Below are 71,618 nucleotides of genomic sequence, written 5' to 3' on the forward strand. Positions count from 1 at the left end.
ATTCTGGTAACCCAACCCCCTCATCAATGCCCCAACTTCTTCCTCATTAATGCCCCAACTTCTTCCTCAAACTCTTAAATTTTACATCTACCACCAACTGCCCAAATTTATGCTTCACATCTAATACACAAGTGGTGGCAAGTGGTGTTGAAGACACATTTGGCTTGGGAAATGGTAGTGATTTAAGCTAAACACCAATTGTGCTGCTAGATCTCGCTATTTCTGACTTCAAATCAACCAAAAATTGAGTTGAGAAATTTTTGGTTTGGCTGCAAAGATAGGCTATGACATGTCTCCCTGCTTTCTTTTAGTATACAATTTATGGAGGTCACTAGTGTTCCAATGATGGGAATGGACATGCTAAATAAGATTCTATTATTCTAAATTGTTAGTTATACTTATTTGTGTCCCATAGTCTTAGGATTTTATTTTTATTTTTTTGCTTAATGAGATTAGCTTTACCCATTAGACAAATAATTTCATGTAATTACTTATCAAAATATATAATTTGAAGCATGTTTCATTCGCAGTTTGCCTGAGGCTTAATAATCAGTCATCACAGTGGCATTAAATTCTCCACCATATAATAGCTAGGAAGGGGCTTTTTGCAAATAGAGAATTCGATAGTTAGATTTAGAGAAATAGTTACGAAAACGGCTCCTCTACCTCTGTAGAAACAACTACACAGTTTTCATAACATCCAAAAACAGTTTCACACATCATCAGGAATAGCTTCATAGTAGGTAAATCTTTTTATGGTCCCCAATCTTACTAAGAGTATGATACTGGCTGATGGATTTAGGCCCACAATTAATTTATTAGTGGGCTTTCTTACAATCCTACAAATTAGGCTTCAAGCTGTCACTAAGTCACCCAAAGTTTGCTGCTTCATAAACCCTTTGGCCTCCAAGCCTTACCCCTTATTTGATTTTTCCCCCTCCCTCTTTTTCTATGCTAACCTCTCCCTTCCAATTGCTGATACTCACTTAGTGTCTCTTCTCTCTCCTTTTTCCCAAAGTTTTCCCAATCTATTTCTCCCCCCTTCTTAGGTGCATCTATCCTCCTTATATATCCTCTCCTAAGTGGGGCACTAATCATTATGGTCTCACCACTTTTCATGCATTCCCACTTTCGTTGGAATCCTAAGGAATCATCATTCCTTTTGAGAATTCTCTTGAAACTTGTTCCAAATGCCAAATACCATTCGGCAGCAAGTTCCCCCAAGGCATTATTAACTCTCAGCTACCGACTTGATTGTACTCACTCCTTATTTAGATTCCCTTATCATCGATTGGTGTTAAACCGACCACTAAAGGATTACTCTGAGTGATTGTCTCTTTGACCCATCTCCCACGTTTCTGGGCTGAGCCTACTCTGATAGGGCCTAAAGTCCACTTCCTTTTTACGAGTTGGACTTGGCTACTCAAATTGACTTTGGGCCTTAATAGGATGGGCCGACAAGTATTTTCTGGGCCCAATTCCCACACACTTTCATTGATACATTGTTACTCTTGTTTGTTGCATGTCTTTATATACACAATGTTTATTTTTCCTTGAGAGACTTATGTACACAATGTTACTTGGGCTGTTATTTAAATGAATGTGCATTAATGAAAAGATGCTTATAAGTGTGCAATAATGGGTTGTTACTTGGACTTATGTTATTTAAATGATGGTGGTCTAATTAGGAAGGGTTAATGGAACATTGTTTGGAAGGTACAATAATTTTAGCCAAAAAACAATCAACTAGCTTTTAGATTATTTTGTTACAGTACTTTCAGTAATAAGTTTTTAGCTTTAGCAAAATAAGCAAATCCCAAACCGACCCTGAGTTTGGTGTGTTTATGCTTGCTCACTCCCAAATGCAGGAGATCGTAGCAATATAATTCTCGGAGTACCGAGGTTGAACCACAAGGAACGGGGTAAATTCAAAAACAATGTAATTAAAAAAACTTTTGGTGAAGATGAAGAATAATTTTTGTCTGGTAATTGTAAACAAGAATAACAATGATAACTTATTTAAATCAATAATGTAAATACTAGGGCATCAGGGTGTTTCCCTATATCGATATGAGTTTTTTGTGATCTAGGAAAGTATCTATTTCATAATTGATTGTTCTTATACAATTAAAAACTTATGATTCGGTTGAACTGAGACAATTCAAAAATGCATGATAACCTCGATTAATAATGCGGTTAAAAAAGTTTTCAAAAAAACTCATTCACTTTAAAACCTAATTTCTATTTGAAACTATTAGAAATTCATCTAACAATAAGAAAAACATGATTGAACTTATTGAAATCATGAAAGAACTAATACATCAAAAGAAATCTAATTGAACAATCAAATATGTTATTGATAAAATCCTAGAAAGAATCACATTGAATATTCATACCGTATAGAAGAAACATAACCCCTAGCCATAGCAAAGAGTTTAGGCTGCCATTAGAGAAAGAAAAATACAAGTTTTTCTCTCCAAAATTCGTTCTACACAGCCTCCTTCAAAATCCTAATGTCTAAGTGTCCAAAGAAAATAAAACATTTACTATTTTAATTTCCGTCCAAGTTTACAGCAGTAACTTGTGAGTTAATTTCGGCCGTCAAAAATTGAGAATTTCGAAAAACTCAAAACTGGAAAGCTGTAGATATTTAAATCATGGTTCCAATCCATCTAGCCTTGTGTCAATTCGATTTTTGAGGAGAGAGATACGCCCAAAATACTGATCAGTGCTCAAATTAGATTTTTCCTTTTCAGATTCTGCCTCTTTGATTTCTTTCCTTATTTGAAGCTTCCAATCATGGTAGACGATCCAAACACTCCAACTGCACCTCCTTAGACATTTAAGCATGGTCCTTTAGCTCCACTTTAATTCTAGTTTGGCCTTCATTCTCTCACAAATTCCTGTAAACTCATCTTTCTCACATGATTTTCTGAAAGTAGAAAATTACACACAATGAATAGCATCTTATTCAAGAAATTATGTAAAGATAAATAATAGGGACTAATGCAAATCATGGCTTAATTATACAAATTAAGCATAGTAATAAGGACCTTCTCAAAAAAAAAAAAAAAAAAAAAAAACATAGTATTAAGGAGATAACACCCATATAAATATATAACAAGTATACATTTTAAGGCGTTATCAGTTTAATAATTCTATTTTGTTATCACATTATACATATTTTTATATATTTCTTGGGTTCTATATTTAATTTGCAGTGGCAATTAAAATCTCATTTGATTCTAATCTTATTGAAATTATTAATAGCATTAATTTCCAATCTTGGAAGCATCATATAAAATATTTATTAACGCATGAGAGGACTTTATATACATTGTCAACAATAAAACATGTACCAATAGATAAAAATGACAATGAGGAAATTAAAGCCAAAAATAAGTGGGAAGTGGATGACTTACTTGCTAAAACTTCTATATTACACCATATGAAAAACAATATAGTACCTTATGTTTGAAGATAAAGAAACTGCTAAGGGATTGATAGAAGTCTTAGAACCTAAATATGGACCAAAATTTGACACACATGTTCAATTATTATTAGATAAATTTAATAGTACGAGTATAAATGAAGGTGACTACATAGGTGGTCGTATTAATATAGTGGAACTTTTAGCCAAAGAATTGGTTGACGCCGATAATTCTGTGTCATACAAAATACAAGTAATTACTGTTTTAAATAGCCCTCAACCATCTTGGGATCATATAATTACAACACTTAGAGTATTCACATCAAAAATGCTATTAATAACAACCAACACACAAAATACACACTACATCAAATATGTCAAATGCTATAATTTTTTGCACTCAGCTACAATGAGCTATTATCTATAACAACTCACTGTAACAACAAATTAAACTAAAAATCAATTTTTTATCCCACCGTCTCTTTTTCTCTCTTTTTTCCTCCTCTCTTCTCTCTCCTCTCTCAGTTCTCAGTTCTCTCTTCTCTCTATTCCAACAACTTTGTCTCTCTATTTCTCAACTTAAGCTCCTCCCCTCCAAGGCTGAACCTCCATGGAAAATCTTCACGAGCACGCCACCACTCACCACCAAATATGTCAAATGCTATAATTTTTTGAACTCAGCTACAGTGAGCTATTATCTATAACAACTCACTGTAACAACAAATTAAACTAGAAATCAATTTTTTATCCCACTGTCTCTTTTTCTCTTTTTTTTCCTCCTCTCTTCTCTCTCCTCTCTCAATTCTCACTTCTCTCTTCTCTCTATTCTAACAAATTTGTCTCTCTATTTCTCAACTTAAGCTCCTCCCTTCCAAGGCTGAACCTCCATGGAAGATCTTCACGAGCACGCCACCACTCACCACCAACTTCTCGGTGGGAATCTCTCTCTCTCTGTTCAAGGCTAAACTCTCTCTTCTCTTTAACTCTTTCTATTTTTCTTATTGCTTTTTTTTTTTTTTTTGGCTCCCTGTTTGATCAATAGGTTTCAGGAATTGAAAAATGAGTTTTTTTTTTTTTTTTTTTTTTTTTTTTTTTTTTTTTTTTCATTTGGGTTTGGTTGTTAAGGTTTGAAAATAAGTGTGCTCTCACTCGTGGATGAAGCTTTTATTCAGTAAGAGAAAATATTATGACTAAAAACTAAACACCACCTCCACCTTTCACGATTTTCATATAAAGTGTTAAGTCACTTATTGCCCACCAAATTGTAATCTCTAAGCAAGACATACCAACAAGACTCAAACTCTATTTTTGTCTCAAAATTATAAAGAATCTTATTAAATCTACTCTTAAATTCAAGATTCCCATAATACATTGGTAAATTTTCTGCAGCATTTTTTGAGATATGCCATAAGCATAGACGATGGCATGTATTAGGAAGCATAACTCTTATGGCATTCTTCATTGCTTGATATTGCTCAGTAAAAATTGTCATTGGTTTTTGATTTCCCATTGATTCCTAGAATTTTTCAAACAACCAAGGAAACGAAACACTTGTTTCATCCAATAAAAATGCACAACCAAAAAGTACATTCTTCCAATGATGGTTGACACCTAAAAATGGGGCACATATCATATTATACTTGTTAATTCGATATGTAGTGTCAAAACATATTACATCCCCAAAAGAGTTATAACCAACCCTTGATTTGTCATCTCTACAAAAACAATTTGTCATTCTATTTTCTTGATCAACTTGAATTGCATAAAAAAACTTAGGATCTTTTGCTTGCTTTTGTTTAAAAATGTTTACTAACTTTGAGCATTTTTAGCCTCAACATTGATTAACTTTTGCTTTGTTCACTAACTTATAGCAATCTCATTTTATAAACCCAACATTTTCAAATCCTCCAGCTTTCTCAACTAAATAAGAATATGTACTTACTGTTTTTATACTTGCTTCTTTGAAAGTTCTTATTATACCTAACTGAGCATCAGTTATTTCTCGATTTGACCTTAGAAATGGTCTTTCTTCTGACTTTGCAAACTCATGATTATGATTAAGATTGAAGTGATGAGTAACCTTCCACTCACCATTTGTCACAGTAAACCAGATACTAGCTTCTTAGCTAGTCCTAGTTTGTAATTTTTTGAATTTCTTATCATCCAAATAGTCACTATCTCATGGGGATTCTTCTTTTGAACACACATACTCTCGTTGTCTTACACCATTTTTTTGCATATTTGAGTTTTTCTTTTCAAACTCTAAACCCAATTTGTATGACATAATCATTGTGCAATTTATATGCTTTATCCTCACTGTGCACCACCATTCCAAGCAAATTTTCAATATCTTGTAGTCCTTCATTGATTCTAATATCTGTGATTAAAAACAACACAAAACATGTTTATAAGGGAACTCAAATCAAAATCATATTTCAAAAATAAGAGTGGTTAGAATTGTAATGTGTGTGTGTGTATAAACTATTAACCGTAAGAATTTTTAATTTTTAATTTTTAATTTTTTTTAACTATTTTCACCTTTTGGACATTTATCAAATAGTTAAAAGGAACTATATCTATAAAAAAAAATTTAGAAACAAACACACATGCACAAGGGAGAGGGAAAATGGATTCTAACATGTCACACCACACACTCATAAAAATTTAATTTTTTTAATATCTATAAACTAGATAGAAAGAAAACAACACAAAGTGGAAGACATCATGTCATTCCTCTAATTATTTCTCATCTTGGGCTTTTATCATACAAGTAGAAGACATCATATTTATAAATTACATAAAGACAAAACAAAGTTAAGAAAATGATACATTGAAGAGTGAAATGAGTCTTTGTAATATACATACCCTAATCAGTTATGGTTAGTTGCAATGGTGGTGTTTAAATTCCAGCAACCACTTCAGTCATAGTTTACAGTTAGTCGTACTCACTACTCATCCATGGAGAAGAAGGAAACATGCCTAGCATAAGATTGTTCAAAAGGCTCCTTCAATGAATCAGGAAGGGAGAGAAGAGGACTAAGCAGGTAAAATAAAATTTTGGATTTAAAAAATTGGGTGAGAAGCAACTAACATAATTAGGGTTAGAAGTTTAGAACCAAAGTGATTTTGGGTTATATCCAATTGGTTTTGTGACTCAATAGGCTGAGTCAAGCAATTGAGTAATAAATTAAAAATCAGTGACATTTTTCCATCGGTGGCAGGAGTTGGGAGGACCACATTAATAGTCCTTTAGGAGGTGCTAATAAGCCTCCGAGCCCTAATTAGTATAGTATGATTAAATTTGAAAATCCATAAATCGGACTCATTGCGATCGCATGACATTTTTAAAAAGTCGTGTGGATTTATTTATTTATTTGTATTAATATTATTATCATTTTTTAAAAATGGACAAAGGCCTAAACGGTACCGTTCCGTATAGGTAATTTCCTATACAACGAACAATACCCAGAACTCATTTTCAGAGCAAGAAGAAGAAGAAGGAGAGAAAAATGAAGGTAGCAAGGAAAGTAGTTTTCCTTTTCAGAGACTCAGAGGGATTCGCTTCCGCCATCTCCGATGCTCTCCACCCTGACCCTCACTCCTCTCTTCGCCCTCTGTAAGCTCTCTTCTCTCTCTCTCTCTCTCTCTGAAAGGTAGCTTACTTTTTTGTATTTGTGTGTGTACAGAGAGGAGTCTTTGGAGCTTTCATTGGAAAGCTATGGAATTAAGGATCAGAAAGCTTCTGCAAAGATCCATCACTATGTTGATCCTCAGGGCAATTATCAGGTACTTCTTCTATTCTATCTACAACTATACTTTACTTTCTTGTTCAAAATTATATTCATAGTCATTAACCGTAGGAAAGTGAATTCTTAGCATTTCATAAATTATGCCCACCATTTTTTTTTTCCTTGCTTTAATTCAAAATGGGTTCTTGTCACATGTTATAAATACTTGAAGATAGTTCATTTTAGAATGGCATGCCTAATAATGGAGCCTTAACAATATTAAAATCTCTGCATCATATGGGCAGATGGGCTTGTGCCCTTTATGTTGTCCAGCAAAAACAACTACTGTGATTCACTGAAACAAGTGCCCATTTGGCATTGCTGTAGGAAGTGAAGTTTAAATCTAAGAAGCACAGAAACGGATACGGGTACAACATGGTGATACGAGCAATTTTTGAAAAATTATAACGGTTGGTACCACTCCGGTATGACCCCGATATGACCCCAATATGACATGGGTACGGCACCTTAAATGAAATGTCCGTGCTTCCTAGGTTTTAATTGTAGAGCATTAATAGTAGGACTTTTGTGATATAGTCTTAATTGAAAAACTCTTTAGAGTTTTGAAGTGCTTGGCAAATTATAGTAAATAATGCTTTAAATTCTGGATTTATAAAGTATGAACTGTGAATTATACAACTTTTTCCTAAAATCTCCAAATTTCAGCTTTAAGGACCCGCTCTTTAGCGAAATTGCCAAACTCTGGCTTTAACGCTCCTTGAAATATAGAACCAGACAGACCGTAAGAATATATGAGCATTGGTTTGTGACCATCTGCAAATTTGTGCTTGAATTGCAAAGTGTGTCATATTTTACAATGACGGTGTTGTGATTGATTGAAATGAGGGATACCAAGTTATGCAGGGTCTGAACCAACTTTGCCATTCATTCTTTGCTGTCAGGGCATCCCAAATATGATATGTCCCTGTCCAAATTTAGCTTGGTCTATTATTTGATGCTTATGTTCTCCTTGTTATGACAAAGATGTTTAGACTTTTAAAACCATGTGTAGATGAAATATTTCAGAGTTTTCAAGATGTAAGATTTCTGTGAAATCTAGAGGGGATTAGCAGTTGCCATTTTCCATGAATCATCTATTGTTTTGTTTCTCATGCCTTATGAACCAAGAGACAAACAATGACCATCTGCAATTATTGTTACTTTGCTCGAATCCCACCCCAACACTCTTTTTATCCCTCTTGACATTTTAGTTTAGTTGAAAAACTCTTGCCTGATCATGCAGACAAGCAAATAGCAAACCATTACTTCAATCTTACAGTTTAATTTAGCAGGTAATGCCTTACTAAGATTTTTTAATGAATTTTTATCTTTATTTTTAGGTGTCACTGTTTTTAATGCAAAATTATGAGCCACCAGTATTGGCCTGTGCTGTTGCTGAAATTTTATCACAAATATCTGGAGAAGAATCATCTTCAATGCCCACACTTATAGTCCCATTTGTCCTGGCATCATCAAAGCTTAAGTGGGAAAGCAAAACTTTAACAAAAAATGAAAGCAAAGTTTCGGTTTATGGAATACAGATAGGCCCAGACACAGATATAACTCAGGCTATGGCAACCAGAACCCAGAAGGTACCATCATCATTGCAGATTCATCATGAACCTCTAGCCTGCCTCCTTCAGTTGGTCCGTGTCTTGAAGTTTCCAACCTTTGTTCTTATCGGGCAAAGAGGTCGACACCTATCTGATAAAGCTATAGGAGAAGAACTTGAGGTATTCATACTCTGGTTACTTTCAGCTAATGCAATTATGATGGTTAAATTGCTTGGATAGTAGGTTGAACATATAAAATCTAATAAATCTCAGAAGCCATGTTGGGACAATAGATGGAGAAAGTCTTTTCAACCTTCTCAATGTTTGCGAGTTAGATGAAAACTGTTTTTTTTGTTTGTTTGTTGGGATCGTGAGATTTTGCCCCACAGTGGAGTGAGATGAAAACTGCTTTTACTCTATTTCTTTTTCTGTTCTACCATTTTATTAGTGCTTCTGGTTATTAGGATTTCCCATCTGATTCTTGACTGTTTCTTCTGCAGATAATTTCTGAGCTTGGAGAGATTTTGGCAAGCTCTTCCTGCCTGTGCTTTTCGAGAGACAAGATCGTGTGGCAACCAACAAATACATCGAAGGAGAGTGAGGAGCCTTGGCGTTCCTTATATGGTTGAATCTCAAGTGTTACTATGCTTTAGAGGGTGAGATGCAACCTATCACATAAGATGTATCTGGAAAGAAATTTATGGTCATATTTTTTGAGATTCAACCCAGCACAGTGCTTACAAGTAAAATTTTACTTTTGTAGTGAGACTTATGATGTGTTAACATGATTACAGCATTAAGCTGGACTAACGGGAGCCTTTATCTTTATGTCAACATCTCATATCTTATCCAGTGTGTTAATTAATGTGCATTACCATGTCATCCTTGATAGTTAGACTTAGAACATGAGGATATTTTTTTATTATATAATGATTAATATAATGTGCTTACAATTGTTCAACAAAGTGAGCAAAATAGCTTGCCAACTGACAGATCTCAAAATGTTACATGAATTGACTCTTTTCTTATATTAAGTGATACCAAGAACCTTCATTGTCTTTTTCATAAATTCCACAAAATCTTCTTTCATCTTTCGTTTGGCCTTTCCGGCTTTCCTACATATCAATCTCTCCAAGTCTACAGTGTTAACCTCAGCTTGATTTATTGAATCCGGTGTCTGAGGTAACCATTTTTTTTGGTTTTCCATTAGGTTTATATTTCATCCACTTTGGTTTGTCCTTCAACAAGATCCAACAATGTTCAAACTGAAAATTAGAGAGGTGGACCTCTTGATACATAATCTTCGCCAGAGATATCTTATAAATTAAAAGAAATAGAAAATAATTAGTATCTTTAAACTGTTAGTGAAAAGATGTATTTACACCATTTTCTATACCTTCATTTCTTCAATCATACCATTCTCACACCTTGATTCAATTTGAACTAAGATCCCACAAAACAGATTGTGCAAAAATTAATCGTTGACCATCGATTCACTAGGGAGCCCACATAGTATGGTGAAAACGAAGTCCTTGTATTTGTGCAAATAATCGGCCATTCTTTTATAAAAGGTGGGGAAAAATGTCTTGACTCCCCCTAAACTTTTATTTTAGCCAATTTAATACATGAGCTTTACACATTTGCCAAATTAATACTTATATTGGTCTACCATTTACTCCACTAACGTCCTACTCTTGTGAGTGTCACATTGACAACAAAATTCCCGAATTCAATTGGAACCTTTTGAGTGTCTGACTGTGCCGTTCGTGGTCCCTATTCCCTAGTCTTCGACAATTGATTTGGGCCTTTGACAGCCACCACTGGTTGAAAGAAACAGACGAGGAAGACGAGTTTCACACTCATTTGCAAAATTTCACCTCTGTAACCAAGTTTATACTTCAACCAAGAGAATTAATGGGATGTGGGTTTTGTTTTAAAATTTGTTAAAAATTCATAACTATGACTGCCACCAACAAGTTTGTGTAATGTTTGTTAGTTTCATTTTATAATTTACTCGCTTGTTATGCTCTTCATTCCATGAGTTTGAGTAATGAATTTTCTGTAAGTTTGCATTTTTATTTGGTGTTGTCGTGGTTGTGGTTTTTGTGATGCTAGTTTAAAGCTGTTGTAACAAGGGCCTGGGGCAACACAATCTGCAAATTGGGTGGTGATAGAGGTGTTGTGGTCGTGAGTTTGAGAACTGTTGATTTTGTCGATCGGTTCCTGAAAACAAAATTGGGCGTCTCTCTCTCTCTCTCTCTCTCTCTCTCATTCGAATTTGGGAATTTTGTTGTCCACATGACACTCACACATGAGCAGACCAATAGAAGTATTTGGCAGATTTATAAAGTTGAGGTATTAAATTAGCTAAAATAAATGTTCAGGGGATATTATTGTCACTGCTTCAAAGTTGAATAGTGTAAAGGCATTTTTCTCCATCAAAGTCCGATCGGGTCTATTATGTCACTTCTTGGCCAGCGCTAAAAACTGCCGGAATAGAAACCACTAGCATAGCTCAATCGGGTCTATACTAGCGCTTTAAAGACCTACATTAACGCTTTAAAAATCTCGGTACAGCTCGGCTTCTTTGGAGTAACAAGAAGATGTCTGTTTGTTTGGAAAAAAAAAAAAATTGTTTGAAGTTTGATTTTGTCCGTTCACAACCTTTTTTTCATTCTAATATTTTTTTTTAAAGCTTTTTACACTCTAAATTAATGACATTTTGTGAAACATGAACCATAAAAACTATTTAACTTCTAAACATTGCATATATCTTCATGTGACAAATGAAAATTAAATTATTATCTACATTTAGGATAGTTCTGTTTAAGCCTTTTATAAAGAAGTAATATGTTGACATTTTAAAAAAAAAAATTTAATAAATGAACATCTAAATAATTAGTTTTAAATAGAGAATATGCTTTACAAGTGGAGCATTTTTCAATTAAAATATTCTATTTATTTATAATCAATTAATTAAAAGATACCCACACAATGTGCCGGTTAGATGCTAGCAATATAAAAGTAGAGATCTCATATGAAAGAACGCATTTTTTGAGATTTTTTTTATTTAGGCTTTCATCTAAACAAAATTTGCATTTATATCAAATTTTGTAAGGGTTAGAATTACATTCTCCCACAACGAAGTTTGTACCTTCTTTCAAAGAATCTGTGTCTACTTCCTCATCTACGCCATCAGCATACTCTCTCCAGAACTATCTTATCCACCCCTAAAAGTTGGCCTTGAAGCCTTTATCACCACCAACACTGGTGTCTTCCAGCACTTCCTCACTGGGGGCTTTCCCCTTTCTTGTAGCCTTTAAAATTGGTTTCTTCAAAGTTTTCTTCACCGCATCCTTAAGAAAGTTCACAACTTTGGCCTCATAAGAAGACATAGAAATGTTAGCCATGTCTCCATCACCAAACAGGGGAAGTCTTAATATCTTATAAACATATCTTCTTGACACCCTGTGAAGAAAGTGTGGGTAGTAGAATTCTAGCAATATAAGAGGGAAATGAGGTTTTCACTGTCTTTGCTAATATCTAGCCCGGAGAACACCAACACAGTGTGCACTAGTTGCACTTTCTACAGAATATCCATGAAGGGAGGATGTGTCAGTACTCTTTGACACCAACTCCTCCAGCCTCTAGAAACTAATGTATGAGATTTGAAAACCACATTAGTGGTGGGAGCAAAATCTCCTCTATAAGTGCCAAGCCAAGGGACATGCTTCAAATTTAGGTCCATGGTCAAAAGATCATCAAGCTACCCACATGCCGTGTAAGGAGGTTTTGCAGAACAAGGAAGAGATTCCCAGTCAAAACTTTCGTCAAATAGATTATCTCCAAAGAAGGATGGAATATTCCATTACTCCTCTATGGAAGGATTCTCTTCTCCCCCTAGCAATGGTTTATTAATTTTAGGGGTTGAGGGTTCCGTGATTTTTGAAGAACTAGATCTCAAAGTACGTTTGACACCTATGAGATTTTTCTGTGGTGACTCTAAGATTTAGGTTCAGAAAATGAGAGATAAAAAAAAAATGAGGATGATGGAAAGAAGGAAGCAGTTTTCCCTCCTTATGTACTATAGGCAAATTTTTCCCTCTAAAAGGGGCCTTTCGAAAGTGAGCCACATTTTCAAAAATTTTGACACGTGTTGGTAGGGGGAAATGCCAAATGACAGCAGAATATTTGACAAGTCAATTTTCGAAAAATCACCATTAAGGGAACCGTGAAAAGGCGTGACCCATCACAATCAAGTTCCTTTTGCACTTTTTACCTTATCTTTTGATTAACTGATGTGCTTGTCTGTTGTTTTTTTTTTATGCAAGGGGTCCCTATTTGCAAATCAGTTTTTCTTTTTTTAACTTTTTTTAAAAAGAGAAATATAAGAATAAACATACAAATAACTTTTACTCAGAACATCAAAACAAAATCTCTTTATATATATATATATATATATATATGTAGTTGCACGATTTTCCTGGCCCAAACCCTCTCTATCAGGCCTTGGCCCAAGACGCAACCCACAACAAATACTTTGTAGAGGATGGGTCAAAGAACTTAGCCTCAGTGAGCCTGCTCGGTCTGATACATGGACAATATTGTTGCAGGAACAAGAACACAAGGATGGATATTTAACAGCAGATTCTATTTCCTCAATTAGAATACATTTTTTCTCCTCCCTCTGTTTGAGGGACTTTACTACATTATATAGCTCTCTCTTTCTTATCTGAACCTTACATTTGTTGATCATCTAAGCCTCCACTTGAGCCCCTGTCCCATCAGACACCCCTATCACCCCCTTGTGAGTTGCAGTGGCCAAGGTAGTACTGTTCAGGGGTCTTTTCCTCATTAATGCGGCCAAAAGGGTGGTTGTGGCACATTTAATGTGGTGGTGGCAGCTTTCCATGGGATATTTTGGGTTTTATTCTTTTTATATGTTGGGAGGATGAACTGCAATGGTAAGGGCGTGGTCTTTGATCGGACTTCGTATTGTCCGAGGAGGAGTTACTCCTCGGACAGGTTTCTTTTATCGTAGTTGGGCCTGAATAATGCTTTCTGTGGCTTCTCCTCGGACAGAACGCTCCTCAGAAGGGCCTGAATTTAGACTAGCCCATTATTTTTGGGCTGGGCCCCACAATATATATATATAAATTTAAAAAAAAAAAAAAAAAGATTACATTCAGTTTGGCCGTCGTGGCCTATCACCCCTTTTCTTTACACTTAAAAAAAAATAAAATAAAATAAAAAAAAAATCATAAAACAACCTACAAACTTAAGGCCTATGGTATGGCCTGTTTACATAAACATAAAAACAAAAACTAAAAGATTACAAGTTTAAAGGCGGGCAACTTAAGGGAGAAGGATGCCCATAAGTGTCAGTGTCTTCATTAAAACCCTCTTATGGGAGGTTTGGGCCAAGGTCCCACTCCTCTGCTCCAGAATCCGAAGCTTTTGAAGAATCTAACTCATTTTTTTCAAAGCTAAAGCCACTCAAGGAGTTCGAGGCCTCTGTGCTTGAGTCGGAACTAGTCTGAGAACCTCTGCGCCTTCTCTTTGCCTTGGGAGCTCTCCCATGAAGGCGTGGTAGGATTGGTCTTCAGCATCCTCCTCGACCCATGCTTTAAGGTCTTTAGATTCATAATCTTCTTCTTCTTCGTCACCCTCCTCCCAAGGTTGGGCTTCCCCAACCTCAAGAAGGAAAATGTGAGGGGGGGAGGGGTGGAGGAAGAAAATATGGGAAAATGAGGAGGAGGAGGAATAGGGTTCAGAGCCATTGGGGGAGCATTGCCAATGCTCGACGAATCTGAGTCATTATTTGGAGAGTTGGAACCTGTGGAAGAAGGATAGGACATTTTTCTAAGAATGGGGGTTTTATGTGTAAGGAGAAAAGAGGTGTAAATACAAAAGGAATGAAAAGTAAGGAAGATTGCTTTCATTTTTAAATCAACAACCGAGGCCAAGTGAAAAGACGCGACATTTATGAAGCTTAATGTCTGTCTACCAAGTGCGGGAAACGAAGAGACGCCAAAATGTCTAGAAGCACTCGCATATGCCATGTGTCGAACTTTGAGCGTCACAAGGCATGATTTCAAAGAGCATTGAAGTCTAAAAAGATGTGACTGTCAATGGCCTTGGTCATTAATGCCATTAACAATCAGGGGGCCAATGTACATTACAACAGCCAAGGCAAACATGAGTGCTGATATGGCTAAATCCAAACCCTACAGGTGGACCAACTGTGAGGAAAGGGAGAAGAACGTTGGCTAAGGGGAGTACCTTTGGCTCATGTCAATGGTGTGATTATCTTGGGAAGAGTGGAATATGTGCCTAGTATGGACACCCAGCACTAGTGAAAAAGGGAGATAGTGACCCTCTATGGTCAAAAGCTATAGAACACCCTTCATTGGCTGAGCTTGTGCTAGACCACTGCTGAGGACACGTGTATCACTCCTAACCTCCCTGATGCCCCTTTCCTTGTCTATGACTTACTCCCACGATGTAGCAAAGCCACCCTTCATCCCACTACCCTGACATCGACGGGTCTTCTCTCTTTCAGTCATAGTATAGTACAGTAACAATATTTGGGTTTGAATGGGGGAATGAGGGCTTGACACTTGTTTTTTGTGTACCTAACAACATTCCTTGTACTATAAAAGGAACATATTGCTAAGCAATTAAGGCAAAAGGCAAGAAAGATAGAGAGAAAGGCAGAAGTCTATATAGGAAAGTGCGGGAAAAATAAGGTTTTCTTTGGGAAGAACATCACATTGTGTAAAACCTTAAATTTTCACATAATAGAAAACTTCAAAGAGTGAAGGATATTCTGTCCTTCACTCACAGTGGTTTTTCATCCCTTCCTAAGGGTTTTCCACGTACGTCACTTGCCTTCTTTACTTTCCTTGTTTTGCCTTTACATTCTTTAGACGTTAAAGTTCCAATTTTTATTGTTAATGAGATTTTGCACTTAAATGTATTGTTAGATCCGTAGCTTACTTTCTTTACAAGCTTGATAATTTAACTTGCACGTACGGCTTTCATCTAAACAAAATTTGCATTTATATCAAAGTAATTGTTCATTAAATTAGTCTATAGAGTAAATATATATATTGATTACTTATAGTTGTGCATTAGTTGTTTATATTAAAGGAATTTATATGATTATTTTTATAAATTTTATATAAGAAACTATTTTTATTTGGAAGAATAATAATAATAATTATTATTATTATTATAATATTACTGTGCTTCCGTCTCTTCCCATCAACTGTGTGTCCCCTTCCTCCTTTATGGTATCAGAGCCACTCTTTTTTGGCCAGTGGTAGTGTTGTTGTGTCTTTGTTACTTGTCCGTGTCTACCCGAACGCTTGATATTCCGTTGTTGTGTTCCCTTCTTACCGTCGTTGGCGCCACCCTAGTCATAAAGTGAATTCCTATGACCTAGCTGTAAGGCCCGTTTGAGCCAAGAGAGGGCGTGTAGGGCATGAGAGGTATAAGGTTGGTTAGGGTATGTGTTACGAAATGCAACGGTTATGAGAAAAACATGATAACTGAGTGTTGAACCTAGGATAGTATGGATAAGTTGTGGAGATCCAACTCCTCTATCAGCTCCAAGACTAGTTGTCCTCCTGATATTGTAAATGAAGAAGATCACACTATTGATGATAATGAGCTAATCCCTGATTTTCGTAATTGGACTATTCCTAAAGTTGATACTAAAACTATTTATAAAACTAGTTTTGTTGAAAGTACTTTTCATTCTACTTACAAAGCTAGAACTGTTGAACAAATTTTCTCTATTTCGAGAGTTCATGAAAAATGATGTTTGTTTACTAAAAGGAATATTAGTGACTTCCTTGCTGCTAAAAAATTCAGTTATTTGCATATTGTTATGGTTCAAGTTGCTATTAAACCACTCACCCGAAAGGGTATTAATGCTTCTGTTCTCATGTGTTTAAGAGATGCTAGATTTAAGATTTTTAAAGATAGCATTCTTGGTATGATTACTGCTTCTATGTATGATGGTCCTGTTTATTTTAACTGTTATCCTGATCTTACTCTTGCTTTGGATGATCTTAATATTGTTAAAGCTTTGACATTGAATATTGCTTCATCTGGTTATCACATAGAAGAAGGAAGTAAGCCTTTTGCTTTGATTTATTGCATTTATTATAAACTAATGGGTACTCAAATGAATCCAAGTGCTAGGATTCCTAGAGAACCTTCGGGTAAAACCATGTTAATTTAATGTTCAACTCCTGATGCTAAAATTCAAGTTCCGAAAGTGATTCAATGGCAAGATGTTAAACTCCCTAATGATTGGTTCTTGGAACAAGAAACGCCTCCTGCTAAACCTGTTTTTGATGAACTTGATCTCACCCATATTCAACAATATCTTGATGGTACTGTTAAAATAAGTTTTCAAAATAATCCACCTTTGAGAATCAATGAAGGAAGACATTCCTTTGCTAGATCTGAAAGTATTTCAAAAAGAGATCAAGAGATCAATGATTTTTTGAAAAAGAATTTGGAAAAATCCTCTGATTTTTTGAAAAAGAATTTAGAAAAAACCTCTGATTTAAAGCTAAAAGGAGTTTCCAGTAGTAATTCACAAGTTAGCACTCCTTTCTATTCTACTAAAGCTGAATCTTCCTCTCCTTATGACAATGTTGCTGTTAATGAAGAAGAAGACTCTGTTTCTGTTACTCCATCTGACTTTGATTCTCCTCCTATTGAAAATCCTCCTGTTTACCAAAATCAATTACGAGTTTTGACTATTTTGGATGAACACTTTGAAGTTGATTTGGTTTCTTTGTATGATGAATTTATGCTTGCAAAAAACAGAACCAAAAGAAAATATTTCCAAAATAATTTTGCTCAGTCTGAAAAAGACCGTGTTAAAAGAAAATGATTGGAAAGAATGAATCAATTGAAAAAACATATTTTATTTTTTGATTTTCTTTAAAACCATTATGTTTCAAATGATGAGGTTTCAAAACAACATTTAAATGTAATAAAGAAATCAAATTTTGTTAAAATAGATAAAACCATTATTAGGTCTAGTCATCCTCCTCTTGACTCAATTTTGATAACTACTAAGAAAGATGAAGTGACAAAAGAGGAAGTGAAGGCCTCCCCTTTCAAAATTGCTGATGATCAAACTCCCATTGTTAGTCTTATTGAACAAAATAATTTTACTAATCAATCTTTGCATATTATTGGTCAACAACTTGACCGTATTGAAGAAAAAATTGTTGAAAAACCTGTTTCTGAAAAATCTATTTCTGTTAAAACTAAGAAACCTTTGATTGATTTACCTAGTCAAAGAAAAAAAGTTATGTTTAAAACTTCTCAGTCCAAGACTCTTGAAATTGTTGAAAAAATGCTTTCTGATTTAAAGGATAAAACTGAGGATACTTCTACTTCAGCTGCTCGAACTATTTCCAAAAAAGAAATTGTTTCTGAAGAAAATACAGATTTTGATACTGTTTCTTCTGTTTCTTCTGTTCCTGCAAAAAGAATCTTTGATGATGATTTCCCAAAAATTAAAAGATTTGTTGGAAACTCCAAACCCATGTCTTTTACTAAAAACTGGTATTCAAAACCCACTCCTCCTGATATGCAGTTTGAAGAGAGATCTTTTCAAACACAGTTTTCTGTTTCTGCTGATAAGCTTTATGAATGGAATATTGATGGTTTGTCTGAACAAGAAATCATCAATAAAATGAGTCACATGTCAATGGTTGGTATTGCTTATCAAAATAATCATGATCTTGATCAACCTGAAATTGTTAATCTACTTGTTACTGGTTTTTCTGGTACTCTTTGTGGATGGTGGGATTCATACATCACTAAAGAATCTAGAGAGTCTATTAAACATGCTGTTAAAAAGAATGATGAAGATTTGCCTATTTTTGATGAAAGTATTGGTCGTGGTATTCCTGATGGTGTTAATACCTTGATCTATACTATTCTCAAACATTTTGTTGGTACTCCATCCAATATTTTATCTCGTGTTTCTAATTATTTGAATAATTTGAGTTGCCCAACTATGTCTGATTACAGATGGTATCAAGATGTTTTTACTTCCAAAGTGATGCTCCGGAAAGATTGTCATAAGCCTTATTGGAAAGAAAAGTTTATTGACGGTCTACCTCCTATCTTTGCTCATAAGGTAAAACAAGAATTAATGGGTAAAAATGATTCTATTGATTATGATAATTTGACTTATGGTGATATTTTCAGTACTATTAAAAAACTTGGTATCAATATGTGTAATAATGAAAAATTGCTAAAACACCAATTAAAGAATAAAAGAAAAGCTAAATATGAAATGGGAAATTTCTGTGAACAATATGGTTTGCCTCCTATTGCTCCTTCTAGGCAAAAAAGTAAAAAACATGATCAAAGCCATAAAAAACATAAAAAACACATAAATAACTTTGTTAAACCTAATGAATTTTATGCTAAGAAGAAAAATGTTTTTAAAAAATATGTTAAACAAAGATCGGGTAAAGGCAAATGTTTTAACTATGGTAAATCTGGACACTTCAGTAAAGATTGTAAAGAAAAACCCGGTAAGTTGAAAAACAAATTTAACATGCTAAATATTGATGATAAAGGACAAGAAGAGTTATTCAGAATCCTTGAATCAAACAATTCGTCTGATTCTTTGGAAGATGATTTTTCTTCTTCATTTGATTCTTGCTATCAATCTGCTGATGATTCTTCTGATTCTCCTAATATTAAAATTGGTTGTAGAGATTCTTGTTACAATGTTATAAAAATTATTAATGCTCTCACCAAGAGTGAAGAAGATGAAAAATTAATAATTCAACTAATAAATCAAATTCAAAACCTTGAACTGCAAAAAGAATATTTGGATAGGTTTAAGAAAAATTTGATAAGAGATGAAACTGGTAAAAAACCAAAATTTACTATAAGCTTTGAAGAAACTTTGGAAAGATTTAATAAAAAGAAATCTAAAGAACTAACTGTTAATGATCTCCAACGTGAAATTAATATTGTTAAAAAAGAGATAGATGAACTAAAACATGAATTTAAAAGCATGAAAAGTGATAACAATAATCTCAAACAAGAATTGATAATGTTAAAAATTGATAAAGATAAATCCGATAATGAATAAGATAAACAAAATGAGCACAACGATGGAGATGAATCCAGTCAACAGGCTCTTCTTTCTGATAAAGGTATTCCTGATACTTTCACTAATCCTCAACTTGCTTTTGTTAATAAAATACTTCCTCCAAAATGGTTTACAAAAGTTAAAATTGTTGTTTCTCCTGATTATCATTTCACTGTTATTGCTATGATTGATTCTGGTGCAGATATGAACTGTATCCAAGAAGGATTAATTCCTTCAAAATATTTTGAAAAATCTACTGAAAGATTGGTTTCTGCTAATGGTTCTCAAATGAAAATTAAGTACGAATTGAATAATGCTCATGTGTGTTATGATAATGTTTGTTTCAAGATTCCTTCTATTCTTGTTAAAAATATGACTGAAAAAGTGATCCTTGGTTTGCCATTTACTAATGCTTTGTATCCCTTTCTTGTTGAACATGATGGAATTACTATCGATCCATTTGGACAGAAAGTAAAATTCAAATTTGCTTCAAAGTTTGAAATTGATATTGATAATCTGTCTTATAAAAAAGATTCTCCCACGAGTGAACTTGTTCAAGAACTAGTGATGAGTTCTTGCCAATATTTCACTGATGATTTTAAAGGTAATTTTCATAGTACCAAAATGTTAAATACTATCCATTATCCTAACATGATCAATGATTCTTTGTAGGAATCGGACAATGATGCGCAGATAAATACCACTAATAAATGGGATAATAATAATAATATTTATATTTATACCACTAGTAAGTGGATTATTATGGAAAAGAAAAACAAGGGAAAAGCTCCTGCACAGGATTATTCTCAAAATAAAAGAATCCCAGTGGAACCTTTTGCAATGCATGAAGGCGCATCTTCTGGGATAAAACCCAGCAGATCAGCATCCTTTCAGAGATATGTCCCAGTTGAAATGACATATTCCAGTGGTGATATGATAATTGCTTTACAGGAAGTCTTATCTAGATCCTTACAATATCATAATGGGGTCTATAATGAATTACTAGATTCCATAAAATATATTATTGATAATCTCTATGCTGATTTTACTAGAAGCAATCGTTCCCTGTTTGAAAAAACCCTCCAAGCTCTCGAAATCCACCTTGTTAATCTTACTGCTCAGAATGAAGCCTATATAAGCTATGCTAACCTTATTTCAGAAAAAATCCTTGCTCCAAAAAATGACCTTATTTCAAACCTTGTTCTAGGAAATATTCTTATTTCAGAAAATGAGGCTTTTAGAAGCCATCTTGCTGACCATCCAAATATTCCAATTGATTCTTACATTAGTCAACTCTTTGGCAAAGAGGATATCCACTCAAAGGATAAAATGACTATAATGGGTACTGATTATGCTAGATTGAGTCTTAAGACCCAATCTATGATAAGAAGTGCTTTTGCCAACTTGCCACCAGATGTACAATCTCGTATTCTGAGAAGCAAGGCTATGTTTAGGTCTTTCAACCTATGTTTCAAATGTTTTAAGAAGCTTGTCACAGCCACTATTCCTGATCCTGATGAATTGGATGAAGGTGATAATGTCTTTATTCAGCTTGATTGGGAAGAACACTTTGGGAGTACTCTCAGAGTATATGAAAAGAAATACCCATTTCCTAGCCTCTTGATAAATTATGATGATGGTGCAATTGTTGCTAATGATTCGGATGATGATGATGATAGGGACCCTAACTGGCTTTCACAAATGTTTGAATATGGCTTTATCAGATTTATAAAATTAACAAGCCATTATCAAGCCAACCAACTCCCACAAATTATTCAGGATGCTATTAAAGAATTTAACAGTCCTTTTGCTTCCATCAGGTGTTGGAGTACGTTGCCACAATGGGAAAGAGATAACTGGATGAACGTCTAGCCTTCAAAGCATCTCATCCTCATTAATGGTCACACTAACCAAGGACCATGGTTTGAAGGAAATTCTCAATTATCTTTTGATAATCCTCGTGGTCTTGTAGAATGTTGGAGAAATTATTTTAATAACCAGATTATTAATGTTGCTCAGAATTTATGGAAAAATTATCATTTCATGGGAAGCACAGATAGGATTTCTGTCTTTGGTCCCAGACCATATTCTGATGCCATTACTCATTTGCGAATTGCTGATCATTGTAATCCAAGGACTCTTCTCATCCCGGGAAAAACTCCAACGTTTGAGCCAATTTTATATTGTGGATTCTGTAACCAGTATGCTATTTATCATGAGCATGCATGTGATTCTCCACAAGGTCCTTTTGATCCTTTTGATGGTTATCCATCCGATGCTCCCTCTACTAATTGATGAGGTCACTAATGTTACAAGACTGGTGCTACTTTATTTGTCTGGCTTGCACAAAAGCCAAAATATTTTATTGTCCATCACAAATATGTTGCGGAAAATCCGGAACTGATTCATAATACTCCAAATTTTGCGGAAGATTTTGATTCTATTATTTGTTTGGCCTGCACAATGGCCAATGCTTCAATATTTACTACTGCTAGAAGCTTGTTTCCCACCAATATGATGCTTCTAAAGGATCCCAAAGATTAATGTTCACGTGAAGACAATGGAAGTGCATGCTTATTAGTTCCTTTTGTTGGTTTCTTTCTTATTGGTTTCTTTTGCCTCTAAAGGACACCAATAATGAGGCCTTGTCCCTACACTTATAGGCCTATTGCTGATCTCTACGAAGGATTCCTATAATCTTGTGGATTCCCCACAATCTTGGGTTAAAAAAGAAGAGAAATTCTATTTTACTATTCACCTGTCACTATTCACTGTCACTGTTCATTTGTTACTGTTCATGACACTGTTCACTCCGAATTTTGCCTATTTAAGGGGGGTTGTCCCTTATGTTTAAGGAGTTTTTTCCAAGTCAAGTTTTAGTTCTGATTTCTCTTTCCTTAGAACTAGCCTTCTTAGAGAGAGAACTCACCCTATTTCTACTACTACTACTACCTTGTTCACCCTTGTTCACTACAAGCCTTGTAATCCTACAAACCTTGTAACTAGGACTAGTTCAAGTTTTGTAACTGTTAACCTGTAACTGTTGAGATCTTGCATTCACTACTACTGTAAGTGTTTATTCTACTTTCAATAACAAGTATTTTCAGTTTAATGTTCATTATTTTACTTGTTGCTACCGCCACCTTGGACGGATTACCGCCATACCGGACGGTTCTAAATTGCTTTCATTTACTTTGAACTATTGTTCTCATTTACTTTGAGTTATTTTCATATATACTTGGCTGGTTCTACCGCCTTATAATTGTTCTTACTTTCAAGCTATTTATTGTTCTTACTTTCAAGTTATTTACTTTTCAAGTTACATATATTATCTTCTTTACAATATTACTGTGCTTCCGTCTCTTCCCATCAACTGTGCGTCCCCTTCCTTATTATTATTATTATTATTATTATTATTATTATTATTATTGTAGGGACTGTGTTCGAGTACTTCTTCTATTGGATGAATAGACCCAAGCCCAACTAGCCCAATACAATAAATTTATAGAGAATAGGTTTAAGAACTAGGTCTTAGTCAGGATTACAACAACTAGACACGGTTATGTATGGATTGAATAACAAGAATATAGACTAAAGTATGAAATTCTGTCCTCGGGCACTTCGTCCGAGGAACTTAGTGTTCTTCTTTCTTCAGTGCTAGGTTACAAAGGTTTCCAAGATCATGCAAATTGCTATCGTCTTCTCCTTTCTTTTTTTCCACCTCTTTCCCGATCCCCATTCTTGGAGGATCTTTCACATTATATATCCCCTTCCAATCAATCTTGGCCCTCCATTTGTTGATCATGCAGGTTATTACTCGAGTGCTCGTTCCATCAGTCACCTTCCCAAACCCTCTGTGAGTTCTGGCAACCAAGACCGCACTGTTCAGGGGTCATTTCCTCATTAATGCGGCCAGAACATTAGTTGGGTGCATTTAATGCGAAGGTGACAGTTTCTCCTTAAATTGTTGCTACACCATACCCCCATGGGTGTCCTACTGTACTTGTCCTTTTTCTGGGGGCGCTCTGGGAGGTTGCCTTTGACGACGTGCCATTCTTTCCTTTTGGGATCTAGAATGCCGAGAACAGGATTGTCCTCGGCAACATTTCTAGGCTATCTGGGCTTTCTTTGTACGTCCTCGGTCATTTCTTCCTCCTCGACGTAGACCTTGGGCTTAGTATAAAGTGGGCCGGGGTTGTCAAATTTTTTGACCCCATAATAGCCCATCAAAATCCTACTGTCCGGCTCCTCAGACGGAGAGGAGGATTTTGGTGTCCTCAGGCCTTTATCATGGCTTGTCAAGTCTTGTCTTCCATCAGTGCCAGAACCTCTTCACTTGTCTAAGGCACGTTCTTGGCGCCTTGGTATACGAAGCGTGTTTTCATTAAATTCTGGCGACTCTGTGCTCCCCACGTTCAACGGTGCGATAGTGATCTAATGGTGGGTATTTCCTTAACTTTATGAACGGGAAAACCCGCACAGTTACTTTTAATAGGAGGTATAAATACCAATTTGGACTGATTTGCCTCTTTACATTTGCACTCAAGCGTTCTTGCGCACATATTCTGAGTTCAGTCAAACCTCCAGCCAAACTCAATTCTCTTTCCAGCATAAAAAGCCTGTCCGAGGAGTTTTTCCTCATTTCTGTAAGTTTTCTTCTCTCTCTAACTCGCGTTTTCTCTCTTTCTTTCATCCTTCCCTGAGTCTTTTTAGCCGTTTTAAGGGATGGGTAAATTAAAAAAGTTGGTTGAGTCCGAAGAAGAGATGGAAAAATTCATCGCCGATTATAGGATACCCCCTAATGCAGGTTTGAGGTACTGTGAAGAAGGAGAGTGGCATTTTAAGAGGCAAGAGGGTGAAGTGGTGATTCCCCTAACTGTCTTTATAGAAGGTGGTGTGAGAATCCCTATGGGGCCAGTGATGAGGGATTACCTTAGGCATTTCTGATTAGCTCCCACCCAATGCGCTGCCAACGTGTTTAGGTTCCTGGGTTGTGTGGATGCTTTAAACGAGAAAATGGGGCTAAGGTTAACCCATCACGATGTAAACTGGTGCTACAATCTCCAACACCTGAAGGGTAAATCCTACTATATGAAGACGAGGGACGATAAGGTTCGGCTTATCCAGTGCCTCCCCAAGACCAGTAAAGGGTTAAACAAGGATTTTCTCATTGTGTCTGGGGAATGGCACGACGGCCTTTATTGCTCAACAGAGGAGGGGGAACCAGGTGGGGTATCAAGAGTCGGAAAGGACTAATCTTTTGCGCCATCATAATTTGCATTGTTCGGTTACTAACATGAACATGTTTCCTTTTTGCAAATCCACACGTCTTTGAGCGACACTTTCACCTGGTCAACCGAGGAGATTTAGAAACTATTCTCAAGGTGATGGTTTTTGTAAACGAAGCTGACAACCAAGTCAGGGCCACTCACAAGATCCTAGGGTACGATCCTATTCAGAAATCATTCCCCGCTCTGAAGCACGTGATCAGAGCTAACAATCCTCGACTTCAACAAATCACAATAGCAGAGCACGGGTTTGTGCTTCCAGAAGGCTCTCCTGTCCCTGAAGGCATATCGTTGGCAGGCCCTTCTTCATCCCACCTAGCAGCGGAGGCCGAGGGTGATTTGGGTCCGTCCGATGAAGAATTTGGTGTATTTGACCAAGTCAGTCTATCCGAGGATCCCTCTGGTGACTTGGGCGACCCTGATTTGGCCGAAGCAGATCTTCTATCAATAGGGACATCTTCTCAAGCTGAAATGGGCTTTAAGAGAAAACTTCTGACCAGCCTGTTCGACCTGATTGAGGGCCAACTGGGGAAGGACACGCCGGGGAAGTCACAATCTAAGCTTCCTCCTCCTCCACCCCAGCCTCAGCCTACCCAGACCAGGTCATCCTCCACCCCATTATAGCCATCATCCCCACAATCCAGACTTCCTCCTCCCCCCCAATCGACTCTGCCTTCTCGGCCTGAGCCCACCAACCCAAAAAGGAAGAAGGCTACCAAAGGCAAGGAGCCCATGGATGGGGGGAAATCTCGCCCCTCTCGGGAGGAAGATGAAACCCAACGAACTTCAAAGCAATTAAAGATTAGGCACCATGGCCAAGAAAAAGAGGTCGCCACCCAATCCGCGCCCCAGGCCTGGCTTCCTGCCCTAATGCTCCACGGCGAGCCGTTGATGGACAACGCCTCCCTTAGGGACTTCCAAAGGGGTGAAGGCACTTACGTGGCTGACGCATTGGAGAGGTCTCTGTTGCTCCCTATCGATATGGCTGAGTTGGGGAATCATAGGAGGCAGGAGGTCTTCCTCAGCATTAAGAGATACTTGGGCATGGTAAGGCTTCCAACGCCTGTGACTCCGGTGATCTTTGTTCCTTGGTTTTCAACTTACCGTGTGCTTGTTTTAATTAGCAGGCTGTCCAGGCCACCTACAGGCTAGAAGAGGACACTAAGGAGCAGAGCAGGTCCCTGGAGCTCGAGCGTGACAAGCGCTTGGACGCTACACGAACCCTCAAAAACTCTGAGGCCAATCTCTTGAAGGCAAGGGAGGAGCTGAAGGAGATGACAAGGGCTAGGGAAAGCACCGAATCAGGCCTGGCTAGCACTCAGAGACAGGCCGAGGATCAGATGAGGTGCTTACGCGAAGCCGAGGATCAGTTGAAGATTGCCAAGAAGCAGATCAATGATTTAAAGAAGAAACTGTCTGAGGTAGAGGGGGCCAAGAGCGTCGCGGAGTGGGCCAGGGATGAAGCCTTGAGGGCTAAGATAGAGGTGGAATTCGCCAGGACGGAGGCCAAGAGCTCCAAGGAGAAAGCCGAGGAGGAGGCTTATGACTTGGGAGTGGCTAAGACCCAGGCCACTCTCAAGGCTCAAGTCCCTGAGGTATGCAAGTTCTACTGCTCCCAGGTTTGGAATGAAGCCCTCAAACAAGCTGGGGTCAAGGCTTCATCTAATCTGTGGAAGGTGGAGAATGTATACTACCCTCCGGCCATCCGGGAAACCACCCCTGTCAGCTCCGAGGCTGAGAGTGTTCCAGAGGAGGCTGAGATTGCTCGACCTGAGGCTGTTCTGGCCATAACCACTCCAAATGAGCCAGTCGAGGAGGGTGAGCTTCCTAGGGCGACAGAAACACATGGAAGTTTGAATCCTGAAGCGCCCCAGGAGGCTGCTGAGTCTACAGCTAGTGCTCAGGCCCCTCATGCCGAGGAGCCGGCTCTCTTGGTTCAGCCCCTTCAAACCGTTCCCCCAGGTGATGTCTCCAAGGGTCCTGAGATCACTCCTGCTCAGCTTCCCAAGGAAGGGGTCAAGATAAAGTTGAAGAAGTAAGCGACCCGACTAACTTTTGTATTAGTTCTAATTTAGTGTTTTTTTTTTTTTTTTTTTTTTTTTTTTTTTTTCTGTTTGTTTTAAGGATATTGGAATCATTGTAATTAAATTTTTTGACTAAATGTATGAAATTCCTTTCTCCCTTTTCTCTTCATTTTTTTTTTTTTACATTATGTGTTTATTGTCATTACTGCTATTGTTATTACTGTGAACCTTGTGTCTCATGAATTGGTTATCCTAATGGGTGAAAATGGCTATGTACATATCATATTTGAAATTAGATCTTTAAATTCTAACTCATCGGCATTAGGGGGGCATTTAGTTTGCGTTTGCTCATATTTTTAGGGAGTGGGGACTGAGTAGATGACCTGAGGTACTGAGTGTATCACCTGAGGTACCAAGTGTATACTTAGACTATATTCGCAACTTAGATTTTCTTGAAGTAGCTAGTTTCCCCACAGGTTTAAGTCCGAGGACCATGCAAGACCTTGGTTCTGTCTAGTACTTAGATAGTTGCCAAAAATACAAGACATATAACCATAATGGACTGAAAATTTGAATTAGAGAAATGCTTTTTTCAATAATAATACCTTCTCAGGTTATTTACATTCCATGGACGAGGTACAACTTTTTCATCTAAGTCTTCTAAGTAGTGTGTGCCTATTCCTACTACTGAAGTAATTCGGTATGGTCCTTCCCAATTGGGTCCAAGCTTCCCCCAGGATGGGTTCTTGGCAACACCCATAACTTTCCTTAGCATTAAGTCCTCAGGTGCTAACGGTCTAAGCTTCACATTAGCATCATATCCCTGCTTGAGCTTCTGGTGGTAATAGGCCAACTAGATCATTGCCTTTTCTCTTCGTTCGTCGATCAGGTCTAGGTTCTTCCCCAATAGTTCATCATTACTGTCCGGGGTGAAGGAGTTCGTCCTCAGCGTTGGGAAGTTTGCCTTTAGAGGGATAATAGTCTCGGCCCCATAGGTCATGGTAAAAGGTGTCTCTCCTATTGACCGTCGTGGTGTAGTCTGATAAGTCCATAAGACGTGCGACAACTCTTCTACCCATCTTCCATTGGCGTCATCCAGTCTCTTCTTAAGCCCACTGACTATGACCTTGTTGACAGCCTCAGTCTGCCCATTTCCTTGAGGATAAGCTGGGGTTGAGTACCTGTTAGTGATCCCCAGCTCGCAGCAGTATCTTCTGAAGGCCTTGTTGTCAAATTGGAGTCCATTATCTGAAATGAGGGTACGAAGGACCCCGAATTGTGTAACAATGTTTCTCCAGATGAATTTCTTAGCATCCACATCTCTGATGTTTGTCAATGACTCAGCTTCGACCCATTTGGTGAAGTAATGTGTGCCGACCAACAAATATCTCTTATTTCCTGCCGCCTTTGGGAAAGGGCCTACAATATCCACGCCCCACTAGGCGAACGGCCATGGACTGGACAAAGGGTTGAGGACCCCTCCTGGCTGATGAATATTTGGGGCGAACCTTTGGCACTAGTCACACTTCTTAACATATTCCAGGGCTTCCTTCTACATCCCTGGCCACCAATATCCCTACGACAGAGATCTTCCTCTTGTGTGACTCCCACAAATCCCTTCGTGTAGCTCTTCAAGCAATAACTCTAATGCTTCTGGGTGAATACACAGTAAATATGGCCTAGAATAAGAGCGCCTATACAATTTGTGATCCTTGGACAACCAGAACCAAGGGGCATTTCTTCGTATTTTTTCAGCCTCTGATTTCTCCTTGGGCAGGACATCATCTTTGAGGAACCTCACTATAGGGTCCATCCAGCTAAGACCCACTCTAACCTCATGGATATGGACCATACCTTTTGCTACTTCATTTGCTTTATCCAGATGCTCGACAAGAATAATTCGAGACATACCCCCTGCCGAGGAGGTAGCAAGCGTGGCCAATGAATCTGCATGAGTGTTTCCACTTCTGGAGACGTGTGACAGGCAGAAAAGATCGAAGTCTAACTGCAAGCGTTTGACCTGGCTTAAGTACTCTTGCATCCTTGCGTCTCTGGCTTCTAACTCTCCCTTTACCTGGCCCACTACTAGTCTCGAGTCCGAGAGCATCTTCACTGGTTTTCCTCCCATTTTCTGCACCATGGCCATTCCTTGCAACAAGGCCTCATACTCGGCTTCGTTATTCGTGGCCGAGAACCCCAGTCTTAGGGATTTCTCTATGATAGCCTTCTTAGGGGATATCAGGACTAGCCCCACTCCGGACCCCCTTTGATTTGCTACGCCATCGACGTACACCTTCCAACATGGGGGTCCTGGCGTAGAGATTACCCCAACTGATTTCCCATCCATGTTGTGCTCCTTTGCTACTGTTTCTACTGGTGGTTCAGCAAATTCGGCCACCAAGTCAGCTAGGACCTGGCCCTTTATGGCAGTCCGAGGCATGTACTTGATGTCAAAAGCTCCCAGGATTGTGCTCCATATAGGGATCCTTCCAGTGTAATCAGCAATTCGAAGTACGGACTTCAAGGGAAGTTGGGTTAGAACAACTACTGTGTGGGCTTGGAAATAATGGGGAAACTTTCTCGTAGCGTGGACCACGGCCAGTATGGCTTTCTCCAGGGGTAAGTATTTGATCTCAGCTTCATGTAGCGACTTACTCACATAATAGGCTGGCTTTTGAAGGCCATTGTCATCCCGTATTAGCACTAAGCTCACGGCATGGGGGGCCACAGCAATGTATGCGTATAGAACTTCATCGGCTTCGGGACTGGATATGATGGGTGGTCGGGATAGGTATTCCTTGAGTTGCTGGAAGGCCACAATACAGTCCTCAGACCACTCAAATCCTTTCCACTTGTTGATCAAGATATAGAATGGTCTGCATCTATCCGCCAACCTGAAAATGAATCGATTCAGGGCTGCAATCATTCCAGTAAGCCTTTGGACCTCCTTGGCATTTTGTGGTGGTTTTAGATCATTTATAGCCTTGATATGGTCAAGGTTAACCTCAATTCCCCTATGAGAACCATGTAGCCCAAAAACTTGCCTGATCCCACACCAAATAAGCATTTGGAAGCGTTTAGACGCAGCTTATGCTTCCTTAAGACACCAAAGGTGCTGCCGAGGTCTCCTAGATGTTCGGACACCACTTTACTCTTCACCACCATATCATCGACATAGATTTCGATGCTCTTAACCAACTGCGGCTCGAACATTCTCGTTATCATCCTTTGATAAGTGGACCCTACATTCTTCAGACCGAACGGCATCACCTTGTAGTGATAGTTCCCAGTTGGTGTCATGAAGGCTGTCTTCTCCTGATCCTTCAGGGCTAGTGGTATTTAATGATAGCCTTGAAAGGCATCTAAGAAGCTCATTCGAGGATGGCCTGCTGTTGCATCCACCAGCTGGTCTATCCGAGGCATAGGGAACGGGTCTTTTGGGTATGTTTTATTTAGGTCCGTGAAGTCCACATAGACCCGCCATTTCCCACTTTTCTTCTTGACCACTACGGTGTTGACCAACCATTCGGGGTAAAAAACCTCTTTGATAGCCCCTACACGCTTAAGCTTCGCCACTTCATCCCTATTCGCATCGGCGTGCTCTCTTGATGGGCGACGGGGCGGCTGCTTCTTGGGAGTGATGGACGGGTTGACATTGAGATGGTGATAGATGAAGGCTGGATCAATCCCGGGAGCATCATAGGCATCCCATGCAAATATGTCAATATTCCTATTAAGAAACTCAATTAAATCCTCCTTCTCCTGAAGAGGCAGTTGAGCCCCTACCCGAAAGAACTTCTCCAGGTCACCACCAATAACCACCTCATCTAGATCTTCGCATTTTGCCTCCTCGGCAGCTGTATAAAGAGGCGAAACTGGGGTCCTTGATTGCTATAAATTCTTTTTAGTAGAGGCCGAGGCCTCCGCATCGAGCCAATGTGAGATGGCAGCCACCACACACTGCCTTGCCGTGGACTAGCAACCACGGATTTTGAGAATTTGGTCCCCTAACGGGAATTTCACCTTCTGATGCAATGAGGAAGCAACAGCCCCTAAGGTATGGAGCTAGGGCCTACCGATGATAGCTGTGTAGGGAGAGTAGGTGTCTACCACGATAAAGTTCACCTCCACTATCTTCGGGCCGGTTTGGATGGGTAGCTTGATCATACCCTTTGGAATGACAAGCTTCCCGTTGAAGCTCATCAGAGGAGAGTTGTAGGGCATCAAATCTTTCAGTTTTAACCCCAGCCCCTTGTAGAGGTCGGGGTACATAACCTTGGCCCCACTGCCACCATCCACCATCACTATTTTCATATTATAGTCCCCGATTCTGAGAGTGATCAACAAGGCATCATCGTGGGGCTGGATGGTTCCGATCTTGTCTTCTTCTAAAAAACTCAATTTTGGATGAAAGTTTATTCTGGCCCTCTTCAATTCTGGCTGGGTTTCCTCGGCAGGCCGCTGAGCCACAAATAACACTCATGAGGGGTGCGTGCCTATTCTTCCTGTCGCGGCCAGGATTACATTAATCATCCCTACGGGTGGCCTTAGGTAGTATCTCTCTGGGGTTCCTGATAGGTCTGGCCTTAGTGACTACTGGGATGATGCAGAAGGTGTTTCAGATTTCCTTCTCGGACTAGCTGGTCCAGATAGTTCCAGAGGTTCCTGCAGTTCTCCGTGGTATGCCCGTAGTCCTGGTGGTATTGGCAATAAAGGTTTTGATTGCGCCTCGTGGACTCTCCCGCCATCTTATTCGGCCCCTTGAAGTAGGGCTTGTTCTTGATTTTCTCTGACACCCGATGTACTGGTTCTCGGAATACAATATTGACAGTTTGTGTGTTGGCTACTTCGGATTGCCCTACGAAATCTCTCTTCGGGCGGCTGTTGTTATATCGGTCCGACTTGAAATCCCTCATCTCCTGAGGGATAACCTTCTCTTTTCTCTTACCTTGCAGCTGGTTTTCCTCTACTCGTTTATACTTATCGATCCGATCCATCAGTTGGTGCACACTGGTGGCCGGCTTGCCAGTCAGAGACTTCCTCAAGCCGTGCTCGGCTGGGAGACTGTTTTTAAAGGTGCTGATGGTGACATTGTCAAAATTGTCATCCATTTCATTATACATTTCTCAATATCTGTCCGAGTAGGCCTTTAGAGTTTCTCCATCATGCATGGATAACGACAATAAAGCGCTCAAGGGCCGAGGAGCTCTGCTGTTTGTGATGAAACGGGAGCCAAAAGCTTGGGTTAGCTGCCTATAAGAATCTATGGAATTCGTCTTTAAGCCATTGAACCACCTTATCGCCACTGGTCCCAAGCTAGACGGGAAAACCTTGCACATCAGCGCCTCATTTTTAGAATGGATAGCCATTCTCTGGTTGAACTGGCTCACGTGCTCCACGGGGTCTATTTTGTCGTTGTAAATGGCGAAGGTTGGCTGCTGGAATCTTCAAGGAAGTGTGGCCCCTTCAATGGGGTGCGTGAAAGGTGACTTGGAGAGTTGATCTAGTGTCCTGCTCATGGCATCGTTTCCCAAGCCCCTAGGAGATGGGCTTTTACGCTTACGCCTCCGGTAGTACTCTTCTTCGTGAGAAAAGGTCTCACTTAGGGGAGTTCTCGAACTTTGCCTATAGTCATCGTCACTTTCATCATCGGAGGGTATGTCAAGCCTAGAATGAGATCGCCTTCATTGTGCATGGCGCAACCTTCTCTTCAAATCATCTATCTCTCGCTGCATGGCCTGCTTATTGTTCTGACTCTGGGATACATGACTCCTAACTTCTTCTAGTTGCACGACCCGGTTGTTATTTCGTCTTTGGAGCATGTGACTACCCACACGAGAATAACTTTTGCTGGTTTGCGTGGTGTGCGCACTTCCCTCTCGGAACCTTCCATTCTCTTCATTTCGATCACGCTCAGGGTTAGGAAAGTTGCCCTGTTGTTGGGATCTAGCCGGTTCAGGCTGATGGGAGTTGCGGTAACCAAGACCACACTGTTCAGGGGTCATTTCCTCATTAATGCCGCCAGAACGTTAGTTGGGTGCATTTAATGCGGAGGTGACAGTTTTTCCTTGAATTACTCCTACACCATACCCTCATGGGTGTCCTACTACACTTGTCCTTTTTCTAAGAGCGCTCTGGGAGGCTACCTTTGACGGCGTGCCATTCTTTCCTTTTGGGATCTAGACTGCCGAAAACAGGATTGTCCTCAGCAACGTTTCTAGGCTATCTGGGCTTTCTTTGTTCGTCCTCGACCATTTCTTCCTCCTCAACGTGGGCCTTGGGCTTAGTATAAAGTAAGTCGAGGTTGTCAAATTCTTTGACCCCACAATTATTATTATTATTATTATTATTATTATTATTGTAGGGGTGATAGGCCCAGGAATATATATTTATGTGTATATTGGGCCAATGGCCTAGTCCGAGGACAATAAATAATGTCATAAGAATCTGTGTTGGTGAGTAAAGAGGAGAGGCCTGATCATGATGGTCCAAAAAAGTGGTTCGATGAGGAATTCTTCCTCGGCTAAGCAAAGCCGAGGTCAGAAGGTGCGGTCTGTCATCAAGGGCAACGTTCCGAACAATTCCATTGTTGAGGATAAGTATCAAGAAGGAACAGGACAGAGGAAGGCTATGAAATATTTAAGAGAAAATTGCTACCACCACATTAAATGCTCTGCAGCTAACTCTCTAGTTGCATTTATGTGGAGAAGACCCCTGAACAGTGTTGCCTTGACTGTCTCAACTCACAAAGGGCTTGAGAAGGTATTCGATGGGACAAGCACTCAAGTAGTGGCCTAGACGATCAACAAATGGAAGACCAAGATTACCAAAGGGAACTATATAATGTAAGAGACCCTCCATGAAGAGGGGATCAGAGAATTGAAAGAGAAATATTGTAGCAATAAGAACTGTACTTGTAACCAAATTGAAGGATATATACAAGAACTGATCTTTTCAGACTGTGCCGAGGATGATTTTCTATAGATAAAACATGTCTGTTCTTACTTTATTGTCATTTGGATCCACTATAATTGTTATCCAACTCATTAAAGCCTAGTTTTCCAACCCACTCTCTACAAATTCATTATATTGGGCTCTTTAGGCCTAAATTCTTCTACTTTTTGGGCTTAGGACTCAAATTGCGTCATTACAATTATTATTATTATTGATATAGAATATGAGATTTTTTTTTTCATGTTTAATTGCTTTGTTAACAATTGAAAAAAAAAAAAAAAAACCGTCCAAAAATAAATATTGTGAGTTTACAAAACTTAATCTTAAACGTTTATATATGTGTTAATTTTGTTATATTAAAAAGGTTACTAATATAATAAATACATTTATTTTGTTATATTAATTATTTTGAGCAATGCATTCATTATTTTAAGTATAATAAAATTCCAATATGATTTATATGAGAAACAATTTATTTGAAATATGGTATTTTTGCTCAGGTTTATTTTATTTTTTTGCAACAATTGAAAAAAAGTCCAAAAAAAAATGAATAAATTTAATAACACACAATAAAGAATATAAAAAAAATAATTGAAAGATATTTGCATTTTTATTTTTTCAAAATGATATTTGCATTCTTGAGTAGGCATAAAATATGATTATCTATATCAATCACTTTATCATGCAATTTTCAATTTTGTAAACACATATAGTATGATGATATATTCAAATCACTACATCACTTTTGTTATCTTTTTATTTATTTTTTTTATAAAATAGAACATAGAAAATTATAATATTTTACAAGGAAAATTATTAAAATATTGGAGGAAATTAATAACAAGTTAGTGACATGAGTGTACTGCACATTGTGCGGCAACTTGACTAGTTAATTACTCTTCCTGTCTAGTTCTTTCATCAACACCTTGTACATGCATTCCTTAAAAACCATTCCTTTTATCACCATCTATTCAATTTGAAACAATGGACATATTCTTGAGGCTCGAATCTAGAGAAAGGCAACCCCCACCTGCAAGGCTGCAAGATGCAATTACTCAAAATTGTCTTTCCAAACAATTCCTATTTAGATCAAGATACTATTTCTTCTCGTAGAATATTGGAATCCTACTTGTCTAGGTCATGTAGTAAGTGGGGTTGGAAGGTCTCGTTATGCAAATAGTATCACAGAGGCAAATAAAAGGTTGTAAGAGTCTTGGTTAATGTGTATATTAATAGTGAATGTCCGACTAAAATTGAGGTAGGTATGGGTGACAGGATTCCTTCATGGTTGGTATTGATTGCCCTGAATTCCAATTCAAAGTTCTAAATGCAAGATGTTTGGCTACTCTGTAACTAATTGTGGCAGTAATTTACATTTGGATCAAGGAAGTCCAGTACGAAAAAAGTGGATGCCTAATAAGAAGGAAACAAGGCAATCACTATAGAAATTGATGGTGGAGGATGATGATGCCGTGAAATCACCAGTGAGCCGCACAGTCACGCTCGCCACAACTAGCAACCTGCAAAGAAAAGAGAAAGTGATCTCGCCGTGGGCACTGGTGCGGTGTCGACCGAATACTCTCCGACGATCAAGTTAGTATTGTTCTCAACTCTAGAATACTAGAGAGGGTATTTTTGCGTACCTTGATTTGTGAGAGTATTCAAGCTTTTATAGTAGAAGAAGGTCGACTTTTCCTCTTTGGACTAGAAGTCTTTTCCTTGTAGGACTATGAAATCCCTAACGTGATGGGCAGATATTTCCTTGTAGAGCGAATCTCTTCATTAAGGCGGATCTTCTAGAATTGCCCTAGTGCGAGCCTCCTGATTTTCTGGGATTCCCTTTGATTCTAAACGTGCGTATCAAGCATTGTATGCGGGACTAAGCCTTGGGCCTCTGCTTAATGTCGGCCCATGATCCTGAATCCGTCAGGCCCAGATGTTGCACAATTTTTTACTCATCAATTGCCCCCTTCACCCTATGGTCCGTCAATGTTTTTAATGGACGGATCATTAGGGTGACGGTTGTAAAAATTAGGGGGATGACGACTACAATTCAAGAAGATGACGGTTTCAAATGGCTAACCCGTCAATTGAGATTTAGGAAGTTGACGGCACCAAGAAGGGTACAATCTGTTGACGTGAGCTGACAGGTTGTCAGCATTTATTGGGTATGCCACATGTCGATATCAGATTGGGCTTTGTATCGGATCGAAGCGTCGCTTCGTCTTTCGTGCATTTCCCATATATATAAGGCGCATCACTCTTTCATTTCTACTATTTTCAATCAAGAATCGTTTGTCAGAACGAACTCGTCAACCTTGTCAGAGCACTCCGTCGAGGACTTGTATCCACAGAACACACCAACCGTCAACTTTCCTCAAAGAGTGGTAAGTACTTGCTTTAATATCATAGTCAAGTTACATTTCCGTCCATGCATTTTTGTTAGGCTTATTGCACCCGTCAATACTCTTAAACCCGTCAGTCTTAGGTTTTACCGTCGATTTGTAGGAAATGTCTAGTGCGTCAAGTAACCAGTCGGTGGTTCGTGACGGGACGGAATACAAGGAGGTATACCCGTCCGGTCATAAAGACCAAGAGAGTCCCGGCGAAGATAGGAGCCCGTCTGCCTCCTCTTCGTCCTCAACAAATGAGGATGTGGAGATAGTTGAGATAGAGGGTTCTAATGACGACGAGAATCAAGCACTGGAGTCCGTTGTAGGTGCTGATGGACTAAGGCAGTTCATCATGTTACCAGAGTGGACAGTGCATAGATTCACATCCGTCATCAGGGAGAAACATTTCTGTACTTTTAGAACCAACTTCCAGATTCCGGATTACATGCCCCTCCGTCTACCCTATATGTCGGAGAAGTGTTACTACGAAGGGGTAGAAGGTGTTGGAGTATACGAGCAGGTGTTGAAGGCAGGACTTCGGTTCCCGCTCTCTACACTTCATAGGGAACTTTTGCACTATCTGGGATTGTCCGTCACCCAAATTTCTCCGAACGCCTGGAGGGTCTTCATAGCAATGGAGATTCTTTATGGTGCAATGTCAAATGGTGAAAGGAGATTGACGATCCGTGAGTTTCTTCACTGTTACCGTCCTGACGAGATTGATAGATCAAGGGGGATGTATAGTTTTGCTAGTCGGAGCCCCTTGTTGAAGATTATCTTTGAGACCCCAGACTCAAATAGAGACTGGAAGAGTCGTTACTTCTTCCTGGAGGGTGACAGATGGATGAACCGTCCAGGGGAGACGGAGTACATGCCTGTCGACACAACCTGGGGAGTGATAAACCAGTCGTGTATGCACCCGTCCCATTTTTATAATACTTTTCTTACCCGTCCATTTTATGTGCATATTTTGATCGTCTTCTCTGCAGGTAGACGGCGCCCGCAAGTTAGCCTTGAGGAATTCAGTTTCCTTGAAAAGATTTGCAGAAAAACTACGCCGGAGGAAAGGACCTGGGCTAAGTTAGTGAACCCGAAGACCATACATTGGTACTGTGACGATCCCGAGCCCACCCAAGAGGCTATTAGATACGATGAGCGAGTGCATAGAAGTAAGCCCGTCAATTTTGCTTTGCCCATTACTTAACTGTATTTAGTTTAATTTCATCCGTCATCTTTTGCAAAGATGGAAGACGCAAAAAGAAGAGCTTTGATTAAATCTCAAGCCATCAAAAAGAAGGAATCTGGCGAGGTGGTACCAAAGGGGTCGGCTCCAGCCTCGAAGAGGAAGTCGACATCAAAATCTGACCGTCCGGCTAAACAACCAAAGATCTCCCTTGAACCAGTCGTTGGCCTGATGGCTAAGGGTGTCAAGACCGTCACCCCAGCTAAGCATGGGATGGGTAAGGGTTTTATGAAGGCCCCGGACTCCAAACAAGATAGACCTCCTCCGCTCCTCCGCGACGACTCCAAGTATGCTTTGGAGAAACTGTCGTCTATTATCGCGACGGAGGACTATGAAGACCTAGGAAACCACTCGACGGAAGCTATGGGAGAGATGGGCCTTTTCGCCGTTGCTCAAGTAAGTTTTGCCCGTCAATTATGTTTTTTCTCCCTTTTTTTCTTTTATTATTACGTGACGGACTATCTTGTCAGTTTGTAGTCGTTGGTCATGATGAAGGGATTGTTGGATCAATGCCTTAACCATGAAAATGCTTTGGACCGAGTTCGTGCAACGGCAGAACAGACGGAGAAAGAGCTTGGTCAACTCCATAAATGGAAGTCCAACATGGAGAAGAAGCTGGAGCTCTCTGAGCAAGCAAGGAAAGAACTGGAGCAGAAGATGGATGAGGCGTCGTCGGTCTTAGAGAAGAAGGAGAAGGAAATTAAAGTGTTAAAGGAAGAGATCCGTCTCGCTAAGGAAGTAGCCGTCCAGGAGTACCGTGACTCAGATTCCTTGTTAAGCAAGCTGGCGGACTCTTTTCTGCAAGGCTTTGATGACTCGCTTCGTCAGGTCAAGAAAATCTATCCTGAGCTAGATGTATCAATGATCAAAGTTGACGACCAAGGCCAGACCTCTGCAATTCCCATTGCTTCCGAAAATACGGAGGACCTCTTCGGAGACGAAACAGCTCAGGGTGACGGAGAGTCCGCTGTGCTGAAGGAGGTTCCTGTTGCCGACCCCAAGAAAGTAGATTGATCTCTTGTAAATGTTGAGGAGGATCCGTCCCCTTTTTTGTATGTTTTTAGTACTTTGTAGACGGTTTGTTTTAAGTTAGCTTTTGTACCGAACAATGTTTTTCTTTCATTATATGTTTACGCATATTTTTGTTACTGGTTAAGTATTTGTATCCGTTAAGGATTTTTCTCTCCGTCTTCTTGTATGTTAAGTGTTAATTTGGACAAACTAGTCTTTTGATCCATCCACTTTAAAAAGCTTTTATCTCACCTCTAATTGGACCCGTCTATTACGGATAGGATATACTATCCGTCCACTTTGTGGTGGTTGACCTTTAATATGGTCGTCCACTTCGTGGACTAGTAAGAATTTTAGCCGTTTCAGTGGTCCGTCCACTTTGTGGGTAGCTCTTTATCGTCTTGTTGTTCGTCCACTTCGTGGGCGTTTGGAACCGTCTGTTTTGGGAGCATAATTATTTCAACCGTTTTTATGGTCCGTCCACTTTTGTGGGCAGCTTTTTATCGAGTCGATGATCCGTTCACCTTGTGGTGGTTATACCGTCCAATTTATGGACTTATAAAACATTTTCACCGTTTTGATGATCCGTCCACTTTGTGGCGGCTATACCGTCCACTTTATGGACTTGTAAAATTATTCATCGTTTTGGGTGATCCGTCCACTTTGTGGCGGCTATACCGTCCACTTTATGGACTTGTAAAATTATTCATCGTTTTGGGTGATCCGTCCACTTTGTGGCGGCTATACCGTCCACTTTATGGACTTGTAAAATTATTCACCGTTTTGGGTGATCCGTCCACTTTGTGGATAGTTTTTTTTACCGTTGTAGTGATCCGTCCACTCTGTGGTGGTGAAACCGTCCAGTTAATGGACTTGCAAAACACTTTCCACCTTTTTGGTAATCCGTCCGCTTTGTGGACAGTTCTTTTTCCGTCGTAATGATCCGTCCACTTTTGTGGCGGTGATACCGTCCAGTTTACGGACTTTGCAAAATATTTTCACCTTTTCAGTGATCCGTCCACTTTGTGGACAGTTCTTATATGGTGGTCGTCCGTCCACTTTATGGCGGTTACACCGTCCGGTTTATGGACTTGTAAAATATTTTCACCGTTTAGGTGATCCGTCCACCTTGTGGACAGTTCTTTGTAGCACATCCACACATCCATAAAAAATTAAATTGTCTGTGAATCACTTAAACAAATAAGAAAAACAAGTGCCTGCCCCCTTGGGCTTAAAAGGGCACATAAAAAGATTGTATCAAAAGTTGGAAAAAACGTAGTAAAAGTTGACAGAAAAATATTCTTCTTCTTTCTACGGGTAGTATTTCCGAAGATGCTCTGAGTTCCATGGGTGCTGTAGTGGTCGTCCCTCCAACGTCTCGAGGTGGTAGGTCCCCTTCCTTTGCCATGACATGATCCTGTAGGGTCCTTCCCAGTTGGGGCCGAGTTTCCCTTGCGAGAAGTCTCTGGCGGCACCCATTACTTTCCGCAGCACTAGGTCCCCGACCCCGAAGTCCCTGTGCCTTACTTTGTTGTTGTAATGTCTCGCCATGAGATTCTGATAGCGTGCTAGTCTTTGCTCGGCCGTCGCTCTGACTTCGTCCAGTAGATCAAGTTGGAGGCGCATAGCTTCTTTATTTGCACCTTCGTTGTAGTTCTCCACACGGTAACTGGTGAGTCCCACTTCTGCAGGGATGACAGCTTCTGTACCATACGCTAGACGGAAAGGTGTTTCTCCCGTGGGTGTTCTTGCTGTGGTTCGGTATGCCCATAGGACGCTCGGTAGTTCGTCTGGCCATAAGCCTTTTGCTCCTTCAAGACGGATCTTGATTATCTTGAGTAGGGACCAGTTCGTGACCTCTACCTACCCATTCGCCTGTGGGTGTGCGGGTGACGAGTAATGATTTCTGATCCCTAGTTCTGCGCAGAAGTCTCTGAAAACATTGTTGTCGAACTGTTTGCCGTTGTCAGAGACCAGTACCCTGGGGATCCCGTACCTGCATATGATGTTTCTCCAGACAAAACTTCGGATATTTTTCTCCGCAATGGTGGCTAAAGCTTCCGCCTCGACCCACTTGGTGAAGTAGTCTATGCCGACGACCAAGAATTTTAACTGTCTAACTGCTGTAGGAAAAGGGCCCATAATGTCAAGTCCCCATTGTGCAAATAGCCAGGGTGTCGTCATAGGTGTCAGCTCTTCGGACGGCTGCCTGATGAAATTGCTGAACCTCTGGCATTTGTCGCAACATTGGACATAGGCTTGCACGTCCTTCATCATTGTAGGCCAGTAGTACCTTGCACGGATCAGCTTATGTACCAGTGATCGCGCCCCTGAGTGGTTTCCGCAGATACCCTCATGCACTTCTCTCATTACATAATTCGCCTCTTCTTTGCACAAACACCTCAGGTATGGTCGAGAAAAACCTCTTTTATATAGGATGTCTTTTATCAGCACGAACCGTGAAGCCTGGACCTTCAATTTTCTGGCGGCGCCTTTCTCGTCCGGTAACACCCCGTCCTTTAGGTAGGCGATTAATGGCCCAGCCCAGTCACACTCAGAGCCCCCAACCTGCATGTTTGTTTCGTTATCGATTAATGAGGATGTTTGCACGAACGATAATACCTGTTCGGGGATCACTACGAACTCGGCTGATGCAGACTTTGCCAATTGGTCTGCCCACCCGTTCTCTTCCCGTGGGATTTGAACGAATTTGACTTCAATGCTGCTAATCCGGTTCTTCACTTCCTCCAAGTATCTCTTCATCCTATCATTTTTGCACTCGTAGTCGCCATTGATCTGACTTGTTACAACTTGCGAATCGCAGTGGACGATTACGCTCTCCGCTCCCGCGGCCCTTGCGAGGTCTAGTCCTGCTACCAAGGCCTCATACTCTGCTTCGTTGTTGGTTACTGGAAAGTCCAGGCGGATCATGCATCGTATCGTGTCTCCCCGCGGAGTTTGTATAACGACTCCAGCTCCTCCGGTTCGCCTGTTTGAGGACCCGTCGGTGTAGATTTTCCACTGTTCCCTTACTTCTTCCAATTGGTCCTCCCCGAGTGTAAATTCGGCTATGAAGTCAGCAACTGCCTGTCCTTTCATCGCCGTCCGGGGTCGGTATTGGATATCGAACTCGCTTAGCTCTATTGCCCACAAGGCCATTCTTCCCGCTGCTTCCGGGCTGTTCATAGCTTTCCTCAGTGGCTTGTCTGTTAAAACAATGATTGTGTGTGCCTGGAAGTACGGCTTAAGTCTCCGCGCAGCTATTACTAGCGCAAAAGCCCACTTCTCCATTTGGGGGTACCTCTCCTCTGCTCCACGGAGTGCACGGCTGGTAAAATAGACAGGTTTTTGTATCCCTTCCTCCTCCCTTACTAAAGCTGCGCTTACTGCGGCATGTGATACTGCTAAGTAAAGGTAGAGTTCTTCACCTTGCACGGATGGACTGAGTAGTGGAGGAGATGAGAGATACGCTTTTAAATCGTTGAAGGCCGCTTGGCACTCATCCGTCCACTCAAATGACTTAGGGTTCTGAAGAATGGTAAGCACCTGTCCGTCGCCCTTGAAACGAATCTGTTTAAGGCCGCAATCTTTCCATTTAAACTCTGGACTTCCTTGACCGTCCTCGGGGGTTCTAACTCCATTATGACCCGTACCTTCTCCGGGTTAACTTCTATTCCTCTCTGGGATACCATAAAACCCAGGAATTTTCCCGCTGTGACCCCGAACGCGCACTTGCTTGGATTTAGCTTCATGTTGAATGACCAAATTGTGTTGAACGTTTCTCGGAGGTCGCCCAGATGATCTTTTTCGTGCAGACTTTTGACTAACATGTCGTCAACGTAAACCTGAACGTTCCTGCCTATTTGATGTGCAAACATCTTGTTCATTAGCCTCTGGTACGTTGCTCCAGCGTTTTTAAGTCCGAAGGGCATTACCTTGTAGCAGAATAATCCTTGGCTGGTCACGAAGGAGGTTTTTTCTTAGTCAGATTCGTCCATCCGGATTTGGTTGTAGCCTGAGAAGGCGTCCATGAAGCTTAGGAGCTGATGTCTTGCAGTTGAATCCACCAGGGTATCTATCCGTGGGAGCGGGTAGCTGTCTTTGGGGCAAGCTCTGTTGAGATCCGTGAAGTCTACACACATCCGCCAATTCCCGTTTGCTTTCTTCACCATAACGACGTTCGCCAGCCAATCGGGATAATACACCTCTCTGATGAAGCCTGCCCCTAGTAACTTCTGAACTTCCTCGGCTATGGCCTTATCCCGCTCCTGGGCGAAGGCTCTTTTCTTTTGCCTGACTGGAGGAAAGGAAGGTGACACATTCAACCTGTGGACCATGACTGATGGGTCGATACCCGGCATGTCTTCATGGTTCCAAGCGAACACGTCTTGGTTACTTTTTAGGAAAGTCGTGATCGTCTGTCGCACCGGCCAACTGGCCAGCGTGCCGATTTTGGTTGTCCGTTCAGGCCGTGCGTCATCCAATCTAATTTCTTCTAGCTCTTCAACTGGCTCTGCCGTTACTTTCTGTTTCCCGATACACATCGTCTGCTGTTGATCCTCCATTTCTATCATGGCAATGTAGCACTCTCGGGCAGCAACTTGATTTCCCCGCAACTCTCCTACTCCGTACTCCGTCGGGAATTTAACCATTAGGTGGTAAGTGGAAGTTACCGCCTTCCAAGAATTGAGTGTTGGTCGGCCAAGGATGGCGTTGTAGGCGGACGAGCAGTCGACTACGAGAAATGTCATTTCCTTGGCGATTTGCTGAGGATAGTCACCTGCTGTCACTGTTAGAGTTATTGCGCCCAAAGGGAATATCCTTGCGCCCCCAAATCCCACGAGTGGGGCGTTCGTTGAAGATAATAATTCCCTGTCAATTCTCATCTGCTGGAATGTTGGATAGTACAGTATGTCCGCTGAGCTACCGTTGTCGACAAGCACCCGATGCATATTATAATCTCCAATCTGCAGGCTGACCACGAGCGCATCGTCATGGGGATGGTGAAGTCTCCGAGCATCATCCTCTGAAAAGTGTATGACGGGATTGCCTATTCGTGGCATCTTTGGTACGGATCCTGTGAGTTGGACGCTATGGACCGTCCTAAGGTAGGTTTTGCGAGCTTTTTTGGAAGACCCAGCTGCAACTGTGCCCCCTATTATCATCCGAATGTCCCCTATTGGTGGTCGGGGGCGCTCATTCTCCCGTCGTGGGGTCTGCTCTTCCGGTTTGTCGGTCTTTTCCCTGTTGACGAACCTTTGCAACTTTCCTTGTCTGATCAGTGCCTCAATCTGCTGCTTCAAGTCATAGCAGTTGGCAGTGTCGTGCCCGTGGTCCCGATGAAAGCGACAATACTTGTCCCTCGGTCTTTTGTTGGGATCTCCTTTTAATTTCCCTGGGAATGTCAATGCTCCTTCATCTTTGATTTGCATCAGCACCTGGTCGATTGGGGCGGTTAATGGTGTGAAATTGGTGAATCTTCCCGTGGGGGGTCTGAAACGCCTTTCATCACGCTGATCCCCGGTTCTAGCGACCTTTCGCCCCTTATCTTGCCGCATATCCTCTTGTCTCTCCCTCTTCTTAGGTTTCTCTTCGCGGGCCAACAGTGCGTCTTCCGCATTCATAAACTTGGTAGCCCTGTAGAGTACATCCGCCATGGTCTTCGGGTCGTTCTTGTACAAGGAAAACAAGAACTTCCCCTTCCGCAGCCCGCTTGTAAACGCGGCTACCAGTATCTTATCATCCGCTTCATCGATCGAAAGGGCTTCTTTGTTGAAACGGGTTATGTAGGCTTGCAACGTCTTGTCTTCTCGCTGCTTTATGCTCATCAAGCACGCGGTGGACCTCTTGTACCAATGTCCGCCAATGAAGTGGGAGGTGAACTGGGCGCTCAACTCCTTGAAAGTATTGATTGAGTTCGGTGTCAGTCTACTGAACCAGACCCTCGCAGGTCCCTTTAGTGTGGTTGGGAACGCTCTGCACATGATCTCGTCAGGTACCCCCTGAAGGTGCATTAGGGTCTTGAAGGTCTCTAGATGGTCAAGCGGGTCCTTGACCCCGTCGTAACTTTCGATCTGAGGCATTCGGAACTTTGGTGGTAAGGGGGATGAGTTAACGGGCGCAGTGAATGGTGAGTCGGTCCTGTTCACTAAATCATCAAGGTCGGAGGATACCTGCCCTTTGAGGGCGTTCATCATGACCTCCATCTGCTCCTTCATCGCCTGCATCTCCGCGATGATAGGTGGGGGAGCAAGATCCGTGAGAGACGGAAGGCTTTCGTTTTGCCGCTCCTGTCGGCTTGGGATGTTGCTATCCTCTGGATTCTCCCGCTCCCCTCGTTCGGCACTGTCACCTTCCTGGTTTCGTTCCTGAGGGTTAGGTCCTACATCCCTTTGACGTAGCTGTTCCTCCAAGTCATGATTCTGTTTTGTGAGTCGTTTGACAGCCGTCATGAGGGTCTAGACCTGCCTTTCCAGTGCGGTAGATCTTGGCGGTTCATCTCCTTAGGCGTTGCTGGTGGTGGCCATTGAACGAGTGAGTACCATGCAACTTTTACGTCCGAGAGGCGATAATCTTTTTCGCGTTTCCCACAGACAGCGCCAACTGATGATGCCGTGAAATCACCAGTGAGCCGCACAGTCACACTCGCCGCAACTAGCAACCTGCAAAGAAAAGAGAAAGTGATCTCGCCGTGGGCACCGGTGTGGTGTCGACCGAATACCCTCCGACGATCAAGTTAGTATTGTTCTCAACTCTAGAATACTAGAGAGGGTATTTTTGCGTACCTTGATTTGCAAGAGTATTCAAGCTTTTATAGTAGAAGAAGGTCGACTTTTCCTCTTTGGACTAGAAGTCTTTTCCTTGTAGGACTATGAAATCCCTAACGTGATGGGCAGATATTTCCTTGTAGAGCGAATCTCTTCATTAAGGCGGATCTTCTAGAATTGCCCTAGTGCGAGCCTCCTGATTTTCTGGGATTCCCTTTGATTCTAAACGTGCGTATCAAGCATTGTATGCGGGACTAAGCCTTGGGCCTCTGCTTAATGTCTGCCCATGATCCTGAATCCGTCAGGCCCAGATGTTGCACAATTTTTTACCCATCAGAGGAAAAGATTAATTTTGAAAGAGAAACACAAGAAATGAAAAAGGCATCTAAAAGAAAATCTACTGCTTCCTATAATAGATTGTTATTCTTGAAATCATTGAGGAAGCCTTAAAGTGTAGTACTTAAACAAAGGTGAATACTTTGAAGAGGGGATTGATACAAACTTCGGGGATCATGAATGTTTAAGGATAGGCCTCCTCTTATTCCTTTCTGTGGGGGTAAGAATTGGCTAATTTGAAATACAAGGGGTGTTAATGACGCAATGAGAAGTTGACAAAGTTGTGAAAAGGCTTAATCTTATTCTTATTTGATTGGTGGAAACTAAAATTAGAAAAAATAACATCCAATGTATTAAAGACTTCTTGTTGCTTAGATGGGAATGTATATCTAATCAATGTTTAGGGAAAATATGGCTATTCTGGAATAATGTATGAATGGATTACCAATTCTCTCTTTTTTATATGCTACAAATGTTAGAATAGAAAAAAAAGGGGTCGAACTAGAAATATTTAAGGATATTGTTAATAATTTACCTTGGTGGCTTGTTATAGATTTTAATGTTGTAAGAAGCCCTAAGGAGAATCTAGGGGATATCCTTACGAATTTTAGAATTAAAATTTAATCATTGTGTGAGTTTTGGAATTAGATGATCTTGTTTGTTTGTTTGTTTTTTATTTATTTTTTTTTTTTTATATACTTGGGCTAATTAAAGATGTGAGAATATTTCACAGTAGTTATGTAGGTATAGCTAATGCATTTTTGAATTTTTATTACCTAGGGTTTCAAATCATTTCCAGCTCTTATTTCTATCTCCAGTAATACAAATTTAGCCCAAAACCATTTAAGTCTTTCAATTTTTGGAGTGAGCATCAATATTTTCATTAGTTTACATCAACTATTTCACATTTCTACAATTGATGCAGAAATGTCCATAGAATGAAATAACTAATTTGAAAAAAAGTGACTTGACATAATGAAAGCCCTAATTAAAAATCCCTAAACACGGGAGGGGATTGGGGGAGATAAAGAACATGGGGAAAGGGGACACTCATAAATAAATAAGCACATGTAACTAAGAAACTTATTAATGTATATATAGAAATATAAAGTAAGAAAAACAAAAACCAAGAGGCTTGTAGCTTAACCAGCACCTCTTATTGTTAAAAATAAAGACGTTTAGGGTACAAATTCTTCATTTCTAACTATCAAATTACTATTAGAAAATAAATAGGTTGAGATGGTCACTTGTCCAACCAAATTGGACTGTTTACACTCCTAGTTAAAAGGAAACTAAATGGTATAGTCCATGCAATGGCCAAATATTCACTCTTTTTCGATACATCGATTATTGGGGGTGAAAGGATTTGAGCTCTAAATATCTTCATTGAAAATATCAAGAAGTGTTAGTTGAATTATAAGACTTTTGACATGACCAAATTTTTCTTTGATACTAATAACTATTTAATTTGCAATGGGCAAAAACTTGTTTCATACCATGTATTTTACTTACACTAATTTATAATTGAAAAAGTGATTTAAATTACGTTTCAACTTATATAATATAAAATAAAGACAACCCCTTTTTTATGAGAAAAATAAATAAATTTATTGAGGAAACAGAAACTTTAGAAGGAAAAACCAACCTTAGCCCAAATAACATCTTTTAAAAAAAAATTGCCCTAATAGGAAAAACAGCCCTATTCTTCCATCCATGCTTTTATGAAAAGAATTGATATCATGTAGTTCCACTTAATGCGATAGTCTCTAATAGCTGAGATTGAAAGTTAAAAAAAATAATAAAAAAATTAACCTCAACTATTAAATAAAAAAAGTAAAAGAAAATAAAATTAAAAAGTGGTGAAAATATTTTGAGTGAGGGGATGGATAGGTATTGCACCCAATCCTATGAAGAATGCATGAAAGCTCGACCATGGTGCTATTTTTCTTTAATAAAATTTGGTATTTAACTATTTATCAAAAAAAAAAAAAATAGAGTTTAGGATATTTTTCTGTAAGTTTACTTTTTGTACGGTTACCCGAAAAGTCACACAATTTTACAGTCTTACTCATGGTCATGACTTTTATTAAGACAAACAATATCGCCGAGTTTCGTCGTAATAAGTTTCAATTCTATAAACTCGATAATTATCGACTTAACTATATCAAGATCCGCCCCAATAGTCCATTACACACCCAAATAAAAACCCAATTTTATACAATTCAATTTCAAAAATGAGAAAATTAAAATAATCATTTTCCCGCACAAAACCAAAACCTCTCTCTCACTCTCACACTCTCAGTGAGGAATCCACACCACACTCAGTCCGTACAATCGATCTCATCGGAGAACCCTAAAAATGGCGTCGGAAGAAGCGACGGCGAACACGGAGACGGAGGAGGAGACGATCGCCGTGAAGAAGCAGAAGCGCTCGCGGCGCGTGAGCTTCGCCGACGTGGAGATCACCTCCGTCCACATCTTCAACCGCGACGACGAAGACCTCTCCTCCTCCTCCTCTCCCAACTCCACCGGCGGCCATCCTCAGAAGCCTCTAGGGCTTTTCAGTGACCTCGTCGACGGCGACGATTTCAGGGAGTCTTCTCCCAACCAGCACCGCAACCCCTTCTTGCGGCCTTTGGGATCTCCCTCTCTCTCTCCCTCTCCGTTCGCTGCCTCCGCCTCCTCCGTTGACGACGGCAAGTTCCGCTCATTTCTCTCTCTCTCTTTGCTCCTTGCCAATTTTCCACTTATTTACGCTTTTGCCATTGTATTTTGCTTTTGATTCATGAAGTTAATATACGTGTTTGTGAGTTTTAACAATTGTGAGAGAATTTTTCAAAAACAGTGTAACTTGTTTGCTAGGGATAGTACAAATTCATATGGATTTGAATATACAATTTGATTTGAATTTGTGAGATGTCAACAATTTATATATATATATATATATATATATATATACGTGATTGTGAGTTTTAACAATTGTGAGAGAATTTTTCAAAAACAATGTAGTTTGTTTGCTAGGGATAGTACAAATTCATATGGATTTGAATATACAATGTGATTTGAATTTGTGAGATTTCAACAATGTTGATATATATATATATATCGAAATTGGTAAGTTATACAAACAGAAAGTTCGTTCTACTGGAAAAAAAAAAAAGGTTTTCCAAAACTATACGTTAGTAAGCTAAGAAGTTTAAAGAAAAATCTATGAATTTTTTGATTGGTAAGTTATACATGTAATTGCATTTGGGTGTAGCTTTTTACTAAAAACTTATTTTCATATTGGTTGGAAGTTTGGGTAGAGTTGTAACTTTAAAAATGAGCTTTTAAAAAGCTGCACATAAGAAAATAAGCTAAAATGTTCAAAGAAAAGGCTAAAATTCTTTTGATTGGTAAGTTATACATGCACAAGTGCTTTTGGGTGTAACTTTTTACTGAAAAATTATTTTTCTTATTTGTTGGAAGTTGGTTAAGGTATAGTTGTAACTAAAAAAATGAGGCTTAAAAAAGCTATACATAAGCAAATAAGCTAAAAAGTTAAGCAAACGCTATATTGGATCTTGAAATTTACGCTCCATTCCATTATTATGGAAGAGTAATCATTGGCCAATTGCGAGGCAATTTTGTGAGAAAATTGCAACTTTTAAACTGTGTGTATTAAGTGTAATTATCTGTGAGCCATTTTAAAGTGTTGTGCTTTTGGGTTGTTAATGATATATTGTTTGTATTGTTTAGGCTATCACATTGGCACTTGTTATGTTATGTGTTATCTTTGTGTGTGAAAGTAATTGGATGTATATTGGGAGAAGCTTATGAAGCATTTGCTCCTCCATTTGTGCAGAAGACAACTTTTTTGGTCCTGTATCAGCAGATTTCATTAGACCCGAAAGGTTATTAGATTCTGCTGCATCTGATGATATTACGATGGATTCAACCGCATTTTCTATGCATTTCCGTAGTCTTGCAAGGTCGGATTCAGGAGGAGATGCCAAGACCCCAACGGCGCATCGTCTTGACTTTGAAGAGAAAACCCCTTCCCAGAATGCTACGCCTACTGATTCTGACAGTTTAATGGTACTAACTAAGGCTAAGAAACCAGGTCTGCAGTCTTTAGTGCCTGTTGATAAAGTAAGTGGTGGTAAAGATTCTAATGACATGAGTATTGTGGGAGAAAACCCACGGAGTTTTGATTATGGAAGGCTATCTCCCAGATTAGATGCACTTTTGGCTGACGGCAGCGAGGATTTGAATGCTGTCTCTGATTCTATGTTTATCGATTCGGATTTATTAAAGAGCACCGACGATATGCATAATATGTTTGCTGAGGCAGTGGATCTGGCTCGTACAAAGATGGGTGAGGGAAATGGTGGCTTTATGTCCTGTCCTACTGATCAGATTATATATGATCACCAAGTCGTGACTCCCAAGCAGTTCAATAAAGTAAGAAATGAAAATTTATGTTAAGGAATTTGATTGAAGCATTGCCATGCCGCTCTTGTTTCCTTCAAATTTGGTAGTTCTTATTAGTATATCCACTTGGTGTTTCTTTAATGACTGCCTGGAGAGCAACCACTGCAACGATTTCTTTTCATTTTTACAGTTACTGTTGTTGCAACCTATGGTTTCCTAGTATGAATGCAATCAAATTATTCTGTACACAAATTGCATAAGTTTAATTATGTGTCATCATCTTCTAGTCATTGAGGTTGGTGGTTTGTGACTTGTGACCAATGACAGTTTAGATGATAAAGGTGGTATTTACATCCTTTCTGCTGGCATGAAATGTATCGCTCCTCTTGTTGAATCTGCTTAACTATTATCTAACATGCTCATAGTATTTCTAGTGAATAAACCTAAAGTTCTAACTGATACTTGTTAGTTTCTTCCAGAGAACTAAGGTGCAAGTGTACTTGCTTGTTTTATCACTTTTTTTTTCAGGGGAGTAAGGAATTTACTGAAGATGCAACTGGAACAAGGAGGCCAATATTTCAGTTTACTGATGATAATAGAGGCACCCCATCTAATGAGGATGGTAGAGTTCTTAAGTCAGATGTCTATGCTCAGCATGAACCTGAATTTCAACTTTTGAGTGGAGGTGGGGTAAAAGAAAATTCTCCTGAAATCAGGAGATGTGACTCTGATATTGATCAGAAATCTGGCCAACGATATAGATCTCCTTTTGATGGATACATACCTTTGTTATCTTCTAAACAACGGGAATTATTTGTGAATACTCCTAATTCAGCCCAACATATGGGGATTGTGACCCCTTCCTCAAAACCACCAGGTTCCTTTTTAAGCAAGGAAAGGATTAGGCATGTTGCAGGTTTGTCTTCCCTTCCAAAAAGCATTTCCAAGTTTAATATTCCTGACCCTTCTCCCCGCCCCTCTAGTCTCATAGAGGGAATTGACAAATTGAAGCAGAGATTATCAAATTACTCCTCTATGCCCTCTCCCTTGAATACTGCTTCAGCTGGAAATAGTAGAGAACTTCAATACAGATATTTGCACAGTCCCATTACTTGTTTAGAGGAGCGCTTGTCAACTGCTGATGTGAAGAATGGAGAAGATAAAAATTTGATCAACATAGATGGTGATGGAATTGAGTCCCCCAAAAGCATTGGTAAGTTGGGCCAAAATAAAGAGGCTGCAGGCCTTGCAAAAGATAGAGTATCTCCAGATTACATGTCTATGGGCCTTCTTTCCAAAGATAAACCTAAGAAGCTAATGACAGTAGTGGCTTCTCCGTCTCAGCTCACTCAATCAGGAGGGAAAGTGAAGCAAAATTTCTTGATGCCAGAAAATCCTAGAGAAAGGACACTGGTTACTTCTGGAACTGATTCCTCATTGGTGAAGATCAAACTTGATAACAGGGAAGTAACTAAAGGAACTGTTATATCTGATCAGTTGGTTTCTGCTCCGGTGAAAAGTTTAGATCAGAACTTAACAGCATCCATTGAATATCAAGGCAGTGTCACCCGCCAATTTAAACAGCTGTATCAGCATAATAAATTTATTTCCTCTCCAGTTAAAAGTTTAGATCAGAACTTAACATTCATGGAATATCAAGGCACCGTGTCCCATGAGTTGAAGCAGTTGGATCAGCATAATAAACTTGTTAGTGCTGGTTTAGGGCACAATGGAGATTCTGTTGAAAATGTTACTAGAAATGGCCTTTCTACTCTGGTAGGTGACAAACTGGATTCCTTGCCATCTGAAAGGAGAGCTGAGTCTGACTCACCCTTCTCAAAGACTAATTATGTCAAGGAGTTTGCTGAAGTAGAAAGTGTTATTGATAATAACCTTTCCCATATTCAAAATGAATCTGAAACCTTTACAAACTTCCAGAACTCTTCCAGGGGCAAGGACATTATGAATCTTCAGTTTGAAAGCCCAGATAAGAACCTTAAAGCTGGAGCAGACCCACCCCAGTACATGTCATATTCTTGTAATAGAAGTGAAAATGAACTGCCCCTTGAAAAGGTCATAGTCTTTCTCTATATTTACCCATACATTTTCATAGACATGCACATGCATATTTTGGTTGTAAATTGTGTCTGTATGCAGCTTCACGCATGGGCTGGTCCTTGGAGGTTTTCATGTATCAACTCTGACCTTATTAGGCAGGGTTTTGGGTTAAGATCTACTCAGATTTGACATTTGCCTTTCTTACAACACCCTATACATTACTTTGGTGAAATCACTAGGCTGCTTTCTATTGTTAACAGTATTCTTGATTACACACAGACTACTTTTACAAAATTTGACATTGTGTTTGGTGCTTAGAGTTCCCCCAGCAAACATCTGGCCCAGAGTCTTACTTTGAAAGAGTCAACTCCAAGCCGCTCCATACAAGATCCATCAAGTGCATCATGCAGTGACATGATGCTCCCTTTCATTGGGAAAGCTGTAATATCACCCAGGTCCAATTCAAGTAGACACGACAATAACTGCCGTCATGAAGTTTATATTTCACAGAGTCCTGTTCATGTGCAGAATATTGATAATTATTCCGGACAGAAAAGAAGAAATGTACAAATAGTTTTTGGGGATGGAGACCATATACATAAATCAGCCAGACTGCAGAGAAGTCCAGAAGGTCATGGAAGTGAGGGTTGTAATTCTGAGTTCATTTTGGAACACACTAATGAAATAAACAATGGAGAGAAGATTGGAGGTGACCATACTAAGAATTGGGTTGATGTAAGTGTACTACTTTGCACTGTGTATGTTATTTAACTTGCATGGCAGTTATGCTGGCAGCTGTTAGAATTTGTAAATCTTTGGGGTTTCTTTTTTACTTCTGAGTTCATCTTGCAGATTTTAGCAAAGTTCTTAGGTGATACAAAACAACTGTTTTCTGAATCCATTGATAAGCTAAATTTAAAATCGGTAAGTTCCCTTCTGTTTTCCATTCTTTCCTTCTAAAAGAACCAAAATGCGGTATATGGAATTAGATAAACATTCTTCACTTTAAGTTTAGCCTTTTACTTTTACTTTGCTCTAATTTTTTTTTTTTCCTTTTTGGGTGTAGATTTTCATGCTCGAAGATATTTTGGTTCACCTATTAATGGTTAAAAAATATGAGATGCTTTGTTCAGAAATTCAGTCTCAGGTCTGCTGAAGATACCAACTATCTCATTTCTCATATTTTATGTACTTATCAGTGTATCACAGCTTTATGAGTTCATTGCTTCATCATACTATATAATAACTGTAGCGTAACCATTTTCCTGCTAACCCTGCTGTATCTGCCTTCTACAGATAAAAGCTGACCACCTCGATAATGTTAGGCATAAAAGGTGGTTTCTCATTATGCATGAAAGTATCATGGGTGTAGATGACATTTGTTCTTTTATTGTTCTAGAAACTGCTTTAGAGCAACAAGTTTTGACATTCTTTAGTGATCTGTTGCAGAGTAGCTGAAACAAGGTTGTTGTTGTATAAACTTGTGTATGAAAAGGCAAAATTGCAATTAATGGGTGTGAAGCGTGACATGTTTCTGGTATTTTATTTCTCTCATGTGTTTTCCTTTCTTTATATATGCATACAGTTTGTCATCTGCTCATACACTTGCATGCAGAAAAGAGTACTGCTATTGAGCTCTGGAATTCAGGAGAGTCAAATGTTGGAGTCGAAAATTGAACATCTATCTGAATATGGTTCAGGAAATGCTCAAATTGAGCATATTAATCAGTCTATAGTTGATTCAGAGGGCACACATAAATTCCTAACAACACAGGTATATCTTGGGGTTTTTTAAGATGTCAAGGAATATATTTATGTTCTTTGGCCTCCAAAATTGCTATAAAAATCATATTTATGAATTTAGTCTCATTTCAGAATTGTCTTTTGGCTAAAATGACTTAAATATGATGATAATTTAACTAAAATGCAAACAAAACAAAATGGTGGCATCAATATGTGGAAGGTATTTTTTTTTGGCTGTTTTCTTCATTGCCTATTATTCATGATGTGTCTTCAGCTTGTAGATTTTATGATATTTAAGCAACAATATGGGGTTGATTTCTCAGGTTCCTGATAAAGCACATGTTGTACAGCACCAGGTTTCCTGTGACAAAGTGACCACAATGAGGCAGGAGTCTGAAGCTTTAGATGGAAAAATAAAGAGTTTGATCAAATGTTTTCACTCTAACTGTACGATGAAAGGAGAACCAAGCTGTGCTGATACTATTGCATTAGTTCATGATCATCTGGAGAAGAGAATGTGTTGCAGGTTTATACAACAGGATTTACAGGTCTTTAACTCACCTTCAATTCTTATCAATGTATACAATAAAATGCCTTACATCACTGAGCAACATATCCTCTGTTATTTTGTCAGTTATGGGAAGTTGATCATTTTGAGAGTAGGAATGGTCATTACAATATTCTCCTCAACTATCAGGGCTACATCAGCCAAAGGTTTCTTCTTTGTCTGATCCATAGCGGTTAATGTCATAAAAGATGTCATTGTTTACATGATCATATAAAGTGTTGTTTTTGTTTTGATATATACAGATTCACAGTAAATGCTGGTCCAGCATCAAGCATTATAATCTCAAACAAATTGAATAATGAAAACATCTTAAAGGTATGAACAACAAGAAACTCCTTTTTATTTCTTTATTTATTTAATGTTTCTAAAATCCATTATTTCTTGTCAACTAGAATTTTCCAAACATGGATGCTTGCACTGCATTTGCATTTGTGTTCAGTGCTGAGACCACGAAGAAGTATATTGGTTCAAGAAGTTTGGCGCAAGAGACACAAGTATGTTTTTCCATTCTTTATAACATCTCTGGTTCCTTCGGTCCATCTTCATCATCCTTTTGTTTTCTCCTTTTCTCTTCTCCAGCAATAACACTAATTGATTTAAATACTACACCACAAAAGCCTGCTTTTCATTGTCACTGTCAGACAACTGCTCTGTAACCCACACAAGCATTGGGTCCTTTTGTTTGTAATTATTATTATTTTTTCAATTGGATTTGGAATCCATTTGAGGTCAAGAGCTACACTTTATTTTTTACTTCTCATGTTGCAAAGTATATTTAAATGGTATGAGAATAAACTATCTCCAGTGTTAAAGGCTGTTCCTCTCACTTTGCCAAGTTGTTATGTAGATAACCAGTTCATGTCTACGTAAGCTACTAGATGTGGTCGAGGAAGTACAATCAACCCAGATTGAGATTAGAAATCTAATCCAGACAAGTTTTTATTCTCCATCTGGTAATGCATATCTTCTTTCATTTTCTCTTACTGCTTCGGACTTGCCATTTATGTCCTTTAGTCTCATGCGTAGTTTTCATTCAAGCTGGTTTATCAAAAGTCACCTACCAAAAAAAAAAGGTTAACTAAAAGACAGTATATTATTCCAGTACACAGACATCCCATACCATGATAAATTAGCATCTTGATCATGATGAGTGCAAGATGATGCAAAATTTTTATGTTTATATTATTTTTTGGACATTCCATACATGCATGGGCTGCAAACAGTGCAGTCACTCATTTCCCTTCCAAGTTAAATACGTGACTTGCTTGTAGGCCCACCAAGACATGCCTAGTATTAATTAGTTCCCCCATACTTGTTTGATGCATCCCTCAAGTCAAGATAAAGGCTGTCCATCCTAAGTGGAAGGACAAGATTATTTCAATTTTCTCTTTATATATCAGTATTAGTTAACATAGCTGTAATTCATAGAACTTTTCTAATAATGTTTAATAATTTTGTTGTGTTGGAATCCTATTGAGTTAATTCTGATTGGCCTGAATTGTATTCAAACTTACGTTGCAGAATTAAAATTTTTGTGAATATGGTATTTTTGATTTGCAGTTGAGCAGCTTGATTTGCGGCTTTGTTTCATTGATTTTTATAGTGGTCGGAAGGTGACATTGACTCTTGACATGACATGTTTGAATCGGTAAAGTTATCTACAATTCTATGCTTTATCTTATTATTAATAGATTTGCATACATGTTACCTGACAAAGCAAAGTCATATCCTAAGTTTTAGGAATTCACTGCAATGTGCTATTAGGTTTAGTTGAACTTGAAGTGATGTAACTTATGCTGTCCAGACTGATATCAAAGTTGCATGATAGCATATATGAATTATGTGCATGTGGTCACTGTATGGTCTGTATCGCTGATCCCTGTATGGTTTGCTATTTTACCCCTCTTTGTGAGGGAAAACTTCTTGCTTCCTGGGAAAATTAATGTGTGAGAACCTTTGAGTTTATTATTATTGTTCTCTTTATGCAAGTGTTTGTTATTGCTCTGTGTCGTATATATCTTTGTTTGTTGATTTCCTATCATGGATATATTAGGATTGATATTAGTATATCTATGGAGCTGTTGAGGTAACTTTGATAATTCTGAATTATTAATATTATTGTTACTAATTTTACCAATAAAAAAAAGTAACTTTGATAATTCTAGCCCCATAGATATCTCTCCTACTCACACTTGCTCTGGTGGTCATTATCAACAGAAAAGTGAAATTACTTTTCTTTTTATTCCCAGTGAAACTTTTGTTGTCTGCATAGAGCAGATACACATCTCTTAATCTGATTTTCCCATAAAAATTTGACTTTTAGAATTCTTAGATAATAGATCCTGTCATTAATGAGTATATTTTTACCTTGATGAGTTTCAGTTCCAGACCTCAAATGTGAGGTCGACTGAAACAGCTTCCAGATAGTGTTCAGTTGCAGCTCTAGGGTTCAGTTTCTTTCATTATAGACTTCTATGCTATTCATTGAGCTTCACATGTAGATATATGTTCTTATTTAAAGATCGCTGACTTCTAAAAAAAATAAAATAAAATAAGGATTACTGACTGGTCTGACTGCATTGTCTGTGATCAGTGGGGTTTATCCTTCAGAGATCCTTCCAAAAGAAATGAAAGCTTCCACTGCTAAGCCAGAGAGCTCTTGGCCTCAGTCACTCATAGCTGAAATAAGAGATTCAGCTGAGAATCTTAGAGCAGGATCTTCAAGGATAATGAGATTCTGTAGGTGTGTTTCTCAGCTGATGCGAACTTCCTGCAGATGAAGTGTTGCCAGGGGGAGCTCAGAGGTGGCACTGACAATCTCTTCAATTTGTCCAGACTGCTTACTTGGGAAATATGTTCGTTTTTTTTCTTTTGGTAGATTTTACAGTACAGGTGACTGAATCTTCTCACGTATTTTTCACCGGGAGATAACCAGAGTTATGCTTTTCACCAAAATCTGTAGGAACTAGGAAGGTTGTACAGTGAACTTGGTGGCATGATTTAAGCAATGAGATTGTCCTTCCAATTTTAAGTTTAGATGTGATAAAGTTGAAGAGCAATTCGGTTGTATTCGTTTTTGTTCATTATGAATTCATTCTCCACCAATAATTTTTCTTAATGGTTCTTTAATGTTGTATTTGGATGAAGAATAGTTGGTGATCGTGGTGGAATGGTATCATGTTGTGTTTTAATCCTATCTATTTAAAATTTTACTGTTTGGATGAGTGTCTGAAATATAAGCGATTAGAGTATTGTAGTAGTTACAATAATTATGGTAATGAAGGTGATAGTTGGTGATCGTGGTAGAACGGTATCATGATGTTTGTGGTGGTGGTAGTGGCAATGAGGGCGACAATGTTGATGGAGGAGTGGTGGCAATGATGATGGTAGCTACAATGGTGGCAGAAGTGGAATGAAGGTATTAGCAATGGCGATAGTGATTGTTATGGTAGCGGTGGTAACGCAATGGTGGCGGTGGTGGCAATTACATGCAATGATAGTGAAGGTGATAGTTGTGGAGGTGACAATATAAGATTAGTAATAGTGGGTTCTATAACATTAGCAACATTGATAGAATTTGTAAATTATACCTTTCTTCATGGAATTTGAAATTGAGAATTGGATGCTAAATTTCTTTTATTCACTTTATTGTTAATTGGAACAAGAAATTAATATTTGAAAATTTTAAATTATAAAAATTCTACCTTTCTTTTCTCATCTAAACACAGCATAAGAGTATATATATACCCACTTGTATGTTTACACTTATTCCTATATTCTCTTATTGTTTCTCTCCTGGAAAATAACTTTCAAAGGTTACTTTATGCCACGATATAGCCAAGGTTGGTTCTCAAGTCACTACAGGATGTGGCAGAAGTAAAATCTCACCAGAGTTCAAACTTGGTTGATCCAGGATTAGAAGACCGGCTAATAATTACAAACTTTTGTGTGTTCTCTGAAATTGATAGAGGAACCTGTTAACGGGTGTTCTTAAAACATTTGTTAATGAATCAATTTTAAGAAAGTTTGAATGCAAATTTCATGAGAAATATAAAAAATAAAAAAAAAACTGTCAAAATAGTCTATTGTTTTTCCATTTTTTAATAAATTTTTTTAAAAAATATGTTCTAAATCAATATTCTTAGGGCATCTGTTAATTTTTCTCATTCATAAATTGTCTAGTTGGAAAAATGTACTGGCATGCATATCCATATTTGTGTGTATTAATAGCGTTGCATGTGTGTGGAGAGGAGGACCACTTTTTTGTTATTTGATGGTGAGAAGTGTACAGAAATTGAAGTTTCTTGGATTAGATTGTTCGTAGATCAAGTCGAATTTCGATATGGCATATTCTACAGTCCGTCTACATTGCGGAGCAAGTGGATAAAATGAGGGCATGTTGTCCTCGTTAGTTGTTTAGGGTTCAGGCCTCAGGTCCAAAAATGGCCTCTTTCTCTGTCTAGCTTTTTCGCGAATTAAGAATTATATATATTACTAAACCAGTACAAATTTAACAATAATGGAAAATGCTAAAGACAAATTATTTTACAAACTACTGATAATGTAGTAAGTAATTATTAGTAAGTTAAAAAATGATGATAGTGGTAGACTCATATAAAAATCATATTATTCATAAACAAGAGTTTGGTTCAAGTTATACTTAATATAGAAAACCTTGATATGTTTTTGTTTAGATAAAAAATAAAAATAAAAATAAAGTTTTTTTTTTTTACCTATCTGTTGTGTGTAACAAAATAATATTAGGTCTATGCAGAATAGGAAAAAAACAATCACATAGAGAACACAAAGAGCTACAAGGTTCAGCATTAAACCTATGTCCACTAACGACATCTAGGAAAAAGTTTCACGAAGAAAATAGGAAGATTACAAAGGGGCACAAAGACACCCACCCAAAGAACTCTCTCTCTCCAAGAATTAGAGATGTTTTGGTTTTTCTCTAATTGCAACGTTTGGCACAGCTTCCTTGAGTGAGAGACCACACATGCACATACATATATATGGTAAAATTAGGTTTGCTTGCATGAATCACTGAAGTCCACTAAACAAATCCTAGTATCGATAGGACAATATGACCAAATAAAAAGTTGTACCAACTCAACAAATTTTCATCTTAGCTTGAATTTGGTCAAGTTGCATAAACGAAACTTCTCCGTCACCTCCACCAAAGCCCTTTTTTTTTTCTTTTTTGATAAGTCCACCAAAGCCCTTAAGTGCTCTCACAAACTACAAACGCCAATCTAGTACATGCAATGTATGTACTTATTCAAATGAATTGGCTTAGTCATTATATCTACTAGATTATTTGCTTTTTACTACCTTTTTGACTACCGTGGTGCACTGAGATACAATCTCATGAATGAAATGATATTTGACATCAATGTGTTCGGTTTTCTCATGATACATAAGATTATTAATCAAATGTATGGCATCTTGGCTATCACAAAACACTACAATATTAGTATCATCTTGCTACAAACAAACATCACGAACCAAACCTTTTAACCAAATAGCTTCCTTTATTGCCTTTGTCCCTACTATAAAATCGATTTTCAACTAATGACACAACTAGATTGTGTGAAGACATAATCCATCCATGATCTCTTATCTAATAAGTAGCATAATCATAATCTACAAATTCAACAACACTACTACTATTTGTATAAACCCTCAAAAAAAACCCAAACCCCGAATACAACAGAAATATTGTTTTTTTCTCTCATTCTAATGTGTGACCGCTTTCTTGAGTGAGAGACCATATATGTATATGGTATAGTTAGGTTTGCCGCATGAGTCACTAAATTCAGCTAAGCAAGGTTTAATAGGACAAGCTCGAAGAAAAAGTCACACCACTCAACAATTACAAAACAAACAGTTAAGCAAAAATGTAGGGAACGTGTCATAAAAACTTCCTAGTTCTGTTGGTTAATTCCTTGATTAGCCATAATATCAGCACACCTGTTTTTGTCCATCCCAAATTTGTGTGAGGTTTTATATGTGACATGCAATCATATATAAAAAAAAATACTGAGGGTGGTTCTGAGTTTGAAACTTCTAGTCAGCATCTTTGAGCCATCTCTAAGAGATTCTTTTCTGTAATAATTTGGTGTGTATGGGATGGAATAAGTATACATACTCGAAGGAATAGTCAGGTGTTTGAAGAGCTTTGAATACTCTTATTTCTTAATAAATCAAAAAAAAAAATGAGAGAAAAATTTTGTCTCAAACTCAATTCATTTTTCAATTGAGATTGAATCAATTTCAACACTTTTTTTTAGAATTTATTTCCACACAAATTTTGTAAAACCAAGATGCTATACATGCTAACTGTAAACCTAATCAATTGAGTTAGTCTCAAGCATGAAGTTTGCTTGTCCATCCCAAGTTGAGAGAAAAACCCGAGACCCTTGCATCCATTCGGTCTGCTCCATCTAGACCTGGATTTCCTTTAGGACTATGCTCAGTATTTAACTTTATTAATAAAGGTGTGAGGAGGGGTGGCCAAGAATTAAACATGAGTTTTTAGTGGTGTCATGATGGGTTTTACTTTTTTGACTGATATTGCACCATGATTAATATATATTAAGATAATTATTTATCTTATAAAAGATAAATGATTATCTATATATATATTAAACCGAAACTTCTAAATTTCTCATAATTTTTCATGTCAGCATAATATTTAAAAAATAAATCATTATCATTTTTTTAAAATAAAATTATTTTTGTTTAGTCCAAACTTAACAAGAAGTGAAACTTTATCTCTCTAATAAGTCTAACTTAAACTTTTTTTTTGAATAGAAGTCTAACTTAAACTTAAACTCATCATTATCATATATATATATATATATATATATATATTTTGAGAGGTTATATATATATATATATATAACCGAAACCTTTGAAGTTCTCACAATTTTCCACGTTAACACAATATTTAAAAAATAAATCATTATCATTTTTTTTAAATAAAATTATTTTTGTTTAGTCCAAACTTAGCAATGAGTGAAACTCTATCTTTCTAACAAGTCCAACTTAAACTCAAACTCATCATTATCATATATATATATATATATATATATATATATAACGAATTGATCCTGATCAGAAAGCACTAATACATATGCTACCCAAACTCCAATAGAATTGCGATAGTATGAGCAAGCTAGAAGTTTTTCGTCATTAATGCATTGGTCACCAAGTGTTAACCATCCCATATCAACAGCATCATGACAAATTAACGGCTCCCATGAGTAAACCTACAATTTCCAAGCATGTATGTATGTGATGTTTAGGTACCATCTTCATACAATTTCATTAAACTACATGATAGTGACATTCCAAATCTTCAAACTATCTTCCAACCAAAAAATAGGGTCCTTCCATCAGGATGAAAGGTGATTGCTTATTTGATTAATGAATTTTATGTCGAATTTGTTTATATTGCTATTATTAATGAATTTCAATTCAACATATGTGGATATTTGTTTATATTGTTATTAATAAATTTTATCTTTTATGTAAAATTTTTTATTTGCTTTCATATGTGTCTGAGTTTTTCTTTTTATCTTATTCTTTTGCTATGTTTAGAATTAATTTTTTTTTTGAGTATTTGGATTAATCTCCATATTTATATTGACATTGTTTTCGTGGGTTTGGTTTTTGGGTTGAAATTTCTACTAATTATTTTATATTGTATATGACATATGAAGCATCTCTATTTTTTTTTTTTGGAGAAAAATCAAAGCTACAACCATATCTTCCAGCTTAGGGTTAAATTTTTATTTGGTATGTTATATATAAATTTGTTGAATTTGAAGGGTTTTATTTGGTTTTGAAGTAGAATTTGGGGATTCTATAAATTTGGAAGTTTTAAAGTCTTGGGGTTTTTGGTATTTGTGTCTCAGTAGGTTGATCTTAATTCTTTACCTTAAATGTTTTTTATTTGGATTCATGTGATTTTTTTTTCTTAATTAAAGCTATGATTTTTGGTTGATTGATTATTTGTTTGGATTCAACATAAAAGATAATGGAATTAGGTATTATAATTTTAATATTGTTTCATATTTTGATTTGTCTATATTGTTATTACTACGACTAAGTAGGATTAAGAAAAGTATAGAAGTTAAATATTTCTTCATTTTTTTTAAAATACTAACTAGCAAAATGACTATAATATGCATATTATTAACCCAATTTTCTATTTCTAAATTTCTTAGATTTTATTATAAATAATTTTTCACGCATAAACAGCATTCTACCACTGCCACATCAAAGTTGTGGCAAAAAGTTGTAAAATAATATGGTCCTAAAACTACTCTTATGACTATGATGAGATAAATTTAAATTCTTTACTCATTGTTGGATTTTGTTTTTCATAGTCAATAACAGCGACTAGTTTAAATAATTCTAGAAACTTGTACAATTGTACTTTCACGCCTTAAGTATTTTCCATTTGAACCAATAAAAATTAAGATTTTAGTTATATTTTAATTCATCTTAAGGATGAATTAAAATTAACTAACCTAATACTCTACGTTTGTGTAAGATAAACTTATTTTTGGACCAATAAAAATTATTGCTTTGTATTACCTTGGTTAAAACCACTATTTTAAAAACCATATTAGATCGGCCGGTTCAACTAGTTCAATCGGGAACCGAGCACCAGTCCGGTTTGGTAAAACCCCTAAAAACCAATAAAAATTTGTCAAAATCGGTAAAAACTGTGTTGAATCAGGAATTGGGGTACAAACTAGTTCTTTGATCATATCGATTTTTAAAACCATAGTTAAAACCTTGAATTTGACTCTAAAAGGACCATTTTGCCCTTAAATTCCATGATGACCTTATATGATATGGATTTTAGTGTTGGACCAACTATTCAATGGAAGCTATGATTTTTGCTAAGGAAATTGGTATTACCTCGGTCATTCTCGAAGCATATTTAGAGCTCATTAATTCATTGTGAGACATAGATGATTCTTTTGCTTCCTTCGGCCATCTGATTGGGGATGCAAAAAAACTTACAGAAAACCTTCAGTAATATGATTTTCTCACATGTTCAACGTCAAGGCAATTTTGTAACTCATAACCTTGCTAGACATTCTAAACATGTCATAGGTTTTTCTATGTGGATGGATAATGTTCCACCACACCTTAATACTATAATTTTAGCCAATATGAAAACCTTTTTCATAATGATATTTGGAGCGTCATTCTAAAAAAGAAAAAAAAAATTAATATTTAAAAAGACCATTTTACCCTAAAGTGTTATCTAGCCTCAAAAGAAAGGATGTTAATGGTTGATCCTAACACAATCTTCCCATAATTCTTTAGCTAGACATACAATCTTTTGTGACTCTATCACAATCTAACATGACAACGATAATAACTACCATCAAACTATGAATTTACTATTCAATGTGACATGAGTTACATTTGATGACAAAGTTAATGTCACGTGTTATCCTATTATTACTGCTTGTCAATTGCTACAAAATCATAGAGTTACAGCTTAAAGGGATATAAATTACTATTGGATGCGACAAAGTTACAATCATTTATGACCTAGTTACCATCTCCCTAAAGTGACCAAAATTTTTGAAATTAAAAAAAAAAAAAAAAAAAAAAAAAAAAAAAAAGAAGAAAAGAGTGTAAATTACCTAACCTCCTGTAAGCCTTACACAAACTGACCTAAGGCCCAAGAACGACCAGTTGATAGCCCAAAGAACCCACTACAATGAATTTGTTAGAGAAGTGGGTAGGACATTGACTACTTGATAAGTCAAAATTAATTACAATGAAAAGAGATGCCAAGTAAAAGACCAGGAGCACTTAATTATCAAAAAGAAAGGGATCCTTGGTCCAACTTAAGGAAGATCTTTTTATATAAATCAATGTTCTTGCTTTCTCTACTTTACAAATTTTTTTTTTTTCTCTCTTTCTAAGGATCTTCATCTCCCTTTCATATTTACACACTGATTATCTTCATGCTACACTTGGAGGGTTGAGATTGCATTCTTAGGACTTCTATCCCATCCAGAACATACATGTAAGCTTCTGTCTTACAGTTTGAGCTGTGCCACCATTATTCATAGTCATTTCCTCATTAATGAAGCTAGAGAAGTAGTTGTTTTGCATCTAATGCAGAGGGGATAACTTCCACTCCCTTCTCTTCTCATCTTCCTCGTAACCCGTGCCAAGTTTACTTTAGTCCTTCTGTGATATTTTAATCTTATGTGCCTTCTATGGTTACTGCTCGTCCCTCAGATCAACGAGTGCTCATCCTCGAAGTTTGAGGGGCATCCTTGGAAATCTTCTCAGCAAAACACCTAGATGAGATTAGGGGTCCTCGTCCACTCACCTCCCTTAATGTTTTGGAGAATGTTGAAAACCCCCCCTCCAATTTTTAAAAATGACTCTTACCCTTTGTTGTTTTTGTTTTTAATTTAATTTTTAAAAAAACTTCCTTATCATATAACTAATGAGATTAGTAAACGCTGTTTTAAGGTAATTCCATATTATAATATAATTTGAAAAATATGTATTATGACTTAATTTATGATAGACATAAATGGAAACAAGGGATTATTTGTTATTTAACTCATAACCTTTAGGGGTGGATTGTCATTTAGAAAAGTAAAAGATAATTTTGACATTTTTTCAAATCTCAAGAGAGGTTATTGTTATTTACCCCCAGAAAATAAGTTACTAAAAAACAATAAGTAAATTTTCGTTTTTGACACAAATTTTTATAACACAATCACAATCTACCATGAAAAAAAAGTTGCATTAGAAATTAGTTTCCGTGTACTATAACATGAGTTGCTATTGGATATGACAAATTTAGTGTCATGAGTTTCCCTATTAATACTTGGGGTTAATTACAGTTTACTCATTTGTAGTTAGGTTCGATTCTAAGCTTCCTACATGTGGTTAAAAAGAACCACTTTATTCACACGAGGTTAGCTCCATTATGCAACCATTACTCACCTAATCACTTTCACCATTAAAAGCATAAAAAACATTATAAAAAAAATAAAAAAAAAAAACAAAAAAAAAAACAGAACAATTAAGATTTGGATAAGGGAATTTGTGAAAATTTTAGAAGTTAATCACCTATGTTTGGCTCAAGAACACTAGAATAGATCTGCACTCTCTCCCTTCTTTCTCTCCCTTTTTACGCAAATTTCCACCCTTTGAATAGATCTACACCAAGGATATATACACACAACCTTCAGCTAAGATAAAAATCCCAGCAAATTTCAAAACACCCCCAATCCTTCAAACTTTCCAACTGGACCTTTAAAAAAGAAACCGAGAAAAATCAAACAAGAGAAAATAAAGAAAATAAAAAGAAAAGAGATAGAAAAGGTGGAAAAGGTGGATCAGAGAATTTATATATATACACACGCACACAATATCATGAAGTTACTAATCAATGTAAACAGGGGCGGAGCTATAGCAATGGCCCCCCAAAATTTTAAAAAAATACTATCATATTATGTGTATGTACTAAATATTTTAAATATTTAGCTACAAGAATAAGATTTGGCCCCCAAATGTTTGAGTTAGTCCAATAATGCTCATAAAAACCAATAGAATTTATCAATCGATCTAGTAATTATAGAAACAAGGTAGTTTTTTGTTTTCACAAATTCGTTTTTTTACATTTTTAATATCAAACTAGACAGTTTTTGTATTCTTGTTGGAGCTTAAAAGATGATAAGTTCCCTTAAAAGTTATCTTGCGAAGATAAATATGTGAAAGTTGTTAATTTTATATACATTATATTTTATAAATTATGACCAACTCTAGTATCAAAATATAATTGTTTATATATGTGTATGTGCACATGTATGTGATGATTTATCTTGACTCATGACTCCTATATTAGTATCAAAATTTGGTACCCCAAACAAAAAATTCTAGCTCCACCCTAACCTGAGTTGTTATTGGATGGGACAAAGTTACTATTATTGGTAACCTTATTACTATTACTATAACTATTTCTCTAAAGTGACTAGACAAGTTGAAATTTTATATAAATAAATTATCAATCTTTTGTGACCCGATCACAGTCTACAATGAAAAGAAATTATAGCCGCCACAATATTTTGAAGTTACTACTTAATGTGATTGTGTGTTATTGCTATAAAATTATAGAGATACTATTCAATGATGTAAGTTAATTATAAATGACAAAGTTACTATTATTGGTAACCTTATTACTATGCCTAAAGTGACAAAAAAAAATTGAAATAAAAAAAGAAGAAGAAAGAATAGGTTAACAATCTCTATGACATTCTACCCGTAAATATAAAAATAAATAAATTTGTATTTGCCATAATATTGTGAAGCTATTTTTTTTTATTGAGAATCAATGCTAAGTTAGTCAATGTGAAGTTTTGTTATGTAGCGCTCTATGAAATAACGTTGTTTCATTCCAACCTTAGAAGTTGAAACGATGTAGCTTTTATATAAATCAGTTCACTTTTTTCCCTTTCTTAACTCTTCAGTTCTTCCAGCAAATTAAGCTCCTCTATGCCACATGCAATTGGAGCACAGACCCACGTATCTATATGGATTGGATAACATTCAGAACACCAATGGAGGCAGAACTTTTGTAGGATTCGCATTGCAAAGAGCCCAAGAGTAATTATATATTTTATTTTGAATCCATAGTGTTTGATAAAATGCTTGAAAGAAAACTTATAAATTTTATTTTTGACTTGATGACCCTATCATTCATATTTGTTTGTTCAGTATTTTTTGTTTGGGGATTAGAAACAGTTAAATTGAGAAAAGTTTATTAAAGCATTTGCGCAGATACATAGCCTGTGTTCATTTTTTTTTTTCCCATGTTATATGCTAATTAATCAGTGTTGTTTGGTTCTCAGGGATTGGTGGTCTCGCTGAGTTTTCTTTATTGTTGCTCAAGCTGATTTTGGTTGTATGATGTATCAGCCTCTAATTGACACAAGTGAAACAAATTAACTTAGTTATGGGTAAGAAAGTTGTTCTTATTTTTAGGTGAATAATTTTGCTTATTGTGTTAAGGATTATTTAACAGCAAATTTTTAAAATATCTACACATATTCTATATGTTCTACTGAATGACAGAAACTCAGTTACCAAAAATAAAAATAAATAAAGAAACAAAGAGAACCACGAAGGTACAAATTAAGAACTAAATGGGTAGAAAAAATTATGTGGTGTCTTAGCCTAGAATCTATATTAACTCAAAATCTCTTTGTATGAAAACATGTCTGCTTCTTGGTCTAAAAAAAATTGTTTAATATGTTTTACAGGTACACCTTTGTTAAAAATTTGTTAAAAATGTTGAACCATTTCTAACTCAACCATCATTGAAACTGCTTACTTTTTTCATTTTGTTGTACCCATCATGTACGGCTGCCTACAAGAGACTTGACAAAATCAAAGTGTGTTTGTTGCTACACCTAGACAAGAATCACTATGCGAGCTTGACATTGATATAATTAAATTGAGCTTGACATTGCTATAGTTAAAATATTATTGGAGATGCTTGATAAGATTAACGCCTTGGTTAGACATTTCGTATGATAAGATTATTATTAAGGAGCTTGACATGCACAACGCACGTTTGCAGTTAATTAGTTCATGATCAACTGATAGTAGGGAACAAAGTATACCTACTTACTCTAAAGTTTCTGCTATAATTGTAGGTTATTTTAGTAAAGAAAATTTAAACCATTTATGTTATAATATATGTACAATAATTTTTCAAAACATTTTTAAATAAAAGCTTACCGCATTATCCGCGTATTGCGCAGGCAAATTGTTAGTTAATAATCAAAAAATTGCAACATAGCAAAACCAAACCGGATTCAAATCTTCTAGAATTCTTAGAATACTCTACTGGGTAGAGTTTTTTAAATCTCCACCATTCTTTTAAAAATAAATGGTTGAAATTATACCACATCATCAATCCATTAATACATTCTTAAATTTGTCTTTCAAAAGGGGAGAAAAAAAAAAGTACTACTATCAGTGTAGGATTACTAAATGAGTCTAATCAAATCTCCTTCTTCTTTTTTCTTTTCTCTTTTTAATTTTATTTTATTTAAATCATCAAACACAAAAGCTCTCCTAGAGTCCTACCTGAATCAAGGGCAAAATCAAATCATCCATGTATGTTTATTGGAAGAGCAAATAAACCATACAAGTAAAATCAAATCATCCATGACTGTTTGTCAAAAGAGCAAAGAAACCCATATGTGGGGGCTTTTGATTCATTTTCCCTTCTCTTGAAATCAAGAGATAGAATGGTAACCATAATTTTTTTTTTTTTTTTAAAGGTTGATTCTTGAGAGCCAGGTTGATCAAAGCAACAACTACTTTACAACTATCCACGTACAATTTAATATTGAAGAGATAAACTTTGATGAATCAGGATTCAAATGCGAGTCATAAGCATTGATGAATTTTGTGTTTTTGCGGCACGTTAATAGGAGTTTTTTTTTTTTTTTTTCTTCTTGAAAGATAAATTTAGGGATTTATTAATGGATTAATGATGTGGCGACATCTTTACCATTTATTTTTAAAAGAACGGTGAAGATTTGAAAGACTTTACCTAATAGAGTACCTTAAGAACTCTTAAAAGATTTGAATCCAAACCAATTTGACGTAACTTTAATGTAATCATATCAAAGACTAACATTTAAAAAAATTAATTAATAATACAAAATGGTAGATTTATTGCTCCATGTGAAGTTATTATCATGTGTTACCTTGTTACCATTAAAAGTAATTAAAAAGAAAGAATTACTATTTATATAATTAGAACTACGTCATAATACATATACCGATTCATGTCTATTTCTTTTCTCCTCCTAATTTTCTCTCTCCTGTTACTTTTTTTCCCATTAATTTCTTTATAATAGATAAAAAGAAATTGACAACCATATGTAAGGATATTAATTTGTTGATTTTTCTCTCTTACATAGTTCCATAAGAGATATTTGTTGATTTTTCTCTCGTATTACAAAGTCAAACACTATGTGTCTTAATCACCTTATGCATACAAAAATAACAACCGACCTTAAAGAAGAAAGGAAAAAAGAATGAAAAAAAAAAAGTACAAATAAGAACAAAGAAAGAAAGAAGAGAGCGATCCCTTCTTATTAGGAGGAGTTTGAAATTAGAAGGTAAGAAAAAGCAAATGCTATTCCTACGCCGGAATTTCAGATAGACTGGTCCAAGGAGAAAAATATGAAGATATTTTTTGTTGGGTTGAAAGCTGAAACTTTGGTAGGGCACGAATGAATGAATGAATGATGGAGTCAAATTGTCAATGATTTAAATAGTGAACGAGGGATAGTTTTGGTAAAAACATATATATTGTTGCAATAAACAAAATAAACAAAAGAATGAGAAAAAGTTTTACACTTTTTTTTTTTTTTTTGTGAGAAAGAGAAAGTGGGGTTGAAGCTCACGTGTTCTTTCATTGTCTATCAAGTGGGGCATTAAGGGGAGGGCCTTCATTACGTAGTACTGAGTGCCTTATCTGTACAAATAGTCTAAACAACTTTAATAGAGAGGTGGTTCACTCTTTTCTCTCTTCTCCCCTATTTTTTCTCTCATTAAAAAAACACAAACTTATCTCTCATTCTCAATGTGCCATATATTTCAACCTCTAAAAGGTACTCGCTCTCTTTCATTGCCACTTCTTGCTTCTTTGTGCTCAAATGAAAAAAACAAATAGGGTTATGTCATGTGCTACGTGTACTACCGAGATTTTAATAAGGTTATGAATATTGTGGGTGTAATATAGCCTGTAGGGGCCGTAAGGTCACGAACATTGTGGGTGTAATATAGGGACGTTTGGTATGGTAATTTAAGCAATATTTTTTTAATTTTTAAATAAAAGTATACATATTTTTATATAATTTTTTACCTATATGTATTTTTAAAAAATATAAATATTACTAAAATAACGTTATCAAACAGCCCTATATTTATTGAAATGTCATTGTTCGAATTGCTCAATTCTTACACAAGTATAATATAAAGCGATATAAGAATTCTTACTACCCCCAATCGTATCTAGCAGCAGTGATTTTGGATGCGACGACTTCTTGCTTCTTTGTGCTTTCCCTGCGTATATACACTAATATTTAATTTGATTTCGTTAGAGCATTAGCATTGGAAAATGCTAATGCTACTCTATTTTACCATTCTTAAAACTAACTTTATCATTATACCATCTTATTTTACAATACCTTCACATCCCAAACTTCTATTTCCCTCTTTTACTTATTAAAATAATATATTTATAAAATAAAATAATATATATCAAAATTTTTTCTTTTCTCAATAAATTCAGAGCCAAACTCAGCAGCAGCAGCAGTAGCAAACGACGTCGCTCTTGAAAGTCGAGCTCAAGCACTTCATTTTGTCGATTCTCGATGACCTGATTGTCAGCTGGGTATTCGGCGAAGCGGGTTTTCGGAGCACCGATATTAAGCTCGCGATTATTCACCCGCCGGTTTCGCGCTTCGCCCGAACCCGATGCCCGCCGGTTTTTCTCTGTAACTTGACCGACTCGGATTTGACACAACGACGTAGCAGTTTCGGGTTTCCGGGTATGGAAGACGAGAATTCGAGAAGAATTGCGGAGGTTTTGGTGGGAAAGAGCGGGAAGAGGAACCTGTTATTGCTTGGGGTTTGTGCGATGGACGCACTTCGGAGTTTTACGGAGCGCGTGAAGAATGGAGGAGAAAATGTTTTGCCGAGTGAGTTAAGTGGGTTGAGTGTGATTTGTATAGGGAATGAGATTTCGGAGTTTGTGAATGGGGGTGGGAGTGTAGAGAAGATGGGGTTGAAGTTGAAGGAAGTGGGT

General features: G+C 37.7%; 5 protein-coding genes across 6 annotated transcripts; 2 read left to right on the top strand and 3 right to left on the bottom strand.

The window, feature by feature from the left end:
* The first annotated feature begins 6,882 nt into the window (after positions 1-6,882).
* Positions 6,883-9,636, top strand: LOC115983606. Its single transcript, XM_031106323.1, has 4 exons — positions 6,883-7,046; positions 7,117-7,216; positions 8,559-8,951; positions 9,272-9,636. The coding sequence occupies exons 1-4, from the start codon at positions 6,940-6,942 to the stop codon at positions 9,398-9,400; spliced, it is 729 nt and encodes a 242-aa protein (XP_030962183.1). The 5' UTR covers positions 6,883-6,939; the 3' UTR covers positions 9,401-9,636.
* A 19,172-nt stretch (positions 9,637-28,808) lies between these two features.
* Positions 28,809-31,534, bottom strand: LOC115985651. Its single transcript, XM_031108571.1, has 3 exons — positions 31,309-31,534; positions 30,756-31,089; positions 28,809-30,276 (listed from the first exon to the last, which is right to left on the bottom strand). The coding sequence occupies exons 1-3, from the start codon at positions 31,532-31,534 to the stop codon at positions 28,809-28,811; spliced, it is 2,028 nt and encodes a 675-aa protein (XP_030964431.1).
* A 284-nt stretch (positions 31,535-31,818) lies between these two features.
* Positions 31,819-32,355, bottom strand: LOC115985652. The gene has a single exon (XM_031108572.1). The coding sequence runs from the start codon at positions 32,353-32,355 to the stop codon at positions 31,819-31,821; it is 537 nt and encodes a 178-aa protein (XP_030964432.1).
* A 7,789-nt stretch (positions 32,356-40,144) lies between these two features.
* On the bottom strand, positions 40,145-42,765 carry LOC115985653. Its single transcript, XM_031108574.1, has 3 exons — positions 42,487-42,765; positions 40,775-42,403; positions 40,145-40,666 (listed from the first exon to the last, which is right to left on the bottom strand). Exons 1-3 carry the CDS (start codon positions 42,763-42,765, stop codon positions 40,145-40,147), a joined length of 2,430 nt encoding a protein of 809 aa, XP_030964434.1.
* A 5,394-nt stretch (positions 42,766-48,159) lies between these two features.
* On the top strand, positions 48,160-57,942 carry LOC115986334. 2 transcript variants are annotated; one of them, XM_031109195.1, is made up of 16 exons: positions 48,160-48,632; positions 49,781-50,379; positions 50,878-52,422; positions 52,726-53,142; positions 53,260-53,331; positions 53,474-53,554; positions 53,704-53,741; positions 53,857-53,944; positions 54,023-54,181; positions 54,474-54,698; positions 54,785-54,864; positions 54,961-55,033; positions 55,111-55,212; positions 55,566-55,671; positions 56,279-56,366; positions 57,312-57,942. In XM_031109195.1, the coding sequence occupies exons 1-16, from the start codon at positions 48,296-48,298 to the stop codon at positions 57,496-57,498; spliced, it is 4,197 nt and encodes a 1,398-aa protein (XP_030965055.1). In that variant the 5' UTR covers positions 48,160-48,295; the 3' UTR covers positions 57,499-57,942. The 2 variants fall into 2 exon arrangements, with proteins under 2 accessions (XP_030965055.1, XP_030965056.1); XM_031109196.1 differs by having other exon boundaries at positions 54,501-54,698.
* Positions 57,943-71,618: the final 13,676 nt, after the last annotated feature.

The sequence above is a fragment of the Quercus lobata genome, chromosome 4, assembly GCF_001633185.2.
Source record: "Quercus lobata isolate SW786 chromosome 4, ValleyOak3.0 Primary Assembly, whole genome shotgun sequence".
NCBI lineage: Eukaryota > Viridiplantae > Streptophyta > Magnoliopsida > Fagales > Fagaceae > Quercus > Quercus lobata.

Coding starts and splice junctions, on each gene's coding strand:
- LOC115985651 (XM_031108571.1), bottom strand. CDS start 31,534: ATGGTGGATGGTGGCAGTGGGGCCAAGGTTATGTACCCCGACCTCTAC. Junction 31,090..31,308: donor TCCCTACACAGCTATCATCG/GTAGGCCCTAGC, acceptor CTCTTTATACAG/CTGCCGAGGAGGCAAAATGC. Junction 30,277..30,755: donor GAGGTTTTTTACCCCGAATG/GTTGGTCAACAC, acceptor GTGTGGGATCAG/GCAAGTTTTTGGGCTACATG.
- LOC115986334 (XM_031109195.1), top strand. CDS start 48,296: ATGGCGTCGGAAGAAGCGACGGCGAACACGGAGACGGAGGAGGAGACG. Junction 53,143..53,259: donor ATACTAAGAATTGGGTTGAT/GTAAGTGTACTA, acceptor TTCATCTTGCAG/ATTTTAGCAAAGTTCTTAGG. Junction 56,367..57,311: donor GACATGACATGTTTGAATCG/GTAAAGTTATCT, acceptor GTCTGTGATCAG/TGGGGTTTATCCTTCAGAGA.
- LOC115985652 (XM_031108572.1), bottom strand. CDS start 32,355: ATGTATAATGAAATGGATGACAATTTTGACAATGTCACCATCAGCACC.
- LOC115985653 (XM_031108574.1), bottom strand. CDS start 42,765: ATGCCCTTCGGACTTAAAAACGCTGGAGCAACGTACCAGAGGCTAATG. Junction 42,404..42,486: donor TAGAAGTTAACCCGGAGAAG/GTACGGGTCATA, acceptor GGCCTTAAACAG/ATTCGTTTCAAGGGCGACGG. Junction 40,667..40,774: donor GCAAACAGTTCGACAACAAT/GTTTTCAGAGAC, acceptor TCCCTACTCAAG/ATAATCAAGATCCGTCTTGA.
- LOC115983606 (XM_031106323.1), top strand. CDS start 6,940: ATGAAGGTAGCAAGGAAAGTAGTTTTCCTTTTCAGAGACTCAGAGGGA. Junction 7,217..8,558: donor ATCCTCAGGGCAATTATCAG/GTACTTCTTCTA, acceptor CTTTATTTTTAG/GTGTCACTGTTTTTAATGCA. Junction 8,952..9,271: donor CTATAGGAGAAGAACTTGAG/GTATTCATACTC, acceptor TTTCTTCTGCAG/ATAATTTCTGAGCTTGGAGA.